Source organism: Xenopus tropicalis, chromosome 2, assembly GCF_000004195.4.
Source record: "Xenopus tropicalis strain Nigerian chromosome 2, UCB_Xtro_10.0, whole genome shotgun sequence".
In the NCBI taxonomy this organism is placed as follows: domain Eukaryota; kingdom Metazoa; phylum Chordata; class Amphibia; order Anura; family Pipidae; genus Xenopus; species Xenopus tropicalis.
In genome coordinates this window covers 147725850-147797938 of record NC_030678.2, presented here as the reverse complement: position 1 = coordinate 147797938, position 72089 = coordinate 147725850, and the positions used below count along the sequence as shown (strand labels likewise).

General features: G+C 42.9%; 1 protein-coding gene and 1 long non-coding RNA gene across 4 annotated transcripts; one reads left to right on the top strand and one right to left on the bottom strand.

Annotated features, from left to right (window-relative positions):
• Positions 1 to 20686: 20686 nt before the first annotated feature.
• On the bottom strand, positions 20687 to 58749 carry LOC100488892. 3 transcript variants are annotated; one of them, XR_004221378.1, is made up of 3 exons: positions 58016 to 58749; positions 50217 to 50346; positions 20687 to 21593 (listed from the first exon to the last, which is right to left on the bottom strand). It is a non-coding gene; the product is annotated as an uncharacterized LOC100488892 (long non-coding RNA). The 3 variants fall into 3 exon arrangements; XR_001170016.3 differs by lacking the exon at positions 20687 to 21593 and adding an exon at positions 43811 to 44234; XR_004221379.1 differs by lacking the exon at positions 20687 to 21593 and adding an exon at positions 48153 to 48418.
• Positions 58750 to 58911: 162 nt separating this feature from the next.
• On the top strand, positions 58912 to 62389 carry krt18.1 (keratin 18, type I, gene 1). The gene is given in 7 exon segments (NM_203613.1): positions 58912 to 59347; positions 59888 to 59970; positions 60460 to 60616; positions 61224 to 61388; positions 61488 to 61613; positions 61701 to 61924; positions 62205 to 62389. Coding segments are annotated over 7 exon segments (1290 nt in total). The 5' UTR covers positions 58912 to 58936; the 3' UTR covers positions 62329 to 62389.
• The last annotated feature ends 9700 nt before the right edge of the window (positions 62390 to 72089 follow it).

The window sequence follows — 72089 nt, the reverse complement described above, 5'->3', positions numbered from 1 at the left end:
GCGAGCGCTTCCTGCTTCCTGTTCGCTTGCGCTGTAGAGTGAATAGTGGAACTTAAACAACAAGTCGGCTTTTCACTCTACTGCGCATGCGCCGGCCCACGGATTTCGCCGGCAGAAGAAAAAGGAAGGAAGAAGCGCTCGCTGCAGGTACCCCGGGCTGGTGCGGTTTTTGCCTAACAGGGGGACCAGCCCGGGGTACAAGGCAAGCGATTTTAGTCACTTGGGGGTGCCTAACATTTTGGCACCCCCAAGTGACTTAGCCTTTCCTTCTCCTTTAAATAATTTTTAAGTAGACTTAAGGTAGGAGATCCAAATTACAGAAAGACCCCTTATCCGGAATACCACAGTTCCTGAGCATTTTGGATAACAGGTTCCATACCTGTACATACTATTCCTATTTAGACGCATTCCTACATGTGATGCACCAAATGCACAATTTTAAGATCTGGCTGTATCCTGAGCCAAATCTGGACCATTATTTTTTGTTTTTTTTTGCCAGGATCAGTAAGCACCCCGTGTAGCATGCACAGTAAAAAATAAACTGTAAAATATCTCTCTACATGCTAAAAAACTATTGAATTATATTTATATATGTATGCCTTTATTTATAAAGCCCTACCTGTATAAGCAGCCTTGCCTAGTTTTACCCCCAGAGAGCTTACAGTCTAAGCAGGGGTTCTATATATACTCCAGTCAAAGCCACTGTCCCAGAAGGCAAAGAAGGATGAAATACCTTCTATCTGAGCTCCTAGTTAAAATGTAGCACACTCCGGCTTGGAACTCCTTTGCCTGCTTCAACAATAAAATAAATAGCACACAGCTAGAATACATCCGCAAACAATCACCTGACACCAACTCCTGCCTCCTATTGATCTTGATTGGAATCATCTAATGACACTATTACAAGTGCTTGTTTTCCGTACAAAAGGTTGTAATGCACATTTTTGTAGCGCTGGGTGGATCCCAGTGAAGTCAAAGCTAAATTCCAGCTGAGAAAATGCCATTAGCCTAAAAACAATGCAATGGCCAATGCTACGATCACCAGGCCTGTACAAACAGCCTAGAATCTAATGGTGAAAATATTTTCTGTTTAATTAATGACAGCTTAGTTTGAGATTAGGCACTAGCCGCCATTTAAAAGGCAATGCCATCCCAGCAACTGCGCTTTTCCACTTTGGACATTGTACTAAACATATGGATAGGGCACCATGCCCTCAGTCTGAACGCTAAAATAGACCGGACCTGCTTGTAGAACAAGGTTTAAAGGCCTGCCCTATTATTTAAACACTATCACGTAGCAGCAGTCTAACAATAACTAGTTTTTCTCCACGACGAGGGACAGGACAAACTCTGCACTCATCATAAAAAATATTCTACCCACCACCTCGGGGGTTTCGAGGGCAGCTTCCCGTACGCCAATAAAGATTAACTATATCCTAGTTGGGATCAAGTACAAGATACTGGTATACTCTATTATTACAGAGAAAAAGGAAATTATTTTTAAAAACACTAATTATTTATATGGAGTTTATGGGAGATGGCCTTCATGTAATCTCTGGATAATGTTTTTTTTGGATAATGGATCCCATACCTGTACATTTTCAGTAATGTATGCCATTGTCTATATGTGAGTCCAGCTTATTTATCTCACGGATAGTTGCTGGCTGGTGTTTTCACGTTTGCAGCTAATTGGCATGAAACATTTGCCATTGCCTGTTATAAATGGCTCATGTGTTGCATTATAAGTCCAAGGCATTGATTCCTGGGCTTGGCCAAATAACTGCCACTGTGCACCACAAAAACTGAATTCCAGCAATTTCTTGCAAGCCTCAATTCTAAGTCACAGTGATTTGTCCTAGAAAAAAATTGAGTTTAAAATGGGTTAGAGGGGGGGGGCAAATGTCATAAAAGTCACAAAAGTCAACGCCAGGTCTAGTGACCACTAATTACATGTTTTCTTTGGAACTGCGGACCAATAACATGCAACCGACTGTAGGTTGTAGAACCAGGGTAAACATTTATATATAGACAATGGGCACATTTGCACCTGGACTGTAACCCATGATAACCAATTACTTGTGGCAGTGCCATATATTCTGCTGCTTCCCTATACAGTATACAACTAAATATATAGATACAGGTATGGGATCCTTTATCTGGAACCTGGTAAACCCATTCTTCAGTAATCTCCCATAGACTCATATTTAAGTAAATAACAATTTTAAACATGATTTCCTTTATCTCTTTGGTAGGGCTTTGTAAATGGTGGACAACCCCTTCAAGGTATGGTGATTCAAATTATGGAAAAAAAACTCTTACCCAGAAAACCCAAGGTCCCAGACAAAATAAAATGTTAGGATAAAATATTCCTAATACTATGGATTTACTTGTGCTGGCTACCTTATGAACAGTAGTTGGCACGACACCCAGGCTAATATGGAGTCCCTGCTTTTTGTATACCTTTACATGCTTGCATGTGTTACACATATGTGTATATATGTTGTTTTTGTGCATATGGAATACATTTGTTATCCAGAAAGCTCCAGAACACAGAATTGCCATTTCCTTCATACTGTGGGGGGGTCCAATTTAAACAAACAATTTCCATATTTTGACTACTCTGCTCTTTCTCAGTAATAAGAAAACACCTTATATTTGATTGTAGCTAAGCTGCATGAATCCATATCACATCCTCCGGATAATATACATTCATTGATTTAATATTATTTGTTTTTCCTTTTACACCTTTTCCCTATGTAAAAAAGAATCCCCAATTTTCAAAAAGGAGAAACTTTATCCTCTTTTATATAGCACAGAAGGTTTTGTTCCCCCCTCCCCTCGCTACTTTGTGGAAAAAAAAAGACTTGATTAAAGCTGTATAAAAGGAAGGAATGTGCCGATTCCTTTTGCTTGGATTGGGCTTTCTGAAAGTAACCAGGCGGGTGGAACAGGGGAGGTGCCATGAGGGGTGAATGCAGGGGTCAGGACGCACTAAGCCATGTCTGTGATTAGAGAAGTAAGACGTTCCCTAATTAACTTAGGGAACAATAGTTCTGTTTTGCAACAAGCTTTGGGATTCGGAGATCCCTCAGACACTTGGACCCTTTCCCTTTGCAACTTTTAGCATAGCTGGAACCAATCTCAAATCTATGAAGAAATGTAACTTATTCTCACTGAGAAACTGTAATACTCTCCAGAACTGGCAGCTCACAAATTCTCTCACAGCTGCCCTGTTTCACACCCGCTCACCCAGTTACCAACTGTAACATAGTCACCCGCTTCTTATAATTTGCTCCCAAACTATAGCTAACCCTCACCAATGAAAACACACCTGAAATGAGAAAACAGATAGCATTGGGCAGAGCTGGGAGCACAATCAGAGGCATAACAGGGGGCTGTGAGAATGCACCCAAGTACTGGGTTTGCATCTCTGAGTCTCTACCTGTGCCATTTGTGTAACTCTGCCAGTTGGTAATGCTGCTGTGTACCAGGTGCCAAATATAGTAGTATACTTTAGTGGATATGTCTAAAAAATGTGCTTTTGCAAACCAAAGCAAGTGAGCAAGTGTATCTTGAGAGATTAGACCTTGATTTAAAGAGCATTCTAAATGATATATTTATTCTCCCTTAAACAGTATCTAAAGGTAAAAAAGCTTGCATCTGTTATAGTGCTGCTGTACGATTTTCAATGTACAGGAGTTTTTTTCAAAATAAGTTTTGGCCCTTTAGTTCTCCTCTCTTATCACTCTGTTTGGGCAAATAATTTTGAACAATGGAAAGGTGACTGTACCATGTATGGCCCCTCGTGCATAATTTGACTGTTCAGCCTGCAGGCCAATTAGTTGGATAAGGGGGTATAGGGGTGGTCCATGTATGGCTTTCTTATGAGTGGCACCATGGCAGTTAAAAAACAAGGTTTATATATGAGTGTGCCAAGCTGCCCTGACATCACCAAGGAGAGGCCCTAGGCTTGAAGGCATCTAGTGAGCCCCAAAGAAGGAGAATTTTAGATACATAGAACTTCACATAGACGTGGCATTTATAGTGATTGAGCTGGGCAAGGGAGTAAGAGTGCTGCTGCACCTAGAACAAGGGTCCCCAACCTTTCTTACTTGTGAGCCACAGTCAAAATGACTTGGAGAGCAACACAAGCATCATAAAAGTTCATGGAGGGGCCAAATAAGGGCTAAGATTGGCTATTAGGCAGCCTCTATGCACACTATCAGCTTACAGGGGGCTTTATTTGGTACTAAATCTTGTTTTTATTCAACTAAAACTTGCCCCCAAGTCACAAATTCAAAAATAACTACCTGGTTTGGGGGCACTGAGAGCAACACCCAAGGGGTTGGGGAGCAACATGTTGCTCAGGAGCCACTGGTTGGGGATCACTGACCTAGAAGATATAAGGGGTCCTGCTGCCACTTCCAAGAATACAATGCTGACTGTGATTGTCAGTGTTGTCTTGGTGAGGGACAGGAGACATGTAGGCAGAAGAGAGTACAGGCAGTTAGGGACGGGCAGGCCTGTGTCCTCTGAAGCTGTGCCCTGTGATCTGACATTGTTCTTCCTAAGATTAAGGGATGCACCGCATACAGTATTAGATTAGGGATTCAGCCAAGATTCAGCCTTTTTTGGCAGGATTCGGATTCGGCTGAATCCACGTTCCTGGCCGAACCGAATCCTAAAAATCACATGACTTTTTGTCACGTAAACATCGAAGTTGAAAATTTTTAACATTTAATCCTTCCAAAACCTAATTAACATATGCTAATTAGGATTTGGTTTGGGATTTGGCTGAATCCTTTACGAAGGATTCAGTGGTTCAGCTGAATCCGAAAAAGTGGATTCGGTGCATCCCTTCTAAGATTACCATCAAATTGCTGATTATTATGTTTTATTGGCCCAGACCCATTCACAGTACCAGATGTATGATTTACCCAATAAAAGGTAACGTCCTACACATCTACTAATATCTGCTGTTAGATAATATTTCCATAAGAGTACAGGTGGGAGCAGTGGCCACCCTTGAGTCAGGGAAGGGGGTATGTATAAGGGTGTTCTCACTTGAGGACGATCAGTTGTGTAAATGAGGCCATAAATTAAAAGAACCACTCGTTTGGTCCACCTTGACCCTTTGGGCCATATGATTGGATCATAATTGCTGCTATGCAGGCCATCAGATCAGGTCTGGGCTAGGATTTAAAATAGGCCTTGGTATTTCAAGTACACAGAGGTCCAATAAATAGTGACTGACTATGGCATCTTACAGCAGCCCCTCTGGCATTTGCCAGAATCCACAGACTGCCAGTCCAGCCCTGCATCAGATTAAGGACTGCAGATCTGGTCTTCAATCAGATGGGAAAATCAAACCTGATCAGCCAACACCTCACAATTTTCATGCAGGTATCAGTCAGGTTGGCCTGTTGGAGGGCCCCATACACAAGCCGATAAACTGCTGACTCAGTCCCTCTGCAGCTTTTATTGGCCCATAGATGTTTACCTTTCATTGTGTACCCAAACACGTAGGTTGTCATTTTGTCCAACTTGTAGCATTCTTAGCAAACTGATATGAACCTGCCAATTTTTGCTGCAAATACATAAATGACTAAGTATACCTTATGCCTCGCTGACTTTACTACACCAAATACCTAATTCTTGACTCACTGCACATAACACATTTTGAATGGGCAGATTTTTTTAAGTATGTGAAAAATACAATAAATCCAAGAAAAATACAAAGCTGCTGACTATTAACATGCAAAGTACAAAAGAGATTCATCCTCACACAATGACAAGATATCTCTGGAATGTAGAAAAATGGGTTTGGGCAGGGGGTGGATTGTTACACTACACTGAAAAGTACACCAATAGCTCTTCATATCAGACTGCATTCAAATGCACTATGTTTTGCTCGTTCAGGAGCAAATGGGCTAGCTATCATTGGACATGAGTGGGGATTAACTGGGGTTAGTGGGGATTAACTGGAAACAATGACAGATGTATTTTTGCCTTTGTACAGGTCCCAAAAGTTTACTTGAACCTAACTTTCTTGATTCCTGATGTAGAGAATCAAATGCCCTAGGTGCTGGCTGGTTGGTTTGACCCTGAAGAAGAGAAATGTTGGATCTTTTTCTGCTTTTCTTTAAAGGAACAGTAACACCAAAAAAATAAAGTAACTAAAATATAATGTGCTGCTGCCCTGCACTGGTAAAAGTTATGTGTTTACTTCGGAAAGTCTACTATAATTTATATAAATAAGCTGCTGTGTAGCCATGGAGGCAGCCATTCAAAGGAGAAAAGGCACAGGCACATAGCAGATAACAGATAAAACACTATTGTATTCTACAGAACTTATCTGTTATCTGCTATGTAACCTGTGCCTTTTCTCCTTTTTTCCAGCTTGAATGGCTGCCCCCGTGGCTACACAGCAGCTTATTATATAAATTATAGTAGTTTTACTGTAGCAAACACACCAGTTTTACCAGTGCAGGACAACAGTGCATTATATTTTTATTACTTTAAAGCTTTTTCATTTTTTAGTGTTACTGTTCCTTTAAGTCCCTGTGTGTCCGGCACTCTGTTCCTTTATATATATATATATATAGTTTATTTTATTTTTTTTTTCAATATTTTTTGTTATAGTTGGGGATGGCATTTCTGCTTGTACTCTTCTCTCTTTCTACCACCCAGATGGCATTCACCTATAGCAGAGAAGTCTTTACCTTCTCTCTGGCCATCCAAAGATCATTTTTGGGCCAATTACAAATTGGAAGACATGGTTCAAAATGTTATGAGCGCTATGGGGATTTTTTTTTGTGCCCTTTAGTGCTCTTGCATTTTGGGTGTATTTTATGTCACTTACAGGAGGGAGTCCCACCTACCCAACACAATTTGGAAATCATGTCCCTCAACTGTTCCTATTCTCCTCAGATAGTGTCACCTCAGCAGGGTCAAGTCATACAACAATACTCTCTTGGTTTCTTTTGCGTAGACAGAATAAAATCGTCCATACACGCACCAATATTATCGGACGCAACCTCGTTTCGTAAGATATTCTGTGCGTGTATGGCGACTCAAAGAGGCAACTAATATCGCAAAGGCTGCCGATATGTTACTGTTATGCTTGAAAATATTCATCACAGCTGCGCCTAATTTGTGAAGGAGCACATTTGAAGCACAAATGCATAATTACGTAATTGTGGGGAAAAATGCTGCATTGTGGGAAAAAACACATGCTAGAAATTGCACTTCGCTCACTGTGCCTCCATAACTGAATGCACCCTTATATATTAGTATATATACCAGTTCTCCAGTTCTATTGTTAGCCTCCTCAAACAAAGGTTTCTCCCACCTCCCCGTTCTTCTGGCGTTTGCTCAGACCAAAAAAATGTATAAAAGTAATGACAATATAATGTACTGTTGTCCTGCACTGGTACAACTAGAGTATTTGCTTTATAAAAATTACTATAGTTTAGTAAACAAAGCTGCTGTGTAGCCATGGGGGCAGCAATTCGAAGGAGAAAAGGCACAGGTTACATAGCAGATAACAGATAAACATAATTGTATTGTACAGAACTTGAATCTTTCATCTGCTATGTAACTTGTGTCTTTTCTCCTTTTTTTCAGGCTTGAATGGCTGCCCCCATGGCTACACAGCAGCTTATTTATATAAACTATAGTAGGGTTTCTAAAACAAACACACCAGTTTTACCAGTGCAGGGAACAGAACATTATATTTGTATAACTTTAAAACACCAGAGCCCTAAGGAGTTGAATATGGACTCCCTTATCTGTTATCCAGAAAGGTCATCTCCCATACATTTTAAGCAAATAATTCTAATTTGCCTTCTAGTTTCCCTTTTTTCTTTGTTACAATCAAGCAGCTCGTTGTACTTGATAGTAACTAGGCTGCATGAATCCTTATTGGTGGTAAAACAATCTGTTGGGTTTATTTAAGGTTTTAGGGGCCCATTTTTTAGAACTGTGCATGTTTTTTGCGGTTTTTTTTTGTTAATTTGTGCAACTTTTTTGTACCTTGCAACAGTTTGAGCAACAAAATCATATTTGTCACAACGAGGACGAAAGTGACGTAATTCATTCAAGCTTCGGTATCGTGATTTTCCTTGGGCCTGGTTGGAGCTGCAGAGTGCCATTGAGTCCTATGGGAGACTTTCCTTGGGCCAGGTTGGAGCTGCAGAGTGCCATTGAGCCCTATGGGAGACTTTGTGGGCCAGGTTGGAGCTGCAGAGTGCCATTGAGCCCTATGGGAGACTTTCCTTGGGCCATGTTGGAGCTGCAGAGTGCCATTGAGTCCTATGGGAGACTTTCCTTGGGCCGGGTTGGAGCTGCAGAGTGCCATTGAGCCCTATGGGAGACTTTCCTTGGGCCAGGTTGGAGCTGCAGAGTGCCATTGAGCCCTATCGGAGGCTTTCCTTGGGCCAGGTTGGAGCTGCAGAGTGCCATTGAGCCCTATGGGAGACTTTCCTTGGGCCGAGTTGGAGCTGCAGAGTGCCATTGAGCCCTATGGGAGACTTTCCTTGGGCCGGGTTGGAGCTGCTGAGTGCCATTGAGCCCTATGGGAGGCTTTCCTTGGGCCAGGTTGGAGCTGCAGAGTGCCATTGAGCCCTATGGGAGACTTTCCTTGGGCCGGGTTGGAGCTGCAGAGTGCCATTGAGTCCTATGGGAGACTTTCCTTGGGCCGGGTTGGAGCTGCAGAGTGCCATTGAGCCCTATGGGAGACTTTCCTTGGGCCAGGTTGGAGCTGCAGAGTGCCATTGAGCCCTATGGGAGACTTTCCTTGGGCCAGGTTGGAGCTGCAGAGTGCCATTGAGCCCTATGGGAGGCTTTCCTTGGGCCAAGTTGGAGCTGCAGAGTGCCATTGAGCCCTATGGGAGACTTTCCTTGGGCCGGGTTGGAGCTGCAGAGTGCCATTGAGCCCTATGGGAGGCTTTCCTTGGGCCGGGTTGGAGCTGCAGAGTGCCATTGAGCCCTATGGGAGACTTTCCTTGGGCCGGGTTGGAGCTGCAGAGTGCCATTGAGCCCTATGGGAGACTTTCCTTGGGCCGGGTTGGAGCTGCAGAGTGCCATTGAGCCCTATGGGAGACTTTCCTTGGGCCGGGTTGGAGCTGCAGAGTGCCATTGAGCCCTATGGGAGACTTTCCTTGGGCCAGGTTGGAGCTGCAGAGTGCCATTGAGCCCTATGGGAGACTTTCCTTGGGCCGGGTTGGAGCTGCAGAGTGCCATTGAGCCCTATGGGAGACTTTCCTTGGGCCGGGTTGGAGCTGCAGAGTGCCATTGAGCCCTATGGGAGACTTTCCTTGGGCCAGGTTGGAGCTGCAGAGTGCCATTGAGCCCTATGGGAGACTTTCCTTGGGCCGGGTTGGAGCTGCAGAGTGCCATTGAGCCCTATGGGAGACTTTCCTTGGGCCGGGTTGGAGCTGCAGAGTGCCATTGAGCCCTATGGGAGACTTTCCTTGGGCCAGGTTGGAGCTGCAGAGTGCCATTGAGCCCTATGGGAGACTTTCCTTGGGCCAGGTTGGAGCTGCAGAGTGCCATTGAGCCCTATGGGAGGCTTTCCTTGGGCCAAGTTGGAGCTGCAGAGTGCCATTGAGCCCTATGGGAGGCTTTCCTTGGGCCAGGTTGGAGCTGCAGAGTGCCATTGAGCCCTATGGGAGGCTTCCAAAATCATGCACTGAAGGTTCAAAGTCAGAAAAGTTCTCCCGCTGTTTACGATCATTTGGATACAAAAATTTTGTGACTATCGCAAATGATCGTTTCAATATCAAAATTTCGGATCATAAGTACGAAATTTTCGTATTCAAACAAAAATAATTTTCGTGACATTTGAATGCAGAAATGATCGGATTTCGTGATTCGGATTCGTACCTTAGTGAATTGTTGTTTTTAGTAGCTGTAAGGTACGGTGATCCAAATTTTGGAAAAAACACATATGTGGAAAAATTTCTTGTCCCAAGTATTTTGGATAACAGATCCCATGGCTGTGCTTGGCATTTAGCAGCAGTCTACTATAGATACCCTGTCACCAGGGCCACTATCTTTGGGGTACAGGGGGTACTGCATTAAGGAGCCTTATGTAGTGGGTGGGTTTTGGGTTGATTGTCAGTGTCAGATTGTCAGTTATGGATGTATAGTTGACCAAAGGGACACAATTAGGTATTTTGCTCATAATTTCATAACTGAGGGAGCTTTTAGTTAGCATGAAGGAACATGTATTGAGAAGCCTTTCACTGCATTTATTGCACATAGGAGAGCTTTTTGGCTCCTTTTAGCCTCACACTAACCTTTCTGGTTCATCTATCCTAGTGGGGACATAATTACAAATCACAAGAAGATATGATTCTTAGCGTCTGAACATGTGATCTATGCTAAATTTTCTTTAACAGATTTCCCACCCCTCACAGGAGTGCATCTAGTATCAGAATGTGATATGTGGCACCTTACCTCCACATCTGTGTTGTGACATGGTGATATCCAATACAAACTGCACATCTATGATGTCACAGAGTGACTTATTATCTGTGATGAGTAACACTGTCAGATGTCTGTGTGTCTGAATGTATAATTTGATTTACAGAGCACGACAAGCCAGAGCTGTCAAGGGGGTCACAGCACAATGCATGGCCCCCACTGACAAAATTAACTTAAGACTTACGTGTCAAAAGCTTTTTTGCTCCTGTGCTTGTTCCAAGCCTACTGCTTACCTGAGCGCAGGGCAATTTGCTTGGTATCTGCTCTGGGGGCTTGGGGGAAAGAGAATACAAGGAAGATGCAAAAACAGTGATTATGCAGATTACGGGTGTCTGCTAGAGCAATTAAGCTGCTATTAGCAGGGATCTGGGAATTACAGTATACACTTCATGCCTCTTATGTGCATGGGCAAAAAAACAAAATGCATGATTGTTACCCTATATGAGTGACACATATCAGGGCTAAAGCATGCATACTGTGGTCATACTGCATACTCTTACATAGTATTTCCTGTATATATATATATATATACATATACAGGTACGGGACCTATAATGTGCATACTCGTTTGACATACAGCTTGGCTTGCCACCTTTTGCTTGTCTGGATGGGGGCAGAGCCAATTACGGGGTTACGATATGGTGATCAACGACTGACTGACCAGGCTGTCCAGGTGAAAACCAGACAGGTGTATGAACCCTAAATAAAGCAAAGCCATTTGGCATCATTTTTGGCTAATTTGACTCTTCTTTGCAATAATACAACAATATTATAGAATAGGCTACTGCCACACAGACCAGTTTCTCAGCCAGTGTGTAAGGGCAGGACAAGAAACCGTCCCTATTCTCCAATCCACTGTCTGTTGTGTCTGCACCTAGAGACACTGCATCAGACACACAAAGCAGAATGCACTGAAATGTGTGAATATGCATTTTTGTCCTAAAATCAGATCTGTGTGTGCACCCAGACTGATGCAGTGTCTCTGGGTGCAGACACACCAGAGAGTAGATGGGAGTGGAGGGGCAGTGCACTTATACACAGGCCAAGAAACTTCCCTGTGTGGCCCATGTGTCCAAATCGTGGAAGAGCCACTGATATGGTGACCTCGCCAATAATCTGGATCTTCATGTACATGGCTAGTTTTAGTTTGTAATTGCCTCTAACAAATGTAAATCGTTTGTGTTTTTCCAAAATTACAGATACTGGACAAATGTACCCTCTAATATTCTCAAATGTAAAAAAGAAAAAAGCAATTTCCCTTTTAAATTCCCCCATTATTATCCTAAGAGATAATGTCACTTACTGTGAAAGACGATTAACAGCACAACGCAAAAATAAGACCTTTAAAGAAAATTGACATCACTCTTTATCTTCCAAAAATAACATTTGAAACACGTTTGATTGCAAAGACGCTGCACTGCTTCTCAATGATAAGACTGCAACAATGGTTCTTGGGTAAGTGTATTCATAACGCAGTCATACAGTGATGGCTAGTCTGCTGCTGCTTGTCTGTAGAAGGACAGACCCAGTATAGTATCTTACCATTAACCTGCAGGCTGAATAAACAGATACCATACTATGAGCAATACACGGTATGCCCAACTTTCTATTGTTCTACCCTTTCGGGTCCAGGCCTGGCCTGGCAATGTGTGGGTTATGGCAAATGCCAGAGGGGCTGCTGTAAGATGCAATAGATAGTCACTATTTAGTGGGCGGGTGGGGGGCTGTTTGGGCCTCTGTTTAATTACAATGCCAATTTGAACTCCCAGTCCAGACCTGTTTGGCCAATATCCAAAGATCAGAACAATAGGAAATGAAGAAGAGGAGAGGCGCAGCATCTCCACATCCTCATCTGCTCATACATTCATGAAAAGCCATCAGTGCAATACTCCTTAGCCATGAAAGAAGTCTTGCTGTTCAACTTTTTCATTGTGCAAATTGTCTCCTGTACCCAAATTTGTGTAGACAGAGCCGTTAAAAACATTAATGCCATCCAAGAAGTCTCTGGAACTTTTGGCTGTCTCTAGCTATACAAATCACATGTTGGGCCTCATTTGCCCTCAGGTCTCTGGTTTTACAGCCCTATGATACAGCCTGACAGTTCTGACAAGGTGATTATTATTTGTGTTGCAACAGATGGATGTCAGGTTCATGGATCATTCTTGATTTTCCAGCAGTAGTCAACTTATTGGATGAGCTAGGTGCTAGCTTTCATATCTACCATCAAAATTATTTTCTTGGCTGAGGATGGCTTGAGTCCATACAGAAGGAGATTTGGGATTTTATTAGTTTTGAATTCACCCGTCTATAAATATATACTTTTTCTAATCTAAGCACACATATGTATTTTTGACCCTGGGGAGGGACTGTAGCTGTGGGATAATAGGTATAGTATGGAGAGATGGTGCCTATAGTAGAAGGGGGGGGGATAATAGCCTCTGGGAAGGGACTGTGGCTGTGGGATAGCAGGTATAGTAGGGAGAGATGGTGCCTATAGTAGCAGTGGGGGAATAATAGCCTCTGGGAAGGGACTGGGGCTGTGGGATAGCAGGTATAGTAGGGAGAGATGGTGCCTATAGTAGCAGTGGGGGGATAATAGCCTCTGGGAAGGGACTGTGGCTGTGGGATAGCAGGTATAGTAGGGAGAGATGGTGCCTATAGTAGCAGTGGGGGGATAATAGCCTCTGGGAAGGGACTGTGGATAGCAGGTATAGTAGGGAGAGATGGTGCCTATAGTAGCAGTGGGGGGATAATAGCCTCTGGGAAGGGACTGGGGCTGTGGGATAGCAGGTATAGTAGGGAGAGATGGTGCCTATAGTAGCAGTGGGGGGATAATAGCCTCTGGGAAGGGACTGTGGCTGTGGGATAGCAGGTATAGTAGGGAGAGATGGTGCCTATAGTAGCAGTGGGATAATAGCCTCTGGGAAGGGACTTTGGCTGTGGGATATCAGGTATAGTAGGGAGAGATGGTGCCTATAGTAGCAGTGGGGGGATAATAGCCTCTGGGAAGGGACTGGGGCTGTGGGATAGCAGGTATAGTAGGGAGAGATGGTGCCTATAATAGCAGTGGGGGGATAATAGCCTCTGGGAAGGGACTGGGGCTGTGGGAAAGCAGGTATAGTAGGGAGAGATGGTGCCTATAGTAGCAGTGGGATAATAGCCTCTTGAAAGGGACCATGACAGTGGGATAACAGCTCAGTCCCGGATTCGTATTGAAAAGTTCCTAATTTCCCCTTGATCTCCTGCACTGAATGCCAAAAAAGATACAAAATTTCTCACACTTAATTAGATAAGTAGGCTTTTGTCAAAGAGCCCACAATACTCAACACCTGCACATAGATACAATTGTAACTAATAAGCTAAACAGGTCTCTTGGGGGAACAGAGACTTGCAGCTTAAAGGATAACTAAACCCTAAAAATGAATATGGCTAGACATGCTATATTTAATATAGCAAACTTATTAAACCAGCCCAAAGGTTCAACATTTCTATAGCAGTAATAATACAGTCCTTTAAAGTTGTCACAAGGGGTGACCATACTGGACACTTCTGTTAGAAGTGTCTGTGACACTGACATGCTGTCAGTGGGTTCTGGGCGGCTGTTGAGAAGCTGAGTTTAGGGGTTGTCGGAAATTATCAAGCAAAGAAAATGATGTTTGTCTGTCATATAAGCTGATGCTAATGGGCTGAAGAGTAAAGTTGTATGCCAACAGTACTGGTTTCAGAGCTGCCATGCACTAATCATCTGTGTTAATTACTAATCAGCCTTATATTGTGACATTTATATTCTATATACAGTATATTGTGACATTTATATTCTATATATACAGTATATTGTGCCATTTATATTCTATATATACAGTATATTGTGACATTTATATTCTATATATACAGTATATTGTGCCATTTATATTCTATATATACAGTATAGTGTGACATTTATATTCTATATATACAGTATATTGTGACATTTATATTCTATATATACAGTATATTGTGACATTTATATTCTATATATACAGTATATTGTGACATTTGTATTCTATATATACAGTATATTGTGACATTTATATTCTATATATACAGTATATTGTGACATTTATATTCTATATATACAGTATATTGTGACATTTATATTCTATATATACAGGATAGTGTGCCATTTATATTCTATATATACAGTATATAGTGACATTTATATTCTATATATACAGTATATTGTGAGTTGGTCCCTAAGCTCAGGTAAGTGACAGCAGCACAGAGCATGGGCAGGAAATCAGCAGAAAAGAAGATGGGGAGCTACTGGGGCATCTTTGGGGGCACAGATCTTCCCTGCTAAAGGGTTGTAGTTGCCTTGGGCTGGTACAGAAGCACAAAACATCATTTGCAACATTTCTAGCCTACGTCTTTAGTTAAGCTTTAATTCTCCTTTAAAGGGCAAATTGACTTAATTAGCAAAACCTTAATAAGACATAAATCCAGACCCCAAAAACCTCTTGAAATATGTTGAAACTTTACATAACCTTCTAAATTTTGTAAAATGGGAGTGGTATTTAGGGGGTGTGGTCAAACAAATGTAGCCACGCTACACATTTCAAATGTTGGGAGGTATGATATACACTATATAGGAGAGTAACAAATAAATTAAATAAATAATAACTGATGTCCAATTTGGCGTGTATGTGAAGGCACTGTGCTCTTTGCATCTCACCACTGAAGCAGACTGGCAGTTCTTAATTCTATCCTATTCAGATCTGTGCACCCAACAACAAGGAGGGCTGGCCCTTCTCAAGAGGCAGGAATGTTGAAGAAGTGTTAATGGGTATTGGGCAATGACAGTTTTATTGTACAAGAATAACTGATCATTAATATTGTTGGTGCACATAGAAATGAATAACTATGATGTGCTGACAGGTTACCCACAGTCTGTGCTTTGTTCATTGTTTGAGTGAACTGTTTAAAAGGCCAGTACAAAGAAGAGCTTAGAAGGGGATATTGGCTCCCTGTACCAGTCTGTTACATATTTACAGTAATATTTAAAGAATATTGCTTTACAAGAAATTAACACATTCATTTCCTCTTATATTTTCCTCTTCTCCCAACTTTTACCCATAAATGAACTTGATTTATTTTGCAATAAATACATTTCTTTTACTGTAGATTTGGCAATTGATTCCACCAAGCCAGACCCTTCCCAAGGGACTATTTAAACATGCAGTAGGGTTGTGTTTTAAGGAATAAGCCTGTTTATTTTCTGAAATTCTATATATATGTCAGTAACTTCTGCTCAAGAAGAGTTTATAGAATATTGTAAGGGTGCGGCTACACTTGCATTTATACATCCATTCATACATACCTTAGATTGCATTTATTGGCCTTTATAGGCACTCGCAATTAGTGCAGAGGGCATTAGGCACAGAAAAAAATGGTGTTCTTCAACTGTATCTAGTATTAAGAAATATTCAGTGAGTGCCAAGTGAGCAAGGAGCAAAAGCAGCACAATGTACTGGGCCGTGTACAGCATACACTCTTATGGATTTATCTCAACATACAACAATAAATTAACTTTTCTCATCTATAAGGCCAAAGACACATGGAGCTACTTAGTATCAGCTATTTGTCACGGCTACTAAACACCAGCAAATACCCTGCCATAGAGAATACTGAGACAATTATCAGTAAGTGATCAGCATTCTCTATTTTTGTAGCTGCTACTACTAGCTCCATGTGTATTCAACCTAAAAAGGTAACTGAATCCCCTATGATCAGAAATAAGTTGGCATTGTGCTGTGAGGGTTACCAGGTACTGTATATGTCAGTCAGTGCTTACATGGTGAGGATTTGGCCCAAGACAGACAGTTTCACACTGAAATCAACCCATTGAGCATTGAGAGGTAGAATTTAACAACAAGGTGAGGTAAGGCCTCACCTTGAGTATGCAGTACAATCTTTGGGACCCAGCCCAATCCTTATAAATGAGCTGTAAAGAGTGCAGAGACATGCATTTAAACAGGTAACAGCAATGAAACAATTAAACTAAAAGAAAGTCAAGGTCACTACCTATGCAATGCACTTTTTTGATCTTTTGAGCACTTTATACAGTATTTTAAAGAGGCTACAGGGTCTTCCACTATATTTAAGGGCACATTTACAAAAGCACGAACACTCCGAGCATATTTTCGCCGATTTTTTTCGGGCGTCCGCACGACTTTTTCGAACGTTTGCACGAAAAAATCTGAAAGGTTTTACCGCTGTTTACAATTGTTCAGTACGAAAATTTTGTGACTTTCGGATCGCCAATACGATATTATTGTGACTAATACGATTTTTTCGTAAGCATTTTTGTGATATTTGCGATCTTACGAAATTTTTGTTTCCAATACGATTTTTTCCCATTCGTGATTCGGATTCGTGGATTAGTAAATGTGCCCTTTAGTGTTTTTCTATGTGAGAAATATTCAATATAAGGTGTTTGTTATAAATACTAGATTGGTTTACTAGGATTCCCTGCACCCTAATGCTGCTACATGTTTTTTGTGCAGTAATTTATTGGGGCCAATTCACTAAAGGTCGTTAGCGCTTATCGCATAGTTTTTTGCGTTAAAAAGTGTGCGTTAATTAAGTACCGATTCATCAAAGTCATTTCGCATGTGTTAATACTCATATGGCATGCGCAAAAAAAACGCATTAGCGCAAAGCGTTATTTCCATCGTATTGCGGTAATTATCGAATAGAAATAGTACTAAAATAGTACATGATTCAGAAACACATATGAAGCGTTAAATGTGTGAAATATCGCCGTAATCTGTGCTAATATTAACACCTACTTTGGGTAGGCGGTACTCAAAAAGCATTGCGGTTTGTGAGTGTTTGGCAAGACAAGATGGAGTTTGCAGTCTGATTTTTGTTGGCTTGTGAAGAAGAGAATCAAGTATGTGATTGCCCTAGAGTGATGCATCCTAGAGTTTTCAGGGAAATGGTAATTTTCATAACGCTGGTTTTCAGAAAGTAATGGTTACATGTGTAATAGTGTGTGCTAATATTGCGTGCTACAAAATAACGCATAAATATATTGCATGGTTTAAAATATCGCTTAAAAATATGTCGTCCCCAGATAAATAACGACAATAACATCGCTTCTTAATTCAGACAAGTGTCCTTTTAGTGAATCGATCGTTAACGCTCAAAAAATAAGTGGATGGTGTAAAAAGACAGAGGCTCTGAGAGGAGCAGAGGAGACGACCAGGAGGAGCTGGGCGGTATCTGTATGTCACTAATGCACTTTATTTTGCTTTGTGCACTATTCTATGTAATGTACATTTTTTTTCTTATCAAGATGTGTTTTTGTATTACCACACTGACTCTTTTACTTTGCGTGACTTCAGAAAGCCAAAGTGATGTGTAGGCCAATTTCGGAGCAGTTAATTGCCTACAGTAACAAAGATCTATCGCTCCGTGTGACATTAGCCTTATAGTGTGCATCTGTACAGTATACCTTTTTTCGCCACCTTTGGGTAAGTTGCAGTTTGCAGTACAGGTATGGGATCCCTTATCTGGAAGGTCATTTCCCATACAGTCCATTTTAAGCTGATGATCCTAATTTAAAAAAAATAATTTTCTTTGTAATAATAAAACTGAACATTTGACTTGATAGTAACTAAGCTAACTTAATCCATTATGTCAAAACAATCCTATTAGCTTTATTTAATGTTTAGCAGACCTAAGGTATGGGAGATCCAAATTATGACAAGATCCCTTACCTGGAAAACCCCAGGTCCCAAGAATTACAGTTACCAGATCCTATACCTGTAGTGTAAAATGAGTCTCCATAAGTACATTGTATACAGCGGCACAACTATAGAGGAAGCAGACTCTGTGGTCCAGGCCCCACATGACCCCAGGGTCAGATTCACGTGGGGGGAGGGGGCAGGTAGGCTTTGGTGAGTGCTGGGCCCCTCCAAAGATTTTTAGAGGGGGCTTCCGGCAGCCTGACGTTACACCACTGATTGTATACTATACATTGTTAACGCACTATATTTGCACACATGGTTCAGGGGGTTCAAAATACTCTATACAACATATAAAACTCATTTTGCTCTAACCCCCAGATCTATATCACTAATGTTGTTAGTGTAAAATTTTTGACATGCCCAGGGCTTCCCAACGCCTCCGATATGGGGGTGTAGAGAACAATTAGGTGACAATTAAAGATTCTTGTGAGTCAGGCTTATTGTATTGTTCTGTACACATATTGTTTGCAAGAATAATCCCCTATCTTCTGGTGTGGCTTTTGACACTCTGCACCAGAAAAATAGGCTATAACAATAGAGCAATCTATTTCAATGTAGTTTGTTTTCCTTTGACATAAACCTGTATTTCAGACATTGCACTACCCACTTTGTTTTTCAAAGCACACAGTGGACTTGAACTTTAAATGTTACACATTATTAAGGTTACAGTAAGTAAATAGTATAGTATAGTATAAAATGTATATACTGTACATGATATAATAAATTGGCATGGGTTATTCTGCACGATAAGCCTTACCAACCTCACCAATATACTTCAGTGGAAAAGTTAGACAGATTAATAAAAGAAATGGTGGAATACTTGAAAATTTGAATTATTTGCTTATAGTGGAGTCTATGGCAGATGGCCTTTCCTTAATTCAGAACCTTCTGGATAATGGGTTTCCTGATAAGGGATCCTATTCCTGTACTAACACATTTCTTAGCATAAAGCAAAAAAGGGGACGTTTTGCTCACCACTACTTTTTAAACTTTTAGAAGGTGCAATGAGGCTGTGACCACAAAATACATACGAAGACAAGAGGTCACATTTTTTCTTCATTTGTAACAGGTGAGTGTGTGGCTGTATTCATGTTTATAATCTTCAGTTAATGTTTTACCTGTATGGAGTAAGCCAACTCCACTCTCTTCCGATAACTACTCAAAGATGATTACTCAGGTATAATTACTACAGAAAAGCACAATGGGATGCATTGATTAAAGGACCAGTCACTTTCAGAAACAAGAGAATTCCACCAGAGTAAGTTCTTGGCCAAGGTGAGAGGCCAATGAATTATGGAACACTGTGGTACTAAGTTTCCAATATTATTTGTGCAAGAGAAGGTCAGATTAGTGGAAAATGTTATACAGTGTGTGGCCACCTGAAAGGTTCACTGTACCCTAGAGTTTTCCTACTGAACTGTGCTTTGTATAAGGGAATAATGATCTTGGCATGGTTTTATGGTATGCCTAAGATTAAAGTAGAGGGAAAGTTAAAATCACTGGGGGTACCAAATGAACTGAAGAAGCCACTCGGATGAGTGGTGAAACGTTTTCAAGAAAAACTCAGAAAAGTCCAATTGTTATAGACTTAATTCTACTAGATACTGTATATTAGAGTCACTATGTCCTTGCCAGTGCCCCCAACTCTCCCCCCCAGCATCCCCCAACTCTCCCCCCAGCATCCTCCAGCTCCCCCAACTCTCCCCCCCAGCATCCCCCAACTCTCCACCCAGCATCCTCCAGCTCCCTCAACTTTCCCCCAGGCCTCCTCCATCTTTCCCCCAGGCAGCCTTAAGCTCCCCCAACTCTACCCCCAGCGCCCACCTGCTTCATCCTGCTCTCGCTTAGCGTCCCCCTGCTCCTCCTCCAGCTGTCTGCTGCTGCTTGCATCCTCCGGCTCACTCTGTCCTCACTTTTAAAGGTTGCGCCTTAATTTGATTGGTCGCACCCCGTGCGTACATGTGACATCAGTACGCAAGGGGCGCGACCAATCAAATTGCCCGCTGACCACCAATGAAAAGGCTCGTCATTTTTTAAGGGAACCCGGGCTAAAAAAAAGAGAGGTGTATCACGGCGGGGCCCCCATTGGCACGGGGGCCCGATTGCTAGCAATAGGTCCAATCGGCCTAGGGCCGGTCCTGCACTCTGGCATTTGTCACAATCCACAGATTGCCAGTGAGGCCTACCCCCCATACCTGCAAAGACAATGATATCATCCAAAATAGTAACACTATTCAGGTATAAACATTTTGCCCATGTAATGCCTTTGCATTGCCTGAGCTCCGCCAAGCAGTCTACCCCTTGCGGTAAATTGTTCTTTTGCATGTATGCACTGCAAAGCTTTGCTTCAACATTACTGGGTTATACGTGCAGTTCAGCAAGTCCTCTAATGACTCAAATATGAAATATTGAAAAAATCCCTGCTTTATTTTGGTTGTGTGCATTTTCTTGTAATGAATTAAAATAAAAATAACATTGTTTGCTTTGCCCTAATCTGCCTTATGTCCCTCATGACAAGCAAATTCATTATGCTTGTGGCCGACGCTATAGGTGTAAATGAGCATAAAGACTAAAACAACAAGTTGTCATAACATGAAATGGCTTGTGGGATATTTGCAGAGATGGGAAAACAACATATTGGGACCGGTCTATAACAGCTGAAAAGATTTTTAGCACGTCCACAAAATTTTGTATATACAGTACACCTCCTATTGACATTTTAATTAATCATACCTACATAGAAAATAGTTTAGCTTTATGGGCAGGAAACACAAGGGAACAAATGGTGCTAAAAAGCATTCAGTAGTGCCAAAACTTCAGTCTCTGGTGTCATTTTCATTGCACCATTTTGTAGAATGGCAGAGATCTAAATCTTCCTAAGCCCCAACACCCCCCCCCCCCTTGGAATGTGCTGGCCATTCCTGCTAAAGAACATGCCCCTGTCAAGGTTCCTGCTAATGTGTTGTTTGTATGGCGTGAGATGAAAAACCCCATTGCAAAGTGTAGGGAGCAATACATTAGGCTTCTCCCCCACCCCACCCTGGATCATCTTTATCTTTCTGTCTCCAGCTTTGCTTTACAACCTCCTGCTTTATTGCACATCTCCAATTCATCAGCCAGACATTTGCCCTCTGTTTTTGTCTCCATGTCACATCCTCTTGGCATTGTACTTGCTTTTCCCATTCCTCAGGAGCGAAATCTCAAATCGTTGGAAATGTTATGAGGAGTGAACTCTTAACTGCTCAATATGCTCTTTTCCCAGTCAACAAAGTGCACTGCTATCCTGACATCCAATTACATTGCAGTTGGTCTCAGCTAGAAAAAACAAAACAATAAAAAAATTTAGCAGTGAAACACACAAAAACATTGAATGGTTACAGATAATTGCCAAATCAAAAAATATACATGCTATACGACATATATGAAGCCCATAATCTGCTGGACTCGCTGCAATCAGGTTTCCAGCCTGCTCACTCTACTGAGATGGTGTTGGGCAGATACAGTTTGCCAAAGCCAAAGGTCACTTTTCTATACTAATCCTCCTTGATCTATCGGCTGCGTTTGATATGGTCGACCACTCCCTCCTAATGCAAATTCTGCATTTGCTTGGTATCTGTAATCAGGCTGCATCCTAGATCTCTTCTTACCGTTCAAATCTAATTGCTGATACTCCATACTCCATATGCACTCTAATATCCAAGCATTTTTAATATTACAATATTGCCTTTTCTCTTTCTTTTATATAAGGTAGCTCTTAGGTAAAAAAGTTACATGTTAATTTATGGCACACAGGGTTACTTTGGGGCAATTAAAGCTCCACATTTGTTTAGTACTCCAAAAACAGAACACCAAAGCACCTGAACCCTACCCCAATAGATATCAGTGCAAATTGCATGACAAGCGCTTCAGTTATGCAATAATAGCATCTGTGCACATTTCCAACTACTAACGCTTGACAAATACCCATGTCAGCCCTGTGTGCCGTTACCCTTACAGGGGTTACACGTTACTTTTATATTAAAGGCCACAGCAGCAGTATGGTAGTTCCTTCTCCCAGCCCCTTCTGCCTTCAAATTTTTACCAGAGGGGCTCACAGCCATCTGGCAGTGGGGTGGGAGGGAGTGGTCAAAAGAGAACTTGCACACGGGGCCCTCTAAAGTGTATTCTTGCAGGGGAGCCTGAGCCATAGTTGTTACATCACTAGTGTATACATTGCATATTTACATACAAAACAACCAATAAGTGATACAAGTGGTAAACAAGGCTATATGAATAAAACAGAGAGCACTGTGCCAGAGCTGTGTCTCTGAGGGCTCTGACACACGGGGAGATTAGTTGCCCGCGGCAAAACTCCCCTGTTCGCGGGCGACTAATCTCCCCGAGTTGCCTTCCCCCTGCCATCCCACCGGCGAACATGTAAGTCGCCGGCGGGATGGCAGGCACGGCGGCGCGATTTCGCGCAAATCGCCCGCCGCGTCTGCCATCCCACCGGCAACTTCATTGTTCGCCGGTGGGATGGCAGGGGAAGGCAACTCGGGGAGATTAGTCGCCCGCGAACAGGGAGTTTTGCCGCGGCGACTAATCTCCCCGTGTGCCAGAGCCCTGAAGAGAGTCTGTATGGCTGTAACCAGGGCTGCCATCAGTAATCATGGGGTCTCATCAGGTCTGAACTGGCAGCCTGTAGATTCTGGAAAAGGGGTTCATCAGTAAACTGCCATAGACAGTCTCTTTTCATAGGGCGTGTGGGGGGCTGTCAGGGCCTCTGTGTACTTGAAATACCAGGGTCTATTTTTAATCTCATCTGCCCATGCTAGTAAGTTGGTAGTGCCCTCCCCCAGAGGGCCCCAATTATTAACCCACCAGTCACCAGGGCCAACAAGTAGAATGGGCCCTAGTAACCAAAAAATACCTGTGCATGCATGGTTGCTCCCCTCCCCCAGGCATGCATATACCCCTAACCCAACTATGGGTTCCCCAGATCTCCAGTAACCATTGCCACAGTCACTCAGGAATTATATTAAATATTGCCTCCTGTCATTAATCTATATATACTCGATATGATTTGCTTGTATTTACATGAGAACATTAAAAGGCATGGGAAGTATGATCTATGCAACTTCATAGAAAGGTTCCAAGGCCATTAGCATCTCAGGAATACATCTACTTTGAATGAGACTTTGAACAGAATTGGGTTATCCCCCTTGATACATACATTGTTCTAGGGCAGGACTAGGGAGCTTAGACTTTGTGTGGCATTTAGCAGAAGAGATGATAATGTGATAAAACAGAAGAACACAGAGTTATATTTCATTTTGGAACAACATGAAAGCTCTCCATGGGAGTTTTGCCCGAAAGCTTACAGTGACCGGGGGAGCCACAGATCAAGCCAAAATGTAATGCGTAACAACTATAAAAACATTTTATGCTATTCCTGTAAAAGGCCTGAAAATCTGCAGCATGGAGTTCTCCCATATGAAAAACAAGCATGAGAAATATGTGTCAGTAAATAATGATCTGTGCCTCTGTTAGCCTTTTTGGGTTAGCAGCAGGATGAAGAATCCCAGGGCTGGAAGCCTACTCACAAACAACACCCAGGCCCTTTCTCTTTACAAAGTTCATTTGCAGCTGATCACCTCCGACACATTACAAAGGGCCGCTCCCTTGTCACTGTAGCAACACTTGTATAATATAAAGAAACAGCTTGCACAGCAGTGCTATTCATGCTTGAGGAGCATATCTTGCAAACATTAATGGGATCTTTGCTGGTGACTAATTACTATTGAAACCTCAAAACCCTAAAGAAGTCAATAGGGTGGGATTACCATGGAAGAACATATATGTATAATAAAATAACTGATGCACAGAGGCAAGCTATGTTATGTTTGTAGCTTCTGTTCTAGTTGGGGCAAGTATAGTCAACAGAGACTGAATAATACAGTTGCTGAGAGAGTAAGGGATGCAGCTAAAGAACAGCTATGGGAAATATGGCGCAGCAGTATTGGCATTGATTAAGGGGGCTATTCCTACATTCCTGTATGAGACCAAATGTCTGGATACCATAGCATAGATGATACCATATCAATCCTGGGTGCCTGGAATTTGCAGTTGGTCTTTATGATAGGAAGTAGCTACTTCTGTCTGGCCAACACAAAGTACAGGTATGGGATCCCTTATCCGGAAACCCGTTATCCAGAAAGTTCTGAATTACGTAAAGGCCATCTCCCATAGACTCCATAATAAGCAAATAATTCTAATTTTTAAAAATGATTTCCTTTTTATCTGTAATAATAAAACAGTACCTTGTACTTCATCCCAACTAAGATATAATTAATCCTTACTGGAGGCAAAACAAGCCCATTAGGTTTATTCAATATTTAAATGAATAAACCCAGTTATGGAGATCCAAATTGCGGAAAGATTCCTTATCCGGAAAACCCCAGTAACGGGGTACCTGGCTAACATGTCCCATACCTGTATTGGTTTTGAGCTTTGTATACTGTGTGCAATATACAAATAACACCCATATATGCCATAGCATTAAATATTTAGGATACAATCAGTAATAGATACAAGGGCCATATTATTACTCCTGTCCTGCACAGCCACAAGCATTCCTTAGCATCAGGAGCAGATCCAGGCAGCCTGCAAGCCCTAAATATGGTCTCATGTATTTTAATAAATGTCCCCCATTTGAGGTTAGATTCAACTAGTCAATATACCACTTGGATGATTAGCTGACTAGCTGCTGATGCCTACATCTAGAAAAGGCAAGTTGCACCATTAGTAAGTTTTGGTAATATCACCTCTGACTGTCCTGGGCTTTTTTAGAGCAACAATAAGATGTTTATGGTGCATTTTGCGACAGAGGGGCATCATTTCTGCATTCCCCAATGGCTTCATAACAAACTGTCAGAATAAAGTGATTCCACAACTGGCAGTGTGAGGGCAGGTTCTGCAGTTTGTATTTTTAATATTATGGCCTGCAACTAAAGCTAGTAAATGAAACACACCCTCTTATAGCACTACAAGCAGCCAGATGACAAAGGGCAAGAGATAAGAGATGATCTTATCAGTGTTTGTTTGGGGTGGGGAGCAACACCCAGCAATAGGAAAGAATATAGGATTGTGAGGAGATATGGGAGCTGAATGGGAGGTACGGCCATTGTTGGCTTACGGTTGCCAAGTGAGTTAAGTCAAAAAGCCTTTTGTGAATGGAGAAATTTACAAAGTGACAGGGGGTCTAATGGCTGCTTTAAATGGGCCATTTTATCCGGTACTTTATTTATGCTTTTTTGTTATTCTTTCTGTTATCTTGTCACCTTAATTAGTTATGAGTACAATTGTCTTTACTTTGCTTTCTACCGGCTTCTCTATTGTATACACTGAGTAAAAAAATCACATTAATTCTTTAGACTAATGTTGCACGGGGAAATTAGTCACCCCCGATAAATCTCTGCTATCGCAAATCCGCAGACGACTAATCTCCCTGAAAAGCCTTTCCACTGGAAATAAAGGGAATCGCCGGTGGAAAAGCCTACGCATCATTTCGTTTTCTGAAGTTGCGCAAAACAAAGGAGGAAACAAAGGCCATATGTTTGGCCCCATATGTAGTCCAAAAAGTTGCCAACTTGGCATGTTTTACGAATGCATTTTTCTATAGTCATCTTTACAACTTTACAACTTGCTTATGTTTAAGAACTTTGTACTGCTCACATTACATAGTCATACCTGAGTTATATTGGAAATAGTTGGTGTAACAATGGGATGGTATACTCATGGAAAGGAACTGTGGCTGTGGGATAGTGGGTATAGTAGGGAGAGATGGTGCCTATTGTAGCAGTGGGGGGATAATAGCCTCTGGGAAGGGACTGTGGCTGTGGGATAGCAGGTATAGTAGGGAGAGATGGTGCCTATAGTAGCAGTGGGGGGATAATAGCCTCTGGGAAGGGACTGTGGCTGTGGGATAGCAGGTATAGTAGGGAGAGATGGTGCCTATAGTAGCAGTGGGGGGATAATAGCCTCTGGGAAGGGACAGTGGCTGTGGGATAGCAGGTATAGTAGGGAGAGATGGTGCCTATAGTAGCAGTGGGGATAATAGCCTCTGGGAAGGGACAGTGGCTGTGGGATAGCAGGTATAGTAGGGAGAGATGGTGCCTATAGTAGCAGTGGGGATAATAGCCTCTGGGAAGGGACTGTGGCTGTGGGATAGCAGGTATAGTAGGGAGAGATGGTGCCTATAGTAGCAGTGGGGATAATAGCCTCTGGGAAGGGACTGTGGCTGTGGGATAGCAGGTATAGTAGGGAGAGATGGTGCCTATAGTAGCAGTGGGATAATAGCCTCTGGGAAGGGACTGTGGCTGTGGGATAGCAGGTATAGTAGGGAGAGATGGTGCCTATAGTAGCAGTGGGATAATAGCCTCTGGGAAGGGACTGTGGCTGTGGGATAGCAGGTATAGTAGGGAGAGATGGTACCTATAGTAGCAGTGCAGTGGGATAATAGCCTCTGGGAAGGGACTGTGGCTGTGGGATAGCAGGTATAGTAGGGAGAGATGGTGCCTATAGTAGTAGTGGGATAATAGCCTCTGGGAAGGGACTGTGGCTGTGGGAAAGCAGGTATAGTAGGGAGAGATGGTGCCTATAGTAGCAGTGGGAAAATAGCCTCTGGGAAGGGACTGTAGCTGTGGGATAGCAGGTATAGTAGGGAGAGATGCTGAAGGCAGGCACTCACATCCATAGTTGTCCAAGCATAGTAAGGGTCCGCACTGCTCTTCTATAGCCCTACAATGGCTAGGGATGCAATGAATTCCAGATTCAGTTCAGGATTCTGCCAAATCTGAGACATTTTTAACAGGATTCAGATTCAGACGAAAAAAGGCCCTTGTCTGGGCCGAAACGTCAGCCTCCAAATAAAGCACATTATTTTGCCTTATGTACTGAGCAGTGCAGACCCTTACCATGCTTTATATATACAGTGTGTGTGTGTGTGTGTGTGTGTGTGTGTGTGTGTGTGTGTGTGTGTGTGTGTGTGTGTGTGTGTGTGTGTGTGTGTGTGTGTGTGTGTGTGTGTGTGTGTGTGTGTGTGTGTGTGTGTGACTGGCGCTGCATCAGTAAATGAGGCACAATCACAGTAACGTACATTGGAATATAATGTTGGCACTACATAAATTATAATAATAAATAGAATTAGTTGACCAATACCCTTGTGGAACAGGTATTGGATGTCCCAGTGAAAGAGCATATCTGTTTTGCAAGTTGATCTAATAACTTTGGATTGAAATTAATGGGGCATTCTGAGGACGCTAATGAGTTCAATGAAATGTTTTTTGTTTTTTTTTGAGCAAAAGTTTTATCTTTGTCAAGGTCAGAACAGGTTAATTATTCCCATGGTGGTCAAGATTCCTCATAGCTCAGGAATGTGCCTGTGTGCCCTGTGGTTGCCATGGTTACTATTTGTTGTGCTGAGTTGCTTGCTGCTTCACCTTGCTCTCCTAAGGAACAGGAAGTGATTATATATCTGCCTGCTCCATACCTGCCCTCAGTGCAAAAGAATGCCAGGGGAGTTTGAAACAGAGATAGGGGCATGCTATTAAACCTTATAAAGGGGGAGGAGAAATGCTGTGACATCTTACAGACCCTGAGTCACTTACACAGGAATGTCTGCTGGGAAGGGGGGGATCACTGGGACTGTTAAGACAGGCGCTATCTCAGCATGATGGAAAGGTTCCTCCTGGAGACCTCCCCATCAAAATAAACATAGCATGAGCACACTAAGGCCTGTGATTGAATGGATTCATCAGTGTCCGGAACAACCCAAAAAGAAAAGAGAAGTTGTTTGTTGGGAAGTTTTGGAAGAAGTGAAATGATGGCTACTCAGCAACTCTCTCCTGCTAAGTTTAATACTCAGCACAGGCAGGATCATGTGAAGCAGAAACCCATTAGGCCCATGGCATAATATAGCAAGTCACTGGCATGAAAAGGTTATGAGAGGCTTTTTCTGTGAATTCCAAACCCCTGCCGGCCAGTGATTACATGCTCCATAAAAGACAAATAGTTTTTTGGTGCAAATCAGCCTGGAAAAATAATCTGTTCTAGAGAACTACTACTAGGTCATTGTTAGGGATGCACCAAATTCTACTTTTCCGGGTTTGGCCGAATCCTCGAATCGCTAGTACAGAGAACACAGTCACATTAGAAGCATCAAAACAGCTGAAATTTAAATTAAAAATCAGAATTTTGTCTCTTAAACTTACTTGGAGCAGCTTTTTGCCGCCCCTGGTAATTTGCGGGATGCTGCCACCTAAGGGAAATTTCTCATCTACCCTTATTGCTGCAGCACCCCTTGGTATTTTAAATCTAGTCCAGGCCTGCACCCCACTGTTGTGCAACACTGTGGAATATATTTGGGCTTTAGAAATGTTTTTTTTTAATACTGCATTTGGGATTTGGCCTATTCATTGTCATTAATTAACTTTTTTTACAAAAGAAGCATTTTTCTTTCTATTGATGGTGCAATTGATAAAAAGACATTCACTGAATTTGGAGAAAGTGTAGGAATCGGTTTTTTGACTGTTTCCTGCACACAAAACAAAATGGATAGGTGGTGGTGCAGATGCCCGCTAGATACTTGGCAAGGTATGAAGTCAGGAATGGAGAAAAATAAGAGCTGCACACGTTGCATTAAAAAGGTGTTCTATCTGATTATTATGGTCACAGAGTGTCAAAACAGGATAATGTTTTAGGTGGATAAACTTTCTTTCATCAAAAGGGAGTAGGAAGTTCAGACATCTTCATTAAAGTCATACTGACACAAAAAAACTGCCTTTCAAAATATGAATCTACATAAAAAGTTACCTATAGGTCATGTTGACGGTTTTTCGCTGACAGGTTTGCTTTTGTAAGTAATTGTTACTTGAAGTTCATAAACCTGACTATTTTGCCAACCTGACTGCCCCTTTTCAGCCTGTCAGTTACAGCTTCTAATGCTAACAGACTCGTGCTGCACAAATATGTCCACCCCCTCAGAGAGGAACAGGGGGGGATCAGATACGGAATGTAAACGCATCAGGCAAATACTTTTATGGCAAAATTCTAAAGTTCTTGCAAAGACAATGTTATGATAGATTTCTGGTGTCAGTATCTCTTTAATAATCTTGTCTTCCAGTGTCAATCACAACACAAGAAGGGTAATTTACTTAACAGGCACAATGCGGAAAGTGCAGTTTTCTGATGCAATTCACCATTTTTTTCCTACAATGTAGGTTTTCCCCTAGAATTCCAGAGTAAGTGCTGCCACGCAGGACATTGCATCACATTTGCATGAAATGCATCAAAATAAATTCACGTGGTCATAAGTCACATAGAAGTTGTGGCTAATGTCTTCAGAATAAGTATTGGGCTGCCTTCGGGGCACACATTGAATATGGTGTTAGTGCCTAATTTGCTGGGTGCACTTATAAATGCAACCATCACCACAATGTCCACAATCCAAATACTCCTTATTTGCAAATATACACATTCCTGAAAACAGGTCCAATACCTTTATATTTATGGGCTTGCAGTCGGCAATTTGCCCAACTAATCTGCAGAATGTATTTACTAATCAGAAGTTTGAATGGCTGCCATGGCTTACCACCTTAACTACAGGTAATGTAACGATCATAAGCTCATATTTCTACTTTTTAGGGCCGTGACACACAAGGAGATTAGTCACACTGCGACAAATTTTGCGGGCGACTAATCTCCCCGCAATGCCATCCCACCGGCTAGAATGTAAATCACCGGTGGGATGGTATACGTGGCGCCGCAGTTTGCCGAAGTCACTGAAGTTGCCTTGTGAGGAAACTTTGGCGACTTTGGCAAATTTCGGTGCTGCGTATGCCATCCCACCAGCGATTTACATTCTAGCCGGTGCGATGGCATTATGGGGAGATTAGTCACACACAACAACGGAGATTTATTGCGGCACGACTAATCTCCCCGTGTACCCCTGCCCTTAAAGTTTTCACCCACATTTATTTTGCTGCCAGTTTGTGTCACAGCCTTGTTTGCCAAGGTTGTAGTGCTTGTGTCAAAGTCCAAGATGTAATTATCCTTTGAAGTGAACAACATCCAGGAAGGTATGATAAAATGTAATCAAAGAAACACAAATAAAACCAAGTATAAAGTCAGAGTTTAGAGGAAATACAAGAAATTCTACTGCCTAAAGCAGAACTTCCTGCCAGTGGGGTGCAGGAGGAAAGCTGAATCGATGCCTATTGTTGCCAGTGGAAAAGCATTTTGGAGCAGTTAGTTGGCCGCAGTTCTTTCACAGGCGACTAACTCACTCCATGGGACATTAGCCTTAAGCTCCGAAACCTCTGCCCAAAATGGATTAAATATTTGAACTTGAATCCTGCAAAAAGTGTTAGGATTCCTAAACTGAATCCTGGATTAGGTGCATCCCTACATTTTGTAATTATTGTTGGCAACTTTCAGTGACAAACAGGCTATGCCTGTGATATGACTATTATATACTGCATAATTTGTATATGCTGGCAGCTGTGGTACAGGCATCAATAGGAGAATCTGGCTCTGGCACAAGCACAGGCCCAGTCATTAGTTGAAGAGTCTGGAATTACAAGTTTCAACTCGAAAGTCTGCTTGTAAATAGCACAGCTATTAACATTATGATTAGCCTTAGGGTGTTGTCTCAGCATGACAGACCTGTTACAAAGAACCGTTATAGTAAGTGTATAGATAAGAAGGGCACACCTGCAACTTCCCGCATATGAATAAATGATTTATACTAGGTGCAGCAATTATGGTGCTGTGTAACAGGGCAAATTTCTGGCACAGGGAAAGACATTTTGGAGATAACAACACCTCGGCTATGTCCTGAATGGCTGGTCTGGCCTCTCCCTTCATACAGCTATGGTGCAGGGTTAAACTTCTAGCACAGCACCCATTCAGGACTCAAGGGAGGAAGTGAAAGCTGTAAAGCAAGCTCAGATCAATACCCTGTTTGTTGTTGTTACCTTCAGGCCTGTGAGTAGCTGGTTCCAACAAGGAAAATACCTGCAGATTGTTGGTTTTAGCTGTGATTACAATGGCTTGGTTTATGGCAAAATTGAAGAGTAGTCTTGCCATAGTTGCCTTGTCATAGTTTCTCATATTATTCTTAAAGGGACAGTATACACCTAAAAACACTTATGTTAAAAATGAGAGCACATTAAATAGGACTTGTATTGTAATTACATTATGTCTATTGTTTTAATTGAGTGTTTTCATTCTTGTTTTGTGCCATTATAAAGCACTCATTTGAACCTTAAATAATGAAAGTTGGGCAATGTTTACTGAACCCCCCACTTCCTTTATAAACAGGGCAATTGGTTCAGAGTTCCTTAACTTTAAAGAAACAAACCTCTTCCTTCTCTACGCAGTAGCCTTTGAGCAGTTCATTATCGGGAGCTTCTTAGTGGACTGGTAATTTGTTTTATCAGCTCCATTGAAGTACTTTGGAACCAGACGTGAAACTGGCTTCATATTCTTGTTTAGTGTCAGAAATAACAAAAACCATAGATATTTAGTAATTAAAACAAAAGGTAAAAAGTATGTGCAGCACAAGCACAATATACTTTCCACATATAAATATGAATATATTTTATTTTATCACAGATATACCTGATTCCACAGACTAAAATTGTGTTTGTATGTTAGCTGTCTGTGTTTACTGTTCCCCACCCCACTTATAGTTTCACTCTAATGTACCCCACCCTCACCTTGCTCCAAAGTGAAGTTGTTAATTCTAAGACTTGAAATCCCTCTGCTTACTAGAGAATCTGTGCACCACCGACCATGGAAGGTAGAGGCACTTCAGTTCCCAAAATGTATCAATACAATGGAACAAAGTGAGGGAGGAGTTACATTACACACCCAGCAGAAGGGATAAGGGAATTTTCATGGTGTCTTTCAATCTATGGAATCTGTGGGAGTTCATGTAAAAAATTAGGATATATTTTCTCTGTAAGCTGCCGTTTCAGACTGAGTAGGCAGCTTATCTGACCGTGTATGGGCACTTCCCCACCTCCTGCCTGACAGATATCTGCCATAGAACCAGTCAGATATCTATCAGGCAAGTTTAAAAATCCTTTCGGGGTGGCCCCAAGTTGGATACAAGTTTGAGCATTGGCCTCAACTATCATACAATCAGATCAGCCCAATATGGCCCAGCACCATACTGGGTGGATGTATGACCACTGGCAACTATGGGCCCCTCTGATTCACCACTAAATCCCTAGATGAAAAATCGTAGAGCCCTGGGTGCCATTAATGCAAAAAGGCAGGGCATATTGCCATGTTCCCAAACTATGGACTGGCCCCACTAGTTGGGAGGGGAGCTCAACCTAAAGACTATTTAGTGTAAGAACAAGTGAGAATGGCCATTTACTGTCCAAGATGCACCTGAATGCCCAGATTGAAGGTCATTTAGGGCAAAACGTTGGGTAAAAGTGTATTTTCAGATATTTATCAGGCTAGAAACAAAGGCATTGTAATGTGATATTACACTTTGTATTGTATTTTGGATTGTCCCTCCAGCTCATGTGTTCTCTCTTTAGATAAATCCACCAGACTTATGTGTGATAAACTGTTTAGTATCCACTTATTCACCCCTTCAGCCCTAACTCTTGGTTTCCAGGGAAATCAAAGCCTGTTTGTGTAGGGGTCCTGATTTTTAGTCATGGCATTTAAGAACCTGTGGCCTTGTAATTTACATGCTAGATAAGGGATTTCTGCAGATTTTATTCTGGAATGTTACATTCTCAGTCTGGCATCCAGACCCCTTCACTCCCTCTCCCCCACACCCAGTCAGTTCTGGTTATGTACAGTTTTATCCTCCTCCCTTTTGGCCTCTCCCTTATCCCTTAATTGTGTTTCTTATTTTACACCAGTTACTGTAGGTCAAATCTTCTTGCAGAATCTGTAACAAGGCTAGGCTTTCTCTTTGAAAAAATAATTTATATATTCTGGAGCACTGTACAGGTACATATAACATGGGTGGACAATCATTGGTCTCCTGAGCCAATATAAAAATTTATATATATATTTATGTAAAGCAAGAAAGTTTTGATAATCATGGAGTGTATCATAAACCATTTTCATGTCACCATAAAAATTTTGAACAAAAATACATGAATTTTAAAAATATTGCTAAAAATTTTTTTTTAAAAGGGATTATTTCGTTCATGTTTTGATCCATAAGGGAACTTTCCCACTTTCCCAAGATGTATGCAGGCAAACACTGAGCCTAGAGGCAAAATCCGGGTGCAGACTAGGAAATAGGTTGTTCAAACAAGTGCAAACACAGGTAAAACTATAAGGGCTCTGGCACAAGGGGAAATTAGTCGCCCGCGACAAAACTCCCCGTTCGCGGGAGACTAATTTCCCCGAGTTGCCATGACCCGCCATCCCACCGGCGAACATGTAAGTCGCTGGCGGGATGGCACACGCGGCGGCGCGATTTCCCGATATTGCCGAAAAAGACTCGCGAGTCTTTTTCGGCAATTTTGGGAAATCGCGCCGCCGCGTGTGCCATCCCGCCAGCGACTTACATGGTCGCCGGTGGGATGGCGGGTCATGGCAACTCAGGGAGATTAGTCGCCCATGACAAGGGAGATTTGTTTCGTGCGACTAATCTCCCCGTGTGCCAGAGCCCTAAAAATAACTTTATTCTATCTAATAGTCTAGTAACGCATTTAGGTCCATATATTTAAGCAAAAAAATAACAAGATTAGCAGGCAGGGAAGTGTAAGGTTTTCTGACAACTTTTTCATTTACATATTACTGCTTCAGTTAAAAAATACTATGACCTGTTATCTAGAATGCTTGGCACCTGGGGTCTTCTGATTAAGGGATCTTTCCATAATTTGGATCTCCATACTATTAAAAAATAATTTAAACATTAAATAAACCGAGAAGGATTGTTTTGCCTCCAATAATAATTATATCTTAGTTGGGATCAATTACAAGGTACCAATTTATTATTACAGAGAAAAAGGAAACATTTGGAAATTAAAATTATTTGATTAAAATGGAGTCTATAGGAGATAGGCTTCCTGTAAGTCGAAGCTTTCTGGATAATAGGTTTCTGGATAACGGTTTCTGGATAATGGATCCCGTACCTGTACAAGACACCTCAGAGTTTGATGGCATGTATAGAAGCATTTGATCTTAGAGCTAGCTCTTTGAACAGTTACAGAATCCTTCTCTGCCATCTAATATTGGTTAAATTCACATTGGGGGTTAATTATGCCATGTATGTGTGAGTTTTACCTTGGGTTGCACAGTTACCAGAATTAGCAGCTGACAAACAAGCCCAGAAGTGTTTCCTGCATTACAATTCATAAGTAGACAATGCCACACTGCGGTGTTATATTCCAAAGCATGACTTTTCACAATATTATGCATTCAGTCAGGATTCCACACTTGCATTCTGTACTAACAAAGAAAATAATATCCACCCTGAAGCATTCCTGTGTTACCAGACAGCAGGGGGCAGCCTGCACTGGCTCTTATAGCACTTTAACATTTCTATATTTATGTGTCATATTTAGTGTACAAATATATTAATATAGCTATATTTTGCCTTAAATATATTAGCACAGAATGTTTTGATGAACTTATTCAAGTAATATTAAGCAAGTGATGAGATGCAATAAGTGAAACAGCTTTGGCTTTTTACTGGTCTAATATCCATATATACTGCACAATAATAATAATTGCTGTGCAGTATAGGGACGTCTGGTCACTTAGCACACACATTAGAAAATGTTCTGGGAGTTGAAATTCTAGGTTTGCACAAATATAAATTATTTTTGTTTCCATGAGTGCTGTTAGCACAAAAGCACATGTCCTGAAACACCACTAATATTCCCTGTTCTACAACCTCGGAAATGATGGTTTTGACGTATTAATATCTTTGTATCTGTGTACATTAAGGTAAATGAATGTGAAGGTTTGCACATTTCAGATATTTTTTCCCCTTCAGAAGTCGCGCAAAGTAGCCTTCAGGAGGAAAGTTTGTGTGACTTCTGAAAGCCAAAGTGATGTGTAGGCCTTTCCACTGCCAACTCCTATTGTTGGAGGTTGAAAGGCATTTTGGTTAGTTGTCCGCATTAGCAGAGATCTATCGCGGGTGACTAACTTGATTTGTCGGACATTAGCCTAAAATAGGTGGCAAATAATGGCTGGGTGGGAATATATATTATAAGGCAGGTTGCAGCTGTGCCCCAAGCTCGCTGCGCCCTAGGCAGTTGCCTTTTCTGCCTACCCCTAGTTCCGGGCCCTGGTCCAGAGCTTAAAGTAAAATCAAATACATTTAAATAAAGTCAAATAAATTTGTTGCCCATGTATTCCTGTCTCCTGTGCAGCCAAGAAATGGCTACTGTCATTTGCCTAAAGGTTTGGCTTCAGTTTGACTGAACACTTGGCCAAACTGGAATCTTGTAAAAAGTGCTACAAATCAGTCAAATCTTGGATTTGATATGTCCCTACAAGGGCATTTCTTACCTCTGTGCTACCCTTTTACGATGCTGCTTCTCCCTCACACAGCACGCTTACTTTAAGGCTAAGGACCCACGGAGCGGTTCAGTTGTCCGCGATAGACTATCTGCTCTGAAATGCCTTTCCACTGGCAACTATAGGAGCCGCTGGTGGAAAGGCCATTGCATTGCTTTGTTATTGTGAAGTTAGGCAAAGTTTCCTCCTGAAGGCAACTTTGCACAACTTCGGAAAACCAAAGCAATGCAAAGAGCTTTTCACCGGCAACTCCTATTGTTGCCAGTGGAAAGGCATTTCAGAGCGGTTAGTCGCCCGCAATAGTAGAGATCTAACGCGGGCGACTGAACCGCTCCATGTAAACTTACAGGGGGCTAATCGCTACTACAGAGAGCACTGTACACTAGAGGAGCCAAATTTCTGGTTTATTAATTGGAAATTCAGTTTTTCGTACTGGTGGTATCTCTATATGTTATCTATATGCATGGATTTTATGTGCATATAAAAACAAATTAGAGTAAGCATATGCAAATTAAATAGCCGCTATAAGAAAATGAATTATTGAACTGTAAGGACTCTGGCACACGGGGAGATTAGTCGCCCGTGACAAGGGAGATTTGTCGCAGGCGATTTCAGCAAATCGCCGAAGTTGCCTCGCAAGGCATTTTCGCCGATTTGCCAAAATCGCCTGTGCAGCGTGTGCCATCCCACCGGCGACTTACATTTTCGCCAGTGGGATGGTAGTTCGGGGAGATTAGTTGCCTAAGAACAGGGAGATTTGTCGCAGGCAGCTAATCTCCCCATGTGCCAGAGCCCTAATAGAATACAAAAAAAAAATCTGATCCAGTAAGCATCTTTATCTGCTTGAGAGCCAGACAATCAGATTGCCTGACAATTGGCCTGTGTGTAGCCACCTTCATCAGCCTTACCTACAGACTAAACAGCCGCCTCTATTTACCAAAGCACACATTTCACACTGATGTTACACATTTTATCTCAAAACAAATTCTCAGTTCTTTCCAAACTTTCCAGGCAGGCAAATTCCTCACGGTGCTCTCAGAATAAACTCTTCTACGGGATCCAAGAAGAAACCTTTTATTCACTTGAGATATAGTCATCCTTGCATTTGCTGCCTCACAGTTTTTTAACTGCATCTATTATTTTTTTATCTCTGATGCAAAAAGGATTTAGTGAAGTAGATAAGGGGCCTGCAATGATATATTGTTTTAAATTTATTGCAGTTGCAAGATAATGTTGATTTCATTGTCACATAGTGAGATATCCACACATGCAAAGATATGGTTAGGTTCATTGGTGTAATCCTGGCTCCAACAGCTATTATCCCCTTTATTGTAATGCAATTGTTTGGCCCTAGGGCCAAGTAATCTGATTAGACTTTAGGTGGGCATATCGGGAGAATGAACCGCTTGTTTGGTGACTTTTTCCAAGTCTGCAAGAAAGCATTACCACAAACCCACTAGGGCATCAGGAAAACTCCCAGTGGTCTCTCGTCTCCCATTTCACAAATCTTCTATGCCTGCACCATAGCTATGGAAATGTTGGGAAGTGGAGATCAAATGGGAGCAAAGACACAACAGAACAGAAGAGGCAGAAAGGGAAAGTGAACTACAAATGCAGAAAAACAGAGAAAGAACCAGGAAAGGGTTTGTACACATAGGGGCACATTTACTAATCCACGAATCCGAATCCCGAATGGGAAAAATTCAGGTTGGATACGATAATTTCTGATGATCGCAAATATCACGAAAATGCTTCACGGTAATAGCGTATAGGCATCCGAAAGTCACAAAATTTTCGTATCGAATGATCGTACACGGCGGGAAAACAGCCTTCCGAAAGTCACGATAATTTCATATTGGCGGTCAAACAATATTTTCGTAACGCAAATGAAAATATCATACTGCTGCACGAAAAAACATGAAAAATTCTGCCTTTTGAAGCCTTACATACGACCTGCCAAAATGAAAGGCCGAAAAAAGTGTAACCAAAGTGTTAATGAATTCCTTAATGTTCGTATGTTTTGTGGATTAGTAAATGTGCCCCATAGAGTTGCATACACGTAGAGATTTGCTTGTTAGGTAGGTTGGCAAACAAGTGTAACACTGCCAGATCTTGCCACCTGCTCACTGGGCCATATCAGATCAATGGTTGGCTCATACCCATGAGTACAGCCTTCGCCCAACAGGATTGTCAAGCCTGCCCAATAGATATCTGGCCAATATTGGCCAGGCTATCCCAAGTGGCCCATATATAAGTTGGCTTTCTGCAGGGACTGTGTCAACATTTATTGGCCTGTGTATGGCCAGCTTAAGAAAGCAAGAGAGAGTTGAGATAGAAGGAGAAAATACTATATTTGTAATGAGTATTTGGCCTTTAGTTTTCTGGTAGGTCTATAGCCTCCCATTCTAACACTAGGTACAGGCTGCAGGTTTATATTGTAGGCAAAGCAATTGGTGTTTACATCACAGATAAAGGAGCAAACATGAATATTACAGTATGTGTTTTCAGTAAATACACCATCTGTGCATTCTTACAGTTACATTTCTGGTGCTTTAAAGGTTGCCTTGCTCTGGGGTAATGCCTCACTAAGTATATGCAATGTATCTGTAATTGTGCTCCATTTAGGAAGGGTGTGTATTAGGTGTGTCAGGGGCAGAGGGGTTTCATCCCCCTGGGGCAGTTTTTCCCAAAATGAAGCTGGCATTGTACAACTCAACTCATTTGATTAATCCTCATTAAAGTTTACCACAGGCAATGGTATAACTAGTTACAGAGCCCCATAGCATTTTAACCCCCCCCAAAAAAACTTTATAAGGGGGATCACACTCTTTAAAAGTTAGAGTCACAGATTTATGGCTCATTAAAAACTGGAAGTCATGGGGCAAAATCTATCAATTTTTTGCACCCTGCCTTCCAGCTTCAATGAACTGCACAGGTCCCCATGCACTGCGTTTCTGAGCACAGAGACCACCCTGTGAATACAGTGCTGTACTGAGAAGGGATGAGAGCGGGAGGCATAAAGTTGGGTGCCCCCTCAACTCAATCTGATGGACACAGTGTCTTGTACTTACTAACTTCCAGCAATGTATGTATGTGTAACTTTATTTATAAAGCGATACTTATGTACGCAGCGCTGTACAGTAGAATACATTAATATAAACAGGTGTATTAAAATAGATAAATACAAAGTATTACAATAAGCACAAATAAATACAAGATATAGTTGCAATAAGTTAAGAGTCAAAGACACAAGAGGTCCCTGCCCCATAGAGCTTACAATCTATATGTGCTTTTCCCCTTGTGTCGGATTTTAAATCCAGTACAAGTTGCATAATGTAGGCAGTTCCCAGGGCCAAAGTGTTTTCTGAATGAGCAGCAAGGGCTATATTATTGCACTTATTAGTTCTTTTTTTTATTTCTAGCTAAGTAAATGACATCTTTTGAGCTCCACCATTTCTCCTCTCTTTTAGAGGAAGGGGGTCCACTGGTGTTTAAGATCACTGGCAGTTTTCTTGATGCCCTAGCAAGCCTGTGGTAATGGTTTCTTGTTTTCTGGTTCCCTGGAACCATTTTGGAGTGTGGCATTACCCAATACTGAGATGTTATTGTGGCAAATAACTAGGTTAAGAGCATGATTATTATTGATAATGACGCCTAAAAGGGATTGGGATGGGTAATTATTACAAACAAACCCTAGCAGCTGAAACTTGATTTATTTCTTGAAATAGCTCTGAAGTGTGTAGCCTGGGGCAGTGCTTTTTGTGGCTATTATGTGCCTTCTATAATTTATTGCTTTCTTTAAAGCAACAGGGTAATCAAATTGCTCAGATCACAGCTGTAATGTAAAATGTAGAATAAGGTACATCACAGGGCATAGCTATTCACTTTACATAGTTATTTACTTGCCTTTTACTCCCTCTAATACATCCTCTTCCATATTGGCACGCCTATCACTTACTTGCCCTTAGAAATTGATTTAGAAAACATTGTAATTCTCTATTATTTTTCTATTATTATCTATTCCAACCCCTTGTATATGAGGCTGAACCACTGAAAACAGAACATTTCTGGACCAAAAAATCATCAGCCGAAAGTTATCCTTCAAATGCAAATTATGGTTTTAGATTTAGTATTTGGTATTTGGACAGATTTTTGGGAATGGATTCCATATTTGACAAAAATATACAGATTCAGTGCTTCCTTACTTGCAGGGGCACTGCTACTTTCTTGCTGTTATACTTTAGAAAAGATTACATTGTGATTTTGCAATGCAATTTTTTTTTGTTTATTTTCAGTGCCTTCCTTCAGTCCCAGTAAATGCAGAACAAACCTATTGGCCGCAGGATGCTTGTGGGTGTGTCATACAATACTCTTCAAAAATAATTAGTATGGGTATCGGACCCCTTATCCGGAAACCCATTATCCAGAAAGTTCTTAATTACGGAAAGGCCATCTCCCATAGACTCCATTTTAATCAAATAATTCACATTTTTGAAAATGATTTCCCTTTTCTCTGTAATATTAAAACAGTACCTGTACTTCATCCCAACTAATATATAATTAATCCTTATTGGAGACAAAACAATCCTATTGGGTTTATTTAACATTTAAATGATTTTTTTAATAGACTTAAGTTAGGAGATCCAAATTACAGAAAGACCCCTTATCCAGAAAACCCCAGGTCCCTAGCATTCTGGATAATGGGTCCCATACCTGTAAAAAGTTTATTTGATGTAGAACAACCCCACTAAGCATCATCCGCCCCCCCCCCATTTAACCATGGGTGACAAGCTGATTGCTGCTATTAACTGCCTCTGCTTTAATTAAGGTAAAGTAAAACATTGTTGATTTTTTTAATCCATTATTTTAGGAATGGCTGTTATCTTTTGCTATGTGAAAGCAACAATTTCAGGAATTGACAGTAAGGGGTATATTTATCATGCTGTGTAAAAAGTGGAGTGAAGCATTATCAGTTATGTTGCCCAGAGCAACCAATCAGCAATTAGATTTCAACAGTTAGAAAACCAAAGCAAAGCATCTGATTGGCTGCTATAAGCAACACCACCGGCAATGATTTACTCCACTTTTTACACAATATGATAAATATACCCCTAACTGTATAAGGTTCTCAGTGAGAGTCTTATTAGGGCTAATGTCATTGGGTGAATTCCCTGATTGGTTCCAGTGGAGCAGGTCCAGTGAGTGAGCATCCCGCTCAGCCACCCCCCCCCCCCCCACTTTGTTCTAGTGTCAAAATATATAAAGTAATTATGAAGGTAGGCGTTCTTCTGTCATGCTCCCCAATGCTAAGAGCATGGTATCCGCCTACCTCTGCCCAAATAGGTTGGATTTTGTTCCAGAAATGCACACTTTAGCGATTTCTGTGTGTGCACAAATGGAAGCCATTTCTGTCACTTACTTCCATGGCTCAAATTCCACTAAGTGTGCCATTAGCCCACAGATTAGAAAACATGCTGCACAGACTCACCCAAACATTCATAAAAAAAATACAGTACAAGAAACAAAGCAAAGCCTGATTTATGAGGTGAGGAACAGGAAAAGAAAGGGCACACAGCAGTGTTGTGTCCCAAGCTTTAAAGATAGGTGCAATTTTGCATCCATTAGTGAAGTTGTACCTGGGGCAATGGTAACTGTTACTTGATGTTTTATGGTGAATAATTGGGCAAGGTCTCCCTTGCTGATGGCACACCCATATACCCATTCATTCATTATTTGAAACTGCCTGTCGCCACCCTTAGTAACCTGTTTAAAGATGCCATCAAACCATCATTATAAGCTAATTGAGTCTTGGATTTCACAGGACTTAAAAGTCCCACAAATTGGGTATCAGTGCCTGTCTGTGAACTTGTCACTAACCAGAACAAATGAAATGAGCTGCTCAGACAGGTTTCAGATGACTTTATGATAAAGCAATGAGACTCCCAGAGATGGAAGTCCTTTATAAATGTAATAGATGGTGGAAAGTTTGTACTTGTTCTTGTGACCCACAGCGGCCTATCAGCAGGCAGCATAGACACCAGTACCTTTGGAAACAGCCTGGTCCGGACTTGGATCTAAAATAGGCCCAAACAGCCCCCCTCCAGCCCAATAAATAGTGACTGTCTATGGCATCTTACAGCAGCCCCTCTGGCATTTGCCAGAACCCACAGATTGCCAGTCCGGGCCTGGATACAGCTTTCCTCTTTGCACCTGCGTTGTGTTTATAAATGAGCAAACGTTGCTGTTTCAGAGCATCATAATACCCATAATCCACTGCTGGAGGTTCCTCCATGCATATTTACACTATATGGCAGAGCTGTAAAAAATGTTTATTTTATGGGCAAGCACAATTTTGCTAGGCAACGGGATAATGAGTAGTGAAGAGCACTGCAGCAGCGGGCAAAGTTGCTTCATATTTACAACACCACGCAGGCTTGGAAGGTGAAGCCCTTGAGAAATGTGTTACATCCTTTTCCAGACTTTGGAAAACAAAGGGCTGGGGGTGACTTACTGTGAATACAGGGAGAAACACGAGAGCTTCGCAAAACTGGTTAAATCTGGTTCCTCTCTATTCTAATCGCTATCCAATTTCTTATTTTCCTTTAAAGTCCAGTTCTTTTGCACCTGTAACGCACCCCACGCTTCTGATCTGAGCCCTCAGGCTCCTCACCCATTTCCTTTGGAGTTTATCATGCCAAAAATCAACATTATAACTCTCTGCTGAAAAATACAGCTGAAAATCCAAATCCGACAATTCAGCAGGTAGAAGTCAGTAGCAGAGGTCCCTTCCCTTTCCTTAAAGATCCTTCTTTTGTCACAAACTGTAGAGGTTTCGGATTTTTGATAGTTGTTTTTTGGTGCGATAACTCAAAAAAAGTCGAGTTTTTGCAGCGACAATTCGAAAAATTTGAGTTGTCGCAGATAAAAGTCACAGCGACTTTTCCATTCTGATTTTTTTTGTAAATGCTAGACATTCTAGGAAATGAGTTTAGTCAAGTTTGAAAATTAAAAAAAATTGGAAATTATAGAGTTTTAGTAAATGCGCCCCTAGGAGTGATGGGCAACATGCAAGATTTCAGGGCCCCAGACTATTCATAAGGGCCACACATTACACACGTTTGAATCTCCATACCATAAGTCTGCTAAAAATCATTTAAGAATAAAATAAAATAAATTGTGTTGCCAGCAATATGGATTAATGCAGCTTAGTTACCATCAAGTACAAGGTTTTATTAGTACAGAATGAGAAGGAAAACATGTTTAAATATTAGAATTATTTCCTTATAATGAGCTTTCTGGATAACAGGATTCCATATAAGGGATCCCGTACTTTTTATTAAGTGCTTTATATTGCTGTCCAAGTATCATTCTGGCCTATAATGATCCTTCTAGTATTATTGGATGCTTCCTGGTGGGTCCCTTAGTATGTGGCTCTCAGATAAAAAAAATGGGATTGCTGATCTAAAATCAAAACTCTTGCAGTTATTTACAATGTCCTTAGCCTATGACTATATTCTTTTCTTGTATTTTTAAGTAGGGTAAAAACTGTACCTTTGAATTAGTTACAGGCCACAACCCTGAACTACATACATTGTGAGGGGCATTTACTAATGGTCAACATTTTTGTTTGTCACAATTTGTATTTTTTTTTTCACCAAAATACGATTTTGGCTCAGAAAGAAATGATGATTGAATGATTTTTTTCCCATTTATTATGCAACAAAACTACGATAAGTCTGGAAGGAAAAAATACGCCATCTAAAAGCTGTCGAAATCATGTAGAAGTCAATGGGAGGTTTCCCTTTTACAACTGGAAGATCTTTCATTGCTTTGTGGTTTTAGAGGTTTTTTGGGCTTCTGATGCTTTCATTTGTGTGCCACTACAAAAAAGTTGTGGTTTTCTCATTTTTTGCTGCATGTTCTTGAAACAACCACAATAATCCCTACCCTTGGAGTTCAGTAAACACTACTGTCCTGCTTCAAACATACTTTATTGTTCACTTTCTGCATATACGACAATACAAATGCATCAATAGACTTTACAAATGGATCACCTACAATGCCAGAAATCCATGCAAGATAGCTTCACCATAGGTTAACATGTAGCGTCAACAACACCCGCAGCTCTGCAACAATATACAGTATTCTGTGGTTCATTACCACCTGCTGCTAGGCTGGTATTGCTCAGTTTTAGTCACTCTCTATCCCATTGTCCTGATAAACCAGAACTCAAACAGTCTGCAGTACACTGTCTCTGTGTCATCCATTGTTCCTAGGTTTCAGCTGATCCCGTGCTTCCATGGGTTTTACCAGTGTCAGGGTTTGCTCTTGTAATTTGAGATTCCTAATTCACAGCCCAGTGGCTCTCTAGAAGTTGCTGCACTACAGCTCAGGGTACCTATTCTAAAAAAGATTGAAAATTGATTTAGTTTCTTAGTAGGCACATAGTTGCAAATGTGCTGGTAAAGTAAAGGTAGCCCCATACTGCCAGATCAATCTGGGCCTGATTTAGCTTCCCACATGCAGGGCCAAATCAGGCTGATCCAATCTTTGAGCCTTTAGACAATCATGCATTGGGGCTTTGGGGGCCCTTAGACAAGGGCAGCATCAACGTTTTTTGGCCAGAAATCAATTGGGTGGGCCCCTTAACAGGTCAATAAGTTGCTGAGTTGGTATGGAGGCAGTTTTTATTGGACTGTATATGGCCACCTCTAGCCTACTAATGTCTCCAATATATACATAAAGTATCTGCTCCAACTGTATGTTCCCCAGTGTGAATCTGCCCTTTTTGTGTTCTTCATATCACTTTCTGGTTTATTTAGCATTAAAACTCTTTTGTGGTTGCATGGCCTGAACAGAAAGAGCAAAACATGAAAAACAATAATGAAAGAGACTGGTTATTTCTATCTATTAATCAACTGACATAACTATACGGGAAGCAGCCTCTGCCACTGAGGGGACCTGGGTAAGGACTGGCTGGATCAAAGGTTACACATGAATGTGCATAAGTGCACATTGGACTTCGGGGGCCCCAGTGCCATAACATTATTCCCTTGTATAAAGCTGTAAGCGTATATTTAAAGGGGTAGTTCACCCTTAAAGGAGAAGAAAGTCATTTTGGCATTTTACTGCCAATAGGTTTGCCACATTAGTGCCACCTAGAATGCTATATTTATTCTGCAGAATCTTTCTCAGTTTGCTTAAGATAGCAGCTGCCATTTTAAGTAGCTTCCTTCCTGCAGGTCTAGCCGTTAGAGCTGAGATCACACATTCCTAAGAGTGGGGGGAGGGAGTTCTTAGCATTCTGGTGGGAGGGGGAGCAGGAGAGGGGAGAGAGCTGCGCAGACTCTGGCCACGGAAATTAAGTATGTTTCTGATAAAGATTACTTAGTTTTTACCTTTCCTTCTCCTTTAAATTAACTTTTAGTATAATGTAGAAAGATAAGTAATAAAAAGTAACAATGACAATAAAAATGTAGCCCATCAGAGCAATAGTTTTTGTTTTTTTGAAAGCTGGAAAGAGTAGGAAGAAGAAAGCAAATAATTAAAAGACTTGAAAAAAAATACTAAGTGAAGACCTATTGAAACGTTGCTAAGAACAGGCCATTCTATAACATACTAAAATGTAACCTAAAGGCAAAACATATCTATAATATAATGTTTCAAATATAGCCTTTATCATTTTATTATATTATTGTTTTTGATGTTTATTGTTTTCAATATTTACTTTTTATGTCCCACGGCCATCCAGGTAGGAGGCTAAAGTAGGATAATTCCAATGTTTGGGCCCCAGATTGTAACACAGGCCTAAAGGAAGACCTTTCGAAAGAGGACTGTGTCAATGACCATGATTTTCTGATCAATAGGATGTGTTTGTGGCGTAGCTAACTGTGCCCCCCCTCTGTAATCCTGACACGCACGCTAAAAACTTCCGCAACCAGCAAAGACTCAGATACACAGTTATTCTTGGATGTTTTACCATACCCACTAAGGAGATTTAGCATGGGCGACAAAATATTCTGCTTGCTATCGGCCCAAGTTTGGGGGCCTACTGAGTAGGCTCAGAAAGATAAATAGGACTGGCATACATAGCAATTCCAGGTACTTTGTTGCCCAGGCAATTAGTAGCCCGGTGTCCCCTACCTGCCACCTGCTAGATCAGCACCAAAAAAAAATCAGCACCAGAAAAATCAAAGATGGCTATGCATTCCACTGCTTTGCTTAGGCCCCTTTTTTTGTTTAAATTGCCCAGCTTGTCTGTGTGTATGGTGCCTGGTAGGCAGTGGCATCAGCCAGAAGATGGAAGGGCAGAGGGCACACAGTGTTTGGTAGGCACCTGGGGTGTGGTTGTCTAGTGGGCTCTAGGTACCCCAGTCAGACATTGATGGAATCATCCCCCAATTTCAAAAGTGATTGCCTTCATCTCTGAGCGAACTGGAGTGTATCAGGCAGGTGTTGCTTGGAAAAGTTAACTGCAACCCTATTAATCACTATGTGCACAAATACCTAACAAGGGGCATTTAATAGAGAAAACAAAGAGCAGTGTGTACCTGCTGGGTGGAATAAATGTAGACCCGGCATTGCAGCTGATGAAATACTGTATAAGATCCTCACCTTGTGATTTATACCCCCTCCTCCTTTTTAATTTTAGACGGTCAGTATTTTTATTTAATTTGTGTGTTTCAACACTACTGAATATATTGCCACTTTATACAGTGGTGTGAAAAACTATTTGCCCCCTTCCTGATTTCTTATTCTTTTGCATGTTTGTCACACTTAAATGTTTCTGCTCATCAAAAACCGTTAACTATTAGTCAAAGATAACATAATTAAACACAAAATGCAGTTTTTAAATGAAGGTTTACGTTATTAAGGAAGAAAAAAAAACTCCAAATCTACATGGCCCTGTGTGAAAAAGTGATTGCCCCCCTTGTTAAAAAATAACTTAACTGTGGTTTATCAATTTCAATTTTCAATTTCAATATCAATTTCTGTAGTCACCCCCAGGCCTGATTACTGCCCCACCTGTTTCAATCAAGAAATCACTTAAATAGGAGCTACCTGACACAGAGAAGTTGACCAAAAGCACCTCAAAAGCTAGACATCATGCCAAGATCCAAAGAAATTCAGGAACAAATGAGAACAAAAGTAATTGAGATCTATCAGTCTGGTAAAGGTTATAAAGCCATTTCTAAAGCTTTGGGACTCCAGCGAACCACAAATGGCAAAAACATGGAACAGTGGTGAACCTTCCCAGGAGTGGCCGGCCGACCAAAATTACCCCAAGAGTCAACTCATCCGAGAGGCCACAAAAGACCCCAGGACAACATCTAAAGAACTGCAGGCCTCACTTGCCTCAATTAAGGTCAGTGTTCACGACTCCACCATAAGAAAGAGACTGGGCAAAAACGGCCTGCATGGCAGATTTCCAAGGCGCAAACCACTTTTAAGCAAAAAGAACATTATGGCTCGTCTCAATTTTGCTAAAAAACATCTCAATGATTGCCAAGACTTTTGAGAAAATACCTTGTGGACCGACGAGACAAAAGTTGAACTTTTTGGAAGGTGCGTGTCCCGTTACATCTGGCGTAAAAGTAACACAGCATTTCAGAAAAAGAACATCATACCAACAGCAAAATATGGTGGTGGTAGTGTGATGGTCTGGGGTTGTTTTGCTGCTTCAGGACCTGGAAGGCTTGCTGTGATAGATGGAACCATGAATTCTACTGTCTACCAAAAAATCCTGAAGGAGAATATCCGGCCATCTGTTCGTCAACTCAAGCTGAAGCGATCTTGGGTGCTGCAGCAGGACAATGACCCAAAACACACCAGCAAATCCACCTCTGAATGGCTGAAGAAAAACAAAATGAAGACTTTGGAGTGGCCTAGTCAAAGTTCTGACCTGAATCCTATTGAGATGTTGTGGCATGACCTTAAAAAGGCGGTTCATGCTAGAAAACCCTCAAATAAAGCTGAATTACAACAATTCTGCAAAGATGAGTGGGCCAAAATTCCTCCAGAGCGCTGTAAAAGACTCATTGCAAGTTATCGCAAAGGCTTGATTGCAGTTATTGCTGCTAAGGGTGGCCCAACCAGTTATTAGGTTCAGGGGGCAATTACTTTTTCACACAGGGCCATGTAGGTTTGGATTTTTTTTCTCCCTAAATAATAAAAACCCTCATTTAAAAACTGCATTTTGTGTTTACTTGTGTTATCTTTGACTAATAGTTAAATGTGTTTGATGATCAGAAACATTTTGTGTGACAAACATGCAAAAGAATAAGAAATCAGGAAGGGGGCAAATAGTTTTTCACACCACTGTATATACATGCTGATAATAATCATAAACGGTAGGAGACAACAAGGAAAGGATTCAGTGCTAAGATAGGTCAGTAGCCTTTGAAGTGAGACAATTGGTTTCTTCCTTCCTTCTCAGGTCTCTGTCTCTTTCCCTCAGGCACCAAATTGCAGACCGTTATTCTGTAGGGTTTAGTCTCCGATAAAATCTGAGGAATGTGCGGTTGGGTGCAAATGCCCCATTACAGGGAAAAGGTACTTCTGTTCTTGAAAAACCACTTACAACACATCTAAAGCAAATGACAGGTATTACAGGAATTTAGCCTATGTTTTAGGTAATTAAGTACAATTTAGTTTAGTTTTTTAAGCATAAATAGAATGCAGATTGTGGCTGCTGGAGGCAGGAGGGGAGATGGCACCACTGAAGTTATAAGAAATACTGGATTATAATGCAGTCATCACTCATATCATTGACACTGAGCTTTGGTGAGCACCTCATTATTCTTTCAGCCCCTCTGGGAAATAGTTTCTGCATATTACAAGAAAGCTGCCCCCCACCCTCTCTGGAATTCCTTTCCACATTCCATTAGACTTTCTTCTAATCCCTCTGCTTTCAAAAATGTAATGTTAAAGCACATTTCTTTATTGAAGTTTATCTCCATCCTGCCTTGCATCTCTTTACTATATAGACTGTATGTCACTGCTACCTGCTCAGCTCAGTACTCAGTGCCATATAACCTCCTGACTATCCTGTATCTCTTAAACCACAAATATCTATTGTGCAGAGGCTCTGATCATTACTTATTCACACACAATCATGTGGGTAAAGGTGGCCATACACGCACCGATATTATCGTACGAAACCTCGTTTCGTACGATAATCGGTGCGTGTATGGCATGTCAGCGAGCCGACCGATATCGCAGGAAGCTGCTGAAATCGGTCGGCTCGCCGATCGGCCAAGTTAGAAAATTTTGATCGGGCGCCATAGAAGGCGCCTGACCAAAATTCTCCCTTCAGAGCTGAATCGGCAGAAGGAGGTAGAAATCCTATTGTTTCTACCTCCTTACCTGCCGATTCAGCCCTGAATGGTGTGTGGCGGATCTGACGATGTTTCGTGCGACCGACGGTCGTACGAAACATCGTGAGATCGCCACGTGTATGGCCAGCTTAAGATATATAATGCCCCAATATTTCCCACCTAGTGGCAACAATGGATTTAACATTTAATGATTTATTCCAGTGAAGAAAATAATTTGAATCCATAACTGGATAATCATGGGAAGATACAGAAGTGTTTTAAACTTAACTATTCCCATGCACTGCCATTAAAAGGTATTTTCAGTTACAGGTATGGGACCCTTTAACCAGAATGCTTAGGACCTTGTGTTTTCTAGAAAAGGAGTCTTTCTGTAATTTGGATCATCAAGTCTACTAAAAAAAAAATCATTAAAACATTTATTAAACCCAATAGGATTGTTTTGCCTCCAATAAGGATTAATTATATTGTAGCTGAAATCAAATACAAGGTAAGGATATTACAAAGTAATTAAAATAGAGTCTATGGCAGATGACCAACCCATAATTATGAGTTTTATGGATAATGGGTTATAGAATAAAGGACGAGGAGTGTAGTTGTGGTGCCATTGCCCTAAATTTTTCTCCTCTCTGGTTGTGACTCTAGACACAATATAGCAATATAAGTCAGTTCTACACGTTTGTTAATCACCTGGCTTCTGCAACATTGTTTCAGGAGTGAAAAGGGCAGATACAATTATATTTACAAAAAATCTTTGAAATCATTGAATCTGTAAATTATGCACAGTGGAAATGTGTATAGAATTACATTTTATTTCTTAATTATGTAAAAAAACTGTGGGGATCCCTTAAACACATGGAGCAGGGTGGAGATCCCTTTAATATGTGTGCTGCCAGTTGGGTAACTGTACGTTACTGGCCCTTGAGCATCATTTTTTGAACAGGGTCGGACTGGGGGGTGCAGAGCCCACCGGGACTTCTGCCTCAGGGGCCCCTGCACCCCCCCAACACCCTTCGACCCCCTCCCCCAAGCACGCCTAAATGAAACTCACCTGTGGCACTTCAGGGAAGGGAGACCAGCAGATCGTGGGAGCGCCTTGGGGGTTCAAGTCTGGGAAGGGGGCCCACCGGGTTTTTTCCCGGTACCCCGGCGGCCCAGTCCGAAGCTGTTTTTGAAGCTACCTAAGATAAGATATGTTTAATAAACATTTACAGTATTGCTAAAGATTTATCAGTCATCACTTTATAAACATATACCTATGTATATGCTCATGAGTCATGCTCATGAGTCATAAAAAATTGTGCGGGACTGAATTATTATGGCAAGTTCTATGGGTTACTTACACATATTTCTTTAACAATCACAATGAAGAAGCAATAAAAGTAGTTAATAGAAAGAATATGTATAGTGTGAACATTTTTCCCTTTAAACATTAGTGGGCCATAATCCGCCATCATGCCATGCCGTCTCTGTCTTTGTATTTTTACAGAAGAGTTGCATGGCCCAAGACACCCCCTGGTAGGTTTAACTTTTCTTATCCCTTAGGGCTCTGGCACACGGGGAGATTAGTCGCCCACGACAAATCTCCCTTTTTGCGGGCGACTAATCTCCCCGAATTGCCATCCCACCAGCGAAAATGTAAGTTGGCGGAGGGATGGCACACGCGGCGGCGCGATTTCTGCAAATCGCCGAAAATGTCTCGCGAGGCAACTTCGCCGATTTGCCGAAATCGCCTGCGCAGCATGTGCCATCCCACCGGCGAAAATGTAAGTCGGGGAGATTAGTCGCCCGCCAACAGGGAGATTTGTCGTGGGCGACTAATCTCCCCATGTGTCAGAGCCCTTAATGCACACAAAAACAATGGCCTTGTCTTGTTATACAAGTGAAAAGACAGACAACCATTAGCCAGTTAAAACACATTTCATAATATTCTAATGTTAATATGATACAGACAATGAACCAGACAGGTTTTGCAACAGAGGAAAAGCAAACAATATTTAGTGAACAGTCAGTTACTTTCTCTTTTTAGGACTCACTTTTACGACTTTCTAAAGTAAACACTCTGGTGATTAAAGGGACTTAAACGATGTCACTTACGCACTTTGAAAAATAATTTAAAAAATAGCTGTAACCAGGCCCAGGCATTTAAGGAGTAATGGCAAATATTATATAATTCAGGGATATCAACCAGCAACCCTCTAACAACAGCAGGAGGGCCACATTTTTACATCCCCCAAAATATCTAGCAATAATGATTTATTAATAATAATAAAGAATATTATTAGTTGTAGTAGTAGTAGAATTAGTAGTATTAACATAGCTTCCAACTGTCCTGACTTTCATGGGACATTCCTTTTTTTGACAGCTCAGCCTGCAGTCCAGTATCCTTACTGAAAAGTCCTGCACTGAACGCTAGAAAAGATACATTGTTTCTCAAATTAATTAAAAAGTAGGTGTTCGGCAGAGAGCCCAGAATACTCAACACCTGCACTGAGATACAATTGTAACTAATAAGCTAAACAGATCTCTTGGATGAACTGACACTTGCAGCTTAAAGGGAAATTACACCTTTTTTTAACAAAACTGTAATAACACATAAAACGACCCTAAAACTCTCAGAAATGTGTTCAAATTTTAAATAACCCACCAAATTTAGTCAAATGGGAGTGGTATTTTGGGGGTGTGGTTGCGGCATTTCTTTTAGTCCCTCTTTCCCAAAATGTTGGGAGGTGTGGTATTAATAACCATAAAAATAATAATAACAACACTTATTTATAAAGTTCCAACATAGTCTGCAGTGCTGGCTACACAACAGATGGGTGATTACAATGAACACACAGCCAATAACCTACACAAAAGGTACAGAGGTCCTGCTATTGTGTAGCCCAATATGGACTGTAGGAGGCTCTTCTTGGAGTAAAACTGTGCTTCCAAGACTTGCCCCCAAGCCAGAAATGTAAAAACAGGCACCTGGGAGCAACATCAAAGTTGGTAGTGAGCAACATGTTGTTTCTGAGGCACTGGTTGGGGATCACTGATCTACAGTCATTGTGGCACAGGGGTTATGCCCATGAATGAGGAGCCATAAGGCTGATGGCAGACGAGGCGTAGGGCGGATATTTTTGGCAAGCAGAAAATCGCTTGCTGAAAATACCACCCTACGCCTCCTACATGTACCTGCACCTGAGCGTATTCCATTCATTGGGGTGCAGGCACATGTAGAAGCATAGGGCGGTATTTTCAGCAATCGCTTTTCTGCTTGCCGAAAATATCCATCCTACGCCTCATCTGCCATCAGCCTAAATGAGTTGGCAGGAGAGATAGTTAACCCCACCACCCGTTTGCCACAGACAGAGTTTAATGCGAATATGCACACTTTTGTGTTTTCTCAATTAAATCAGCTGTGTGAGCGCTAATAAGGCCGCACCTTGTGAGATTTATTACAGGTGAGAATGTGCAGCTCCATTTACTTTCCTACAGAAGTGCGATTCCTCCACCCTTTGTGTTTTACAGTAAACTGTCGTCATCCATTCATGCCCCCCCTCCCCTGCCGGCTCATCTGGAGGGGGCAGGTAACAAATTCCTCAGGGGATTGAGTTACACAAACGAGACTCACTAGGAAAACAATCTCTCTACCCACATCCTATCACCATATCAACCGCTGCAAAGGCAAACACCGGATTATCCAGGAGGGAGTCCACTGCCACAGTACAACCTATACATCATTCTGTATTCACACATACACACTCACGTATGTACATTTCTCAGAGCCCCTTTATTATAGCAAGTAGGGTTGCCCAACCTATGGCCCTTTAATAATCTGTGGGTGCTGGGAAGTCAGGCAACACTAATAGCTAAGCAAGGTATATATTTTAGGATCTGCTTATATGGCAAAGGTCGCCAAATTAGCAAATCTTTTTCCTATCTGGTTGCATTGGACTAATCTAGTCATTCAGCCCTGAGATCAGTGATTGGATCACATGGATGGACTGAACCACTGCCTGTGGATCAGCCCAATAGAGTCCTTTTCCAGTGTTAAACTGCTGAATATAAAATTGAGCCACAGAGAGGTATAGACCAATATGGCACTGGCGTAACTAAAAGTTACTGGGCCACACATCAAACTCAATTTAGGGCCTATCTATCAAGATATATTAAAATTGCTTATTAATTAGGACCTTACTGGGCCCCCTGCACCCCTTGGCCCCCCTGCAGGTTCTGCTTCTGCTGTAGTTATGCCCCTCCAAGGAGGGCTTCATTTTGGCCTCACAGAGAGGCCAAAACAGTGTGAGATTTAAAAGCCAATTAAGCTCTTTTACAACCAAGGAGTGGATAGTGCAAAAAACCATAATATTTTTAGTATTTACACCTTGCCCATAGGCATAAAAAATCTACCTGAAATGCCTTCCCACTTACAGTAAAGTGAATTGCTGGCCAAATGGCATATTCGTTTTCTGAAGTTGCCCAAAGTTTTCGGCGCAGGTGTGCCACTGCCTTTATTGGCTAACTAGATTATAAAATGCTTCTTAGGTCCCTGCTTCAGGGATACCATGCCATGTAGAAAGCAGGTCACACAGGTCACTCACGACTTCATGTGGCTAAGAACATTTTGGATCTGCTACAAAACCCCTCTACTTTTAATTTACAGTTCCATAAATTGAAACTGCCCAGTATAAACAGCGGCGTAAGTTTGTCGCGCTGGGCTTCCCTGCAGAAAAATCTTTTGAGAGGTCCAGTTCCTCCTCCCCCTCCCGGACCTGACCAAGCCAGTAGAGGGGCTGGGGGACAAAGGTTAAGCAGACCCTGTGGTCTGGGCCCAGACAGATACCACCTTTCCCTGGCAGGCTCCAACTCTTATAGTGAAGCTGGCAGTTCCACTGGAGGGCCGCTGCTTGTACAATCCTTTTGGAGGTGGAGGGCCCCTGCTTGTACAAACCTGTTCTATTATACATTACATTTCCCATTTTAACAGGTCTTGAGTTTGTCTTTCTAATTGGGGGAATTCCAAGCACCTATAAATCCCCCCAGCCCACCGCTGCTATGTTAGGTTTGCAATAATGCTTCTAAAAAAAAAATGCTTCCTTCTGGGAGGAATATATTCCCGCCCATGGCAAGAAAAACTTTGGATGAAAGTTCCGAGAAATAAATTCTTTCACGGCTGCTCAGCAGATAATCAGGCTTTTGTCAGACGATTCAAGGTTATTGTCCTGTACTCCCATGCACTCACTCACATACACACGCACATACACAGCCATTGTGTGCACTATGAGATAGTAATGTCTCCCCCTTATGAATGGAGCTTATCTAATTACCACAGTATTGGCGCAAACTTGCGAATACATTAGAGCAGTCGGTCAGTGACAATAAAGTAATAAGAATTGGTTTGGTAACCATGAGATGTGCCCCCCTCCCCCCAAGGCAATGGTTGTGCTGAGCCAAACAATGAGCTGCTCTTTGCAAGAGGTGAAGATACTCATGTAAATTACAACCCTGCACTTGTTTGCTCTTTGTACCCTTCAGATATGTATTATGGCTTTGGTTACTGTAGCCACCATTCTCTTCGGCACTAAGAAAATTACTTATCGGGATTAACATCAGTGCAGCCAGCAGCAGCGATAAACTAAACTACATGCTGGATAAATGACTGCCCTGAGGCCACTCTGTGATGTGCAGCCAACAAGGTGAAGTTGGGTGTGGTGGTTTAAAAGGAGCCGCCGGGCTAAGAACTGAAACGGAAATCCTAGAGCAGGTGCAGCAGTGTGTGTAAATCATGTACATAATGAATCACCCTGGCTTATCTCACACTTACCCTGTTACTAGTCACCTGTACGCAGGAACCAACAAAGGAGGGCCCTGATACCCAGAACTGCCTTTAGTGGGGTCTAAGTTGGTAGGAGCAATGTTGAAAAACTGAGTAATGCACCAAAGGTACATATCTTAACTAAGAAAGCAAAGTTGCAGCTTTTTATAGTAGACGTGCATATTATTCTGCAACTGAGATGGTGCCAATAGTAGCAGCGGAAATAATAGCCTCTGGGAAGGGACTGTGGCTGTGGGATAGCAGGTATAGTAGGGAGAGATGGTGCCTATAGTAGCAGTGGGGAGATAATAGCCTCTGGGAAGTGACTGTGGCTGTGGGATAGCAGGTATAGTAGGGAGAGATGGTGCCTATAGTAGCAGTGGGGATAAAAGCCTCTGGGAAGGGACTGGGGCTGTGGGATAGCAGGTATAGTAGGGAGAGATGGTGCCTATAGTAGCAGTGGGGAGATAATAGCCTCTGGGAAGTGACTGTGGCTGTGGGATAGCAGGTATAGTAGGGAGAGATGGTGCCTATTGTAGCAGTGGGATAATAGCCTCTGGGAAGGGACTGGGGCTGTGGGATAGCAGGTATAGTAGGGAGAGATGGTGCCTATAGTAGCAGTGGGGGATAATAGCCTCTGGGAAGGTACTGTGGCTGTAGGATAGCAGGTATAGTAGGGAGAGATGGTGCCTATAGTAGCAGTGGGGGATAATAGCCTCTGGGAAGGTACTGTGGCTGTAGGATAGCAGGTATAGTAGGGAGAGATGGTGCCTATAGTAGCAGTGGGGGGATAATAGCCTCTGGGAAGGGACTGTGGCTGTGGGATAGCAGGTATAGTAGGGAGAGATGGTGCCTATACTAACAGTGGGGGATAATAGCCTCTGGGAAGGGACTGGGGCTGTGGGATAGCAGGTATAGTAGGGAGAGATGGTGCCTATAGTAGCAGTGGGGGGATAATAGCCTCTGGGAAGGGACTGTGGCTGTGGGATAGCAGGTATAGTAGGGAGAGATGGTGCCTATAGTAGCAGTGGGGGGATAATAGCCTCTGGGAAGGGACTGGGGCTGTGGTATAGCAGGTATAGTAGGGAGAGATGGTGCCTATAGTAGCAGTGGGGGGATAATAGCCTCTGGGAAGGGACTGGGGCTGTGGTATAGCAGGTATAGTAGGGAGAGATGGTGCCTATAGTAGCAGTGGGGGGATAATAGCCTCTGGGAAGGGACTGTGGCTGTGGGATAGCAGGTATAGTAGGGAGAGATGGTGCCTATAGTAGCAGTGGGGATAATAGCCTCTGGGAAGGGACTGTGGCTGTGGGATAGCAGGTATAGTAGGGAGAGATGGTGCCTATAGTAGCAATGGGGGATAATAGCCTCTGGGAAGGGGGGCTGTGGGATAGCAGGTATAGTAGGGACAGATGGTGCCTATAGTAGCAGTGGGGGGATAATAGCCTCTGGGAAGAGAGTGTGGCTGTGGGATAGCAGGTATAGTAGGGAGGGATGGTGCCTATAGTAGCAGTGGGGATAATAGCCTCTGGGAAGGGGGGGCTGTGGGATAGCAGGTATAGTAGGGAGAGATGGTGCCTATAGTAGCAGTGGGATAATAGCCTCTCGAAAGGGACTGTGGCTGTGGGATAACAGGTATAGTAGGGAGAGATGGTGCCTATAGTAGCAGTGGGGGGATAATAGCCTCTGGGAAGTGACTGTGGCTGTGGGATAGCAGGTATAGTAGGGAGAGATGGTGCCTATAGTAGCAGTGAGGGGATAATAGCCTCTGGGAAGGGACTGTGGCTGTGGGATAGCAGGTAGAGTAGGGAGGGATGGTTCCTATAGTAGCAGTGGGGGGATAATAGCCTCTGGGAAGAGAGTGTGGCTGTGGGATAGCAGGTATAGTAGGGAGAGATGGTGCCTATAGTAGCAGTGGGATAATAGCCTCTGGGTAGGGACTGTGGCTGTGGGATAGCAGGTATAGTAGGGAGAGATGGTGCCTATAGTAGCAGTGGGATAATAGCCTCTCGAAAGGGACTGTGGCTGTGGGATAACAGGTATAGTAGGGAGAGATGGTGCCTTATAGTAGCAGTGGGGGATAATAGCCTCTGGGAAGTGACTGTGGCTGTGGGATAGCAGGTATAGTAGGGAGAGATGGTGCCTATAGTAGCAGTGGGGGGATAATAGCCTCTGGAAGGGACTGTGGCTGTGGGATAGCAGGTATAGTAGGGAGAGATGGTGCCTATAGTAGCAGTGGGGATAATAGCCTCTGGGAAGGGACTGAGCTGGATAGGCTAGTAGGGAAGGATGGCCTAGGTAGTAGAGCCTGGAAGGACGGGGGGAAGGTATAGTAGGGAGAGATTGTGCCTATAGTAGCAGTGGGAATAATAGCCTCTGGGAAGGGACTGGGGCTGAGGGATAGCAGGTATAGTAGGGAGAGATGGTGCCTATAGTAGCAGTGGGGATAATAGCCTCTGGGAAGGGACTGTGGCTGTGGGATAGCAGGTATAGTAGGGAGAGATGGTGCCTATAGTAGCAGTGGGATAATAGCCTCTGGGAAGGGACTGGGGCTGTGGGATAGCAGGTATAGTAGGGAGAGATGGTGCCTATAGTAGCAGTGGGGGGGATAATAGCCTCTGGGAAGGGACTGGGGCTGTGGGATAGCAGGTATAGTAGGGAGAGATGGTACCTATAGTAGCAGTGGGATAATAGCCTCTGGGAAGGGACAAAATGCTTTGGTAATTAAGGCATAGTAGTAAGTAAGGCACAATATGGCTGTTTTTTCCTAGGCCCTACCACCACTAAAGGTGGTCCTGATTCTGTGTTATAATTTTTACAATCTTTGTATTAGTTTATTAAAGGATAAATTAAATGCCCTGGTATGGCTTACAAAGACCTGGTCTATTAAGTAAGGAACATGAAACGTGACTGGAGCCCTCTGCCTGTTGAAGAGTGCATTGCAACAGATGTTCTCACCTCACAGTTCTAAACTTGCTGGATCGGTTTTGGGGAGCAGTAAGGGGTGTCAGTGCAGAGAGGCAATAGTACAACAAATACACAGTACTCACAAAGTTGCCTCTGGGGGGGCAATCAGGCGTCTCAGCAGGGCACTATTGTACAGTACTTAAGATGCCCATACACGTTAAGAATCTTTTCTCCAATTTAAGTGCGATCCGACAAATCCATCAAATCATCGTAAGGTTAGTGGGCACCGGACAATTGCACATATAGCAATTTTTCATTTCACAATTTGCGCTTTGGCCAACTGTTTGCAGGCAGTTTTCCTAGCTGCAACTAGATGATATCGCTTGAAATGGTCATTTTTGTTCATGTACAAACCATACTTTTAAACAATCATTTCAGGTTAAGCTTGGCCCAACAAAAAGATCTCTTAAAAATCTTAAAATTGGCATATAAACTGAAAACTGCCCAAGCACCCTGCAGGTTCATCCACTTATGGCACTGGGTCTTATGTGCAGGGGGGTATTTATTATAAACACAGGGCTGTTCTCTTGCCCCAACCAGTTCTAATGTTCATTTGCTTTGGCCAGTAATGCTCTTTTTCCTATACCATGTTAATTATAAGATTCGTATCCCAGAAGTGAAAGTAACACACAGAGGTTAGTAATTAACCACTGCTTAGTTAATAAGTTAGTACTGGCTGAGTTGCTGCTCTGCGCATACAGGCCTGTTTATTGGCTCAATACATTAAGTTTACGGTATTTTTAATAAAATAAAGTCACCCCTGCGCTACACTCCTGCCCAGGATCCCAAGCCTCTGTACCGGCAGGGAATAAAAGGAATGAATGATTCCCCCAAGTGACCACACCCTGTGAATGCTTGGCTGTGGGTGGGAGATCCAGTGAAAGGGAGGAGAGCCAGTCCGATTCTCCCTCCCCTCTCACGGTATAAAACCCTGTGTTCCGGAGGCGAGGAGTAGCCAGAAGTTGTCCCGGCTGAGCATCTCCGCACCACTTACCTGCGCAGCCATGAGTTACTCCCGCTCCGTGTATTCTTCCTCCTCTGTAGTAGGGGGGAGTCCCTACCGCTCCCTCAGCGCCGCACCCCGCTTTATACCCAGTAGCAGCGCCGCTAGTGTCCATGCTGGGGCAGGGGGCTCCGGGGCCCGCATCTCTGTATCTAGGGTATCCTCAGTGGGGTCAGGGTTTGGCGGTGGCTATAGCGGGGTATCTAATGTGAATCTGATCGGCGGGGGGCAGAATGAGAAGGAGACCATGCAGGACCTGAATGACCGCCTGGCATCCTATCTGGAGCGGGTCCGCAGCCTGGAGGCAGCCAATAAGAAACTGGAGGTGCAGATCCGCCAGCACACGGAAAAGAAGGGGCCCTCCAAGGACTGGAGTCCGTACTACAAGACTATTGAGGACTTAAGGAAACAGGTGAGACTTTCCTGTAATCAGACAGGCTAACTACCTGTTAGATAAATCTCTAACTGCCTGTTGGATAAATCTCTAACTGCCTGCCCTGGTCTAACTATTATGTCAGCATGATCTGTACTAGGCTAATGAGTAACCAGTCTTCCCACTTCTCATGCCACTTTCTATTTCCCCCACCCATTCTATCTGTTTCCCCCATTCCCTACATACTTTTCCCAAGTGTTCCTGTGATTCAAGCAGGTAGGTGCCAGAAGGTGGAAAGTTATTTACACAATGGAGTTAAAGGAAACATACTCCTAATTTAGTGATATATAATCTGATTTTTGCCAGTACAGCACTTCTAGTTAGTGCCACCCATATGTTCTGCTTGATCTGGAAAGTCTTGAGAGCCTTGTTCCAATATAAACATACAGTGGATTAGCTGGTACCTGGAAAATAATGCTGTCATGATCCCAGTCCTGTCTGTTATTTACACTATTTCCTTCCCCCAGCTCACCTTTGTGCATATTCACACCCTGCTCTCTCTCTCTCCCTGGTTGCTAGGTGTTTGATAGCACATTAGAGAACTCCCAGCTGGTCCTGCAGATTGACAACGCACGCCTTGCAGCTGACGACTTCAGAGTCAAGTAAGTTCTGACTTCCACTTACTGTGCTCTTGCTACAGTTAAACCAGGAGAGCCATCATGCCAAATGAACAACCCCCTGCCCTTTAGATGTTGTTGCACTAGAATTGATAAAGCTGGGAGTTGTAATTCTGCAACAACAGGGTAGCTAGGAGTAGAAAGGTACAAACATAATCTCTGGTTTGATTGTAGTTAGATAATGCTAATCTATAATCAGATTAGAGATGTGACTACACGCAACAAAATCGCTGTGATGGTTTTTCAAGTCTACAGCCCTCCAGCTGTTGAACCAAAGGCTGGCAGTAGATTAGATTTGTATTTCATATAAGACTGGAGGGCATCCTGTCTGGCTTCCCACGTGGCTGGGGCAATGGAAATATTACTCTTTACTTAAAATCGGGGGTAACCGTAACCCGTTTAAATTTATTCAGGCCACTGTGACCACATGATCAGGTTTGGTGCCCATGCCTAACCTTGTACCCTCCCCATTAGGTATGAAGCAGAGATGGCTATCCGTATGTCTGTGGAAGGGGACATTACCGGGTTGCGCAAGCTTATAGATGACACCAACGTCAGCAGAATGAACTTGGAGAATGAGATTGAGTCCCTGAAGGAGGAGCTAATCTTCCTGAAGAAGAACCACCAGGATGTAAGGGGAAATCAATCTATTCTTAGGGTAAAATGTGGGGATTAAAAGCTAGAGGGGAAGCTCTTTTTGGGGGGCATTATCCATGAACACCAAACATTTGTAGTGCTTTCTATTTGAGCACTAGGGGTGCTGTTCTGGTGACATACGAGAAACCCCTATAACTAGGGCAACTATCTTTTAAGTACTGTGTAACTCATTTCAGTGTATATAGTAACTCTAATGTATAGTTCTCAGATTACCGGTCTATAATTCCCCCACATTCCTACAGTATTTCATTTGTCTGAAAGATAATTGGGTTTAAATCCGCTTTTTAGGAACCTAGGTTTTAAAAAGGCTTCAGTGATCTTTGATCTGTCTGGACTTTAACTTAAACCTAAAATGGGTGGTGAATCAAAATTTTATATAGGATTTATAACCCCATTCAAGTGAGGGGCAGCATTCTGCTCTGACCCTGCATGGCCACTTTATGAAAAGAGCACCCCATGTGAGCCACCTCCTTGGTGTCTAGCAGATGGACATGGAGGGTTGGTCTACTCATGCTGTAGTGTTGATGTTGCTTGGGTTGGTGATCACTTCAGAGAAATCACTAACCAATGTGTTTCTCCAGGATGTGACTGAACTACAGGCTCAGGTTGCAAGGTCTGCTGTAACTGTGGAGGTGGATGCCCCCAAATCACAAGACCTTGGCAAGATCATGACAGAACTTCGAGCACAATATGATGGACTGGCACAAAAGAACCGCGATGATGTTGAGAAGTGGTATCAGTCTAAGGTAAGTCTCTGCTTGAGGAGGGATCTAGGCAGAATATAAATGGAGTATTTTGTATCGGAGAATAGGTTCCCTTTGTTAATCCCCATTTGCTCTTTACAGGTGGATGAGCACACAGTGCAAGTTAACCTAGATACAGAAGCGCTGCACTCTGCAAAGAGTTCCGTAACTGATCTGCGCCGCACCGTGCAGTCCCTAGAGATAGAGCTGGAGTCTCTGCGCAATCAGGTAAGGGACAATGGTGTACCCTACTCTCTCTGCTGGTGGGTACTATGCAAAGATTATTACAGAACTTGATCCGATGTTTAACAACAGAAAGCAAGCTTAGAGGGCACACTCCACGACACAGAAGCACGTTATGCGATGGAGCTGGAGATGCTTGGGGGTACTGCCATGGCAATGGAGGCAGAGCTGGTACAAGTCCGCAGTGACTGCCAGAGACAGCAACAGGAGTATCAGGCTCTTCTTAACACAAAGATGAAGCTGGAAGCAGAAATCCATACCTACAGAAGGCTCCTGGAAGGAGACGGCAGTTTTGAGTAAGTTACTGCTACAACCAAGGGGAATTTCATCAGGGTTCAATAGTTTTTGCATGTTTCCTTTCCTCTCAGTCTGAACTTTTTAAGAAACATAAAATGTCTGTAGATTGTAAGCTCTCATGGGCAGGGCTCTTTAACTCTTATATCGGTTAATGGCTGCTTTTATATGTTCCTCTGTATGTCCAATGTATGAAACCCAATTATTATACAGCGCTGCGGAATATGTTGGAGCTTTATAAATTGATGTCTAACACTTCTGCCTCTCCTTCCTACCCTCCAGCCTCCAAGATGCTGTGCCAACGGTAACCACACAGACGGTAAAGAAAGTCATCACGACCACACAGAGGATTGTGGATGGGAAAGTGGTTTCGGAAAGCAATGATACTGAAGTCCTCAAGTCCTAACTCTTGGAAACAGATTTTCATGTCCATTGCATTTCATTTAATAAACATTCCAGAATTCTAATTTAGTTTTGTACCTGTTTTGCTTTCACTAAGGGGATATTTCAGTAGTACAACACATAGCAGTAGTGGCTACCTAAGGTGGAAATTGTGGATAACCCACAATGCAGAGGAGGGTGGGTCACTTACTGTTCACACCTGAATGAAAGGGGTGCTACATAGACACTTAAAATTGTAGTGCAACATCTGGATATACATACTGGTAGCCATCAGGGAGGTTTAGGGGCAGTCTCTTCTAGGGCCCCTAAAATTGTTCCCTATGGCACAAGGGGCTCCAGTTACACTTGTGTGAGTTGAAAATGCAAAAAAAAAGGGGGCTTAAAACTTTGGCCCTGGTAACTGGCATATTAGATTATTTTCTAAGGAATGTAAATTTTTCACTCCTGAGGTCCAGGATTACTTTATAGTTCTTACAATCAACTGAATACTATCCCAGTATAATCTGAAAGTACTTCCCTGTATGCACCATGGCCAAAGTGCCAGGAAACACACTGTTTATTGCAAGGAAGTGAGCAGCTTATGAAGCTTGGCAAGGAACTCTCCATCACGTGCCCCAAGCATTTCTGAAATGCTAGCAAAATGGAACTAGCTAATCCGCACACCCCTGTTAGTTGGCAATACCAGCATATTATCCCTTTTATTTGTCCCGCAATCTCTGACAAAGCTTACATGAATGCATAGTGGCTTTCCTGTTCCTGCAGGTTATATTATGCTGTGACATGTTACTGGCAGTAAATTTGTTGCATGTAAAGTTGGGGGTTTTTTGAGAGGTTTTTACTATATATTTGTGGATTCTATCAACCGGGGCCACCACCTGCCCATTGGCAGAGATATGTGCCTCACCGTGGACCCCTAGACTTTACTTCTCAACCGCAGTCCAGAGTGCACTGAGCATGTGAAGTGTTGCAGGCGCTATTAAGATCAAAGATAAGGGAAGTGCTGTAGACCACTTTAAAATCAGGAATAATTACTGTTACCGGGCTGTTAGTACAACAAGTTCAGTAGCTTGATGCCTCACAGAAGCAAGGATTTACCCAAACCATTTGCTGAAGTGGCAAATGTTACCACCAGCCTGGAACTCTCTCTAATAGCAGTTAATCTGAAAGGCAGACATGAAAAAGAGAAGCAAGGCGAAACTACTGGCTTCTTTCTGCAAGTTCATTTACTGGTTGCTCGGTAAACCACCAGCGCTCCATTAGTACCTAGGCCCCTAGCCAGGATTAGTGATGTGAATCTTTACCAACCTTTTCCCTGCTGCTCTCCAGTATGCAGCAGTCTCTGGAAAGAAATTCTACATCCTCTGTGTAAAAATCTGTGTAGAGTAGGCAAGTGGTAACTAGTAGCCATAAACCAAAAGTGTAAGTACAAAGCAAACACACAGCAATGTAAGGTGTTGTTCTCTGTGTACTCTACCTTGGCAACCCCCCCCCCCCCAGTGCCTTTTTTTATGTTCTAGATATTACAGGTATGGGATCCCTAATTTGGAAACTCATTATCCGGAAAGTTCCAAATTACAGAAAGGCCATCTCCCATAGACTTTATTATAAGCAAATAATTCTAATTTTTAAAAATGATTTCCTTTTTCTCTGATCATAAAACAGAACCTTGTACTTGATCCCAACTAAGATATAATTAATCATTAATGGAGGCAAAACAAGCCTATTGGATTTATTCAACATTTGAATGATTTGTGCAGACTTAAGTTATGGAGATCCAAATTACGGAAAGCCCTATTGGACCTATTGGACCCCTTATCCGGAAAACCCCAGGTCCCAAGCATTCTGTATGTATGTATAACTTTATTTATAAAGTGCCACAAGGGTACGCAGCGCTTTACAATATACAAAATTACACACAGAGAGGAAAAGTGTTATAACAAATCAATAAATAAGTAAAAATACAAAGGGAGTAAGTGCCAGGTGGTATGAGACACAGTAGGAAGGAGGTTCCTGCCCCATTGAGCATATAATCTAATAATTGGTTGGGTAACATACAGGCACAAATTGGAAGGTAAGAGTGCACTAGGCAAAATAATGTTTTAGTGCTCCAGAAGGTAGCATCTGAGTTTTATCTTAAAGAGAGTGAGTGTTCCCTACGGAGGGATTTAGGGATAGATTTCCAGAGGTAAGGATTCCTGGTCCCATACCTGTACTGTGCCCCAGGGAAATTCATTGTAACTTTAGGAAATAATTTGTTTCACGGTCAAAAGATGAAAACTGTTAAGATCCCACTGGGCCTCCAATGATTCTGGGCACCCTAAAATCCACTGGGTCCCCATATGCAGCATGTCTCTGCTTCAGCAAGATGCAGGTTATAGCACTCCCTATAGTGCTTTCTGCTACTGCTGTAAAGTGGATAGATCATTAATCATTTACATGGCTTTCCTTTTGTTCATAACTACAACTCCCAGTATCCCAGTGACTGTTGATGGCTGCTAAAAATTGTAGTTCAGCAGTAAATGGAGAGCCATAGGTTGCTGCACTGTGTAGTTGTCAATAAGTGAAGGGGTCTGTCTTTGTTCTACCCCATAATTCCATTTCATGCTGTGCTCAGCTGTCAATCAGGAGGCAGTAACAGTAAGGGGTATGTGTTTTATCACAGCATTCCAATCCTCAAGGGCTGCATCCGGAACTAGAGATCCCCACCCTAGATTTATAGAGGCAATAAACCTTACAGAGGCATTGGGTAAAGGGCAGGCATTCCAGTTGTATGGTGCGGGAAAGGGGGAAGCAGGTAGGTGTGATAGGAAGGCAGGGGGTGGGGGTTAACATATTCCAGGAATTCATTTGTGTATTTTTATTTGTTTAGCCTTCAGTGATGCATTGCCATTTTGGCCTAGCCCCAGTGCCCAGTGTTTCCTCTAGCCTGTGTGTATGCACGCAAGTTATTATAATTTCACACACAAAAAGAAACTAAAGGAACAAAGTAAATTCATGTTCACATATATTTTATTGCTTGCTGGGACCTGCCATCTGGGCAGCCTCTGAAAATTATCCACAACACCTGGACTTTAAGACATTAAAGAACACATTGCCAGGACTTGCTTAAAATATCAATTGCAAAATCAAAACCACAGATTATTAATCCTTGTAATAATTTCCTACTATACCCTATACCTGCTATCCTACAGCCCCAGTCCCTTCCTAGAGACTATTATCCTCCCACTGCTACTATAGGCACCATCTCTCCCTACTATACCTGCTATCCCACAGCCCCAGTCCCTTCCCAGAGGCTATTATCCCACTGCTACTATAGGCACCATCTCTCCCTACTATACCTGCTATCCCACAGCCCCAGTCCCTTCCCAGAGGCTATTATCCCACTGCTACTATAGGCACCATCTCTCCCTACTATACCTGCTATCCTACAGCCCCAGTCCCATCCTAGAGACTATTATCCCCCCACTGCTACTATAGGCACCATCTCTCCCTACTATACCTGCTATCCCACAGCCACAGTCCCTTCCCAGAGGCTATTATCCCCACTGCTACTATAGGCACCATCTCTCCCTACTATACCTGCTATCCCACAGCCACAGTCCCTTCCCAGAGGCTATTATCCCCACTGCTACTATAGGCACCATCTCTCCCTACTATACCTGCTATCCCACAGCCACAGTCCCTTCCTAGAGACTATTATCCCACTGCTACTATAGGCACCATCTCTCCCTACTATACCTGCTATCCCACAGCCCCAGTCCCTTCCCAGAGGCTATTATCCCCCCACTGCTACTATAGGCACAATCTCTCCCTACTATACCTGCTATCCCACAGCCCGAGTCCCTTCCTAGAGACTATTATCCCACTGCTACTATAGGCACCATCTCTCCCTACTATACCTGCTATCCCACATCCACAGTCCCTTCCTAGAAACTATTATCCCCCCACTGCTACTATAGGCACCATCTCTCCCTACTATACCTGCTATCCCACAGCCCCAGTCCCTTCCCAGAGGCTATTATCCCACTGCTACTATAGGCACCATCTCTCCCTACTATACCTGCTATCCCACAGCCCCAGTCCCTTCCTAGAGACTATTATCCCACTGCTACTATAGGCACCATCTCTCCCTACTATACCTGCTATCCTACTGCCCCAGTCCCTTCCTAGAGACTATTATCCCTCTACTACTATAGGCACCATCTCTCCCTACTATACCTGCTATCCCACAGCCACAGTCCCTTCCCAGAGGCTATTATCCCACTGCTACTATAGGCACCATCTCTCCCTACTATACCTGCTATCCCACAGCCACAGTCCCTTCCCAGAGGCTATTATCCCACTGTTACTATAGGCACCATCTCTCCCTACTATACCTGCTATCCCACAGCCCCAGTCCCTTCCCAGAGGCTATTATCCCCCCACTGCTACTATAGGCACCATCTCTCCCTACTATACCTGCTATCCCACAGCCCCAGTCCCTTCCCAGAGGCTATTATCCCCCCACTGCTACTATAGGCACCATCTCTCCCTACTATACCTGCTATCCCACAGCCACAGTCCCTTCCCAGAGGCTATTATCCCACTGCTACTATAGGCACCATCTCTCCCTACTATACCTGCTATCCCACAGCCACAGTCCCTTCCCAGAGGCTATTATCCCCCCACTGCTACTATAGGAACCATCTCTCCCTACTATACCTGCTATCCCACAGCCACAGTCCCTTCCTAGAGGCTATTATCCCCCCACTGCTACTATAGGCACCATCTCTCCCTACTATACCTGCTATCCCACAGCCACAGTCCCTTCCCAGAGGCTATTATCCCACTGCTACTATAGGCACCATCTCTCCCTACTATACCTGCTATCCCACAGCCACAGTCCCTTCCCAGAGGCTATTATCCCACTGCTACTATAGGCACCATCTCTCCCTACTATACCTGCTATCCCACAGCCACAGTCCCTTCCCAGAGGCTATTATCCCACTGCTACTATAGGCACCATCTCTCCCTACTATACCTTCTATCCCACAGCCACAGTCCCTTCCCAGAGGCTATTATCCCCCCACTGCTACTATAGGCACCATCTCACCCTACTATACCTGCTATCCCACAGCCACAGTCCCTTCCCAGAGGCTATTATCCCCCCCACTGCTACTATAGGCACCATCTCACCCTACTATACCTGCTATCTATGTTTAGTGTGCCCTTAACCTAAAAAGCATGTACATTTGCATGCTGAGGCAGCTGCAACAGAAAGCAAATAACTCAGCCAGCCTCCAAAAAAATAATTCTATACTGAAAGTATAAGAGGACTTTTCTGTCACAGAAAATGTTTTCCTACTGCCATCCTATAGTTTTAGCATTGCAAAAAGCCTGATTCTTTTCCTTGGGATGCAGCTTGGTTACCTGGGGGAACAACCACAAAGTCTGTTTGCCAATGCCTGCAAAACACCAAACCATTTCTGCACCATCCTGACATAATATTATAGCCTGTTCTCAAAGCCGCTTTCTGCACCTCTGTACAGAATACTGGGGGAGAACAAACATTGCAGAAACCTGACAAGAAAACAGAAAAAAAGTTATAAATCTGCCCTGTTCGTGTGAACCTTCCATCTGTTTCCTGCTTCTGGATTTAAGAACCAGATTTATCTTTATTAAATAATACAACCTAGAGTTAATATTTTCCTTCCACTATTGTATCAAGAAGAATATGAATCATTACTGAAGCCGCGTGTGGCAGGCAATGGCCTATGGCAGTGCTGCCCGCGACCCCCCTCTGTGTGGCCCCCCACCTGTCTGGCTGCTTTGATGGCTTACTCTTGTGTAAGCTTTAAATTGTATCAGTAGTGTGATTAACTGCCCCCTGCATTGTTCTCACCTCAGATTCAGGCTGTAATGCCCCTGTATTGTTTAAAAATGTAATCCCCTGTGTTGTTCACACCTTTTAGTTTCTGCATTGTTCACCCCCTGCAGTGTTCACACCTCAGGCTCAGACTGTAATCACCCACATTGTTCTACTGTTCACACCTCAGACAGTGACTGTTGGAGCAGTAGAAACCCATAAATAATCCCTGCACACTACAAAAAGAACATATACTGAGGTGGTACTGCAATTAAAACGTTTTTTAATATATAGTTATTGTGCAGACTGTAGGAGCAGTGCCAGCATTGTCACTGTATGCTGCCTGTGTGTGCCATACACACACAGGCAGGGTAGGGCAGGTAGAGTATGACACACACAGGCAGCATAGGGCAGGCAGAGTATGGCACACACAGGCAGGGTAGGCCAGGCAGAGTATGGCACACACAGGCAGGGTAGGGAAGGCAGAGTATGGCACACACAGGCAGGGTAGGGAAGGCAGAGTATGGCAGGTTTTTGCTGTACTACAACCATTAATATGGTTATGGTCATGTGATAACACGGGTGTGGTTTCAAGTGGGTGCAGTTTCAAAAAGGGGAGTGGTCAAAACTGGCTTTCATTATCGGCCCTCCACCACGTAGGTCGGAAAAATTCCGGCCCTCGGTACCACAGAAGTTGGACAGCACTGGCCTATGGTATTGCATGATTTCCCATCTGAGGAACCCAATGCCTTTAATGGGCCAGTGGGGGTGAGATTAACACTTTCATTACTTGCTTGGATATTATTAGAGTTACAGTACTGTAATAATAATCATCATTATTATTATTACATATTTAGAAACTGCCAATGACTATAAAGGTTTACATGTACCTCTGACCTTGTTATGAGCTAAGTAGGGCCCTAACACATCAAATGAGAAAGGGAGGCTTTGACCCCAAAAAAAGACTGTTTTCTCATCTTTAATGTATAGAACTGTTCTTATGCAGAGCTCCTTCAGCTGAATAAACATGGGTCTTCCACTTCAAGAGTAAGTTCCACATTATTGCACATGAAAGTTATTGGAAACAGGTTTATTCTTCTCACCACACTGATTTTTGAAATGATATAACTCTGTAAGACTGTCTCCCAGAAACGACAGGTCCCTTGTGGGTGCCAAAACACTTGCCATTGCCCCAGATAAATAAACTAGCAGTTTTGACTCCAACCTGCTGCTCCACTGGTGTAATTTGAAAATACATTGTAATGATGCATCACAGCACTAGGGCCAGAGCTAGTTTGGGAAGGTTAGAACTGATTATGTGAAATTGCTTGAAGGACACAGAGCAGAAAAACCAGACTAAACAAGTACTTATTGTACACATTGCTTAGCCTCAGATCCATATCTTTCATTGTGGATCTTGTCTCACACATAGTTTTGCTTCTTCCAGAACAAGCAATAAAATGCTCAGCTACTAAATCATTTTGCCAGTGTTCATGTACTGGACCTATTTTGTACATGTTCAGGCCCAGACTGGCAATCTGTGGATTCAGGCAAATGCCAGAGGGGCTGCTGTAAGATGCCATAGACAGTCACTATTTATGCGGCCTATGGGGGGCTGTTTGGGCCTCTGTGTGTTTGAAATGCCAGGGCCAATAAAAGAATAAAAGACAGAGGGGAGATAGGGGTGGGAATATGGGACAATAGAAAAGCTGAAAATGTTATGTTCCCCAAAATCACGGAAGTTGCCTTGAGAGGAAACTTTTGGGGAATCACAGCGCCGCGCAGGGCTGCCATCAGAAATCACGGGGCCCCTCACAACAAAATTTTCTGGGCCCCCCTCCTCCCACACCCCCAATGGCCACTCCCCCAGTGACCCCTCCCATCAATACAAAGGACATACAGACATTGGGAGCCAGGGCCCCCTAAAACTTTGGTAGCCAGGGCCCCCCTAAAACATTGGTGGCCAGGGGTTACGTTTTGCATTAGTGCCAGGGCAGGGACCCCCTAAAACATTGCTAGCCAGCCCAGGGCCCCCAAAACATTGGTGGTCCAACCCAAATTACTCATACTATGGCCCACTCCCCACTGCTTCCTTCCCCATCCTTCAGCTCGCCCCCCAGCATCCACCGGCTCCCCCCCCAGCATCCTGCTGTTTCCTCCAGGGCCCCCCCCAAGCATCCTCCTGCTTCCCCCAGGGCCCCCCAAGCATCCTCCTGCTTCCCCCAGGGCCCCCACAAGCATCCTCCAGTTCCCCCCTTCCCTCCCCCCAGTGACCTCCTGCTTCCTCCGGCTCCGGTGGTGTCCTTCGCTATGTGCCGCAGCTCCCCGCTACATCTGCGCTTTTATAAGGTTGGGTCCCGTGCGTGTGACGTCAGTACACACGGGCGCAACCTTTTAAAAGTGCAGATGTAGTGGGAAGCCGCAGCACATAACGTAGGACACAACTAATGACAGGGCCCGGGACTTGATTAAAGGGGGCCCGAGCTAAAGAAACTCTAGCACGGCCAGGCCCCCTTTAAAGTTAAAAATGCCCGGGCCCGGGAAGATTGTCCCCCCTGTGCCCCCCTGATGGCAGCCCTGGCACCTCGTATGCCATCCCACTGGTGATTTACATTCTCACCAGTGGGATGGCATTTCGGGGAGATTAGTCGCCCACGACAAATCATGTGCCACAGCCCTAAGAGTAAAGACAGAAAGACAAAAGGGATTGATCAATGCACATTCCCTGGTCCCCTGTTTCTGTATGTTTGTAGTTAATTTGGCCAGATCAGTTGCACTTCCATTGTATTTGTATACTTTATTTAGCCTTGGAGTGCTCCCACAACCTCTTTTTGTGTATTTATGTATTTTAGCAGATTTAATTCTGCAGGAAGAATGGCCAAACTTCCATGTGGGTTTAGCACCCCCACACCCGTCCCTTTAATGGTGGTCTTATGCCTTTAAAAAGAATGGGTGTTGGTTAATGGGCAGTCTTCTCCTCTACAAGCCGCAAGCGGGGGAGGATTTGGTCTGGGGAACCAGGCAATCTCTCTCTATATAAGCAAAAGGCATGGGAGTGACTAAGCCCTCTGATTCAAACCAGCCCCCAGGTCAAGAATGGCAATAGTGCACGGGAGTGCCAGCCTTTGAAAAATATGACCAGAGGTAAATAGATAGGACCACCATACGGGGTTTACCTTGACGTGGTATGGTGGCTTACCAATCTTATGATCATAATTTTGTAACTAAAAACCCCTGTTTCTTGTCAATATACTGTATGCACTAGCATGAAACTAATAGACAATTTACTTATGAAACAGGGGACCAGGGAATGTGCATTGATCAATCCCTTTTGTCTTTCTGTATGTTTGTAGTTAATATAGCCAGATCAGTTGCACTTCCATTGTATTTGTATACTTTATTTAGCCTTGGAGTGCTCCCACAACCTCTTTTTAGGGCTCTGGTACACGGGGAGATTAGTCGCCCGCGGCAAAACTCCCTGCTCGCGGGCGACTAATCTCCCCGAGTTGCCTTCCCTCTGCCATCCCACCGGCGAACATGTAAGTCGCCGGCGGGATGGCAGACGCGGCGGGGCGATTTCGCGCAAATCGCCGAAAAAGACTCGCGAGGCTTTTTCGGCGATTTCCCGAAATCGCCCCGCCGCGTCTGCCATCCCGCCGGCGACTTACATGTTCGCCGGTGGGATGGCAGAGGGAAGGCAACTCGGGGAGATTAGTCGCCCGCGAGCAGGGAGTTTTGCCGCGGGCGACTAATCTCCCCGTGTACCAGAGCCCTTAAGAGTAAAGACACACAGAGCTACTAGTAGCAGCTACTTGGTGTGGCTATAGAAGTAGACAATGCTGATCATTTACTGATAATTGAGTGTTTAGCAGAGGCAATCCTCAATATTGTCTATGGCAGGGTATTTTCTGGAGTTTAGT